Below are 72,089 nucleotides of genomic sequence, written 5' to 3'. Positions count from 1 at the left end.
ATCCACCCTTGTGACTGAAATCACTAGCCATATTCTAATAAAATAAATGCTGGAGATAGAGATGTAAACAAGATAGTCTTTCATGTAGTTTGCATTTTTCTAAGTGAAGGTACAAATAAATACATCAGTTGATCATAAGTGGTATAAGAAAAATAAAGCAAATTATGTGATCAATTTTATATTATGTTACTACTGAATGTTTCATGAGGAATCAGGTTGAGACCTGACTGAAATGAGGAAGTGAGTCATGTAGTATCTGGGGGGATATATATTCCTGGCAGAGAGAAAAGACAGGAACGTGTCTGGCAGGTTTGAGAAATATCAAGACCAGTATGATGTGAACAGAGTGAGTGAGGGGAAGAGTATTAGGTTGGGCAGTGGAGTAGGGCATTCATCTTGAAACTTGAAGGCCATCATTGGGATCAGCCTTTTACTATGAGTGAAATGGGGAGCCACTTTGGGATTTTTCAGCAGAGGCATAATATGATATGGTTTGTTTTTCTTAAACTTTTAGGAAATAAAAGTTATATGTTCAGGTGTACAACATAATCATTTGATATACATATACACAGTGAAATAATCACTGCTAAAAAACTTATTATGTCCTCATATAGTTACCATTGTTTTATGTGTGATGAGTGCCTGAAATGTACTCTTAGCAAATTTCTAATATTCAACACACTATTATCAACTTTCATCATTATGCTGTACATTATATCTCTAAATTTATTCATCCTACAGAACTGCAACTTTGTATACTTGGACCAACATCTTCCATTTCCTCCACATCCCCCCGCCCCCAACTCCTGGTAAACCATTATACTCTATACTCCTATGTATCCAACTTTATTAGATTCCACAAATAAGTTGTCAGATCATGCAGTTTTTTTTTTCTGTGTTTATTTCATAATACATAATGTCCTCCAGTTTCTGAATATGGCTTATGTTTTTAGCGCTATAATAATGAATTCATAATAGACCAAGGTGGTAGTTCATTCAATGTTAGAAGCAGAAAGACCAGTTAGGAAGTTGTTGCTGTAATCCAGACAAGAAATGGTGGTGATTTGGACTAAATTGGTAGCAATGAGATAGGGGAAAAGATGAGATTCAGAATAGATTTCCAAGTTTGAGCAGACAGGATTTTTATTTGTCTTGATGAGGGTCAGAGATCATTCTTTGATTTTTGACCAGGCCAAATAGTTGATTTTATATCCTTTTGTCCACATAAATATATATCCATTTATCCACTGAGCAACTATAACCAGTATCCCAAGCATCTCATATTAAAAACATAAACTCATCTTCCCATAACTACTCCTTCTAAGGAATTACATCTCCAACAAGTCAAATGCCCATACAGCTTCTTCTTTACTTTCCCCAAATCTATTTATTCACCACATCTTATTGAGACTATCTTCTAAATATCTTCTATCTTCCCATTTCTCTCCATACCCATTTCCCTTAATGTCTTATTTCATGTGTTCAACATGAGCCACTTCTTAAAAAAAAAATAAAATAAAATAAAAAGGATATGGGGATAAAAATAGAGATAGAGACAAAGGTAGTTATCTCCTCTTGGTTCTGTTTCTCTGGAGAACCCTGACAAATAGAGCCTGTGCATCAGATCTAGTATTTTATATATATATATATATATATATATATATATATATTTTTAAGATTCATCCATTTATATATACAAGAGCTGGGGCACAGGCCAAAGACACGGGGGAGGTGGGGTGAGAGGATTCACCAGAGACAGAGTGGGAACAGAACAGGCAGACTGACTGAAATATACTGCTGAGGGGAGCAGCGGGTGAGACAGCAGATGTCTGCCTTGCCATGTGGGTTGCTCCCTGGCCGGCCAGGGATTGAACTCATGCTGCCGAAGCTACGGATTGCTTTATAGTGCAGTGCTTTAACCCCTTGCACCACCAGGGAGTCCCTCTAGTAATATCTTATTGTCAAAACTGATGATATGTAAAAGTAGTTATAATAACCATTTACACTGGACATAGCTGGAATTCAAGTTGGGAACGATAAACTAAAGTAACCACAAATTTGGCATCACTTCATAGTCCTAATTAGCAAAACCTTCCCTCTGATTAACAACTCCCTACCATATTTTGGGGGTGAACTTACCATCTGCTTCCACAGTAATGTCAATTAATCCCAACCCACTTGCTGACTCTGAGGCAATCAAATAAGAGATATACGATCCAGATGCACGTCTTGGCAGTTAAGCATCAAGTCAGTTCGAACACTACCAATATTATGAAAGTTGTACCTGATGCCAGTTATCGTAGTTCTGGCCTTGCTACATCACAACAAACATTTTCTTTATAGTCCAACTTTTGAATTTGGGTTTGGTCTTGATTTTCAAAGGCCTTTGTATCATTATATCTGTTCATTTTGTGGTTTGACTCTCAGGTGCTACTGTTCTAACCCGAAAACACTGTTCCTTTCTGCCACTCTCCTCTGAGACTCTGGGTTTTTACCTGGCAATATATCAACCTAACATATACTTCTGGATCTCCCAGGTGCCATTTCTCCCCATTTCTTTCTTGCCACATATGTCTGGCCCTAGTGAATATATCAACTCTCATTGACTCTGCCTTTTGCTCCTCTTTCTGCTTGCTACTTGTACATCAGTTTTGGCAAGGATTTTGGCATCATTGCTGCAACTCAAGGAACTCTTCCAAGTGTACAATAGCACTAACACTATTAGGTGAAATTGGCTCAAGAGTTTTGGCTATTATGTCATATATGAGAGAGGCAAGTTAATATACATGGTCTAGATTATGTTTTAAAATGTTTTCTATAACACAAAAGTGTTAATGTAAAAAATATGTCTAATTACTTCACAATTGCCAAAGAAAATCAGCTACATATAAGTCCTTCATAGAGTAGAAAATGCAGAAAATCAAACTAACAGATATGTAAGTAAAGACAATAATCTGAAATATAAGATTTTACAAGCAGGCGCTAGCAGACAAGTTCACCTATATTTTAATGCATTAGAAAATACTTCCTCAAGAAAATAGTATAATGAAGCTATCATTCCAGTACTGTTTTGAGTAGTCCTGATGCATAAGGCTGCATTGAAAACATTGAAGATTACTAAGAAAAATAAAAAAGACTGAAGGAGAAGCTGAAAAGTTGAAGAGTTTTAAATGGGTCATTGATAATTCTTGTTCCTATTCCTGCACCATGTTTTCATTCTCTTAATATTAAAATGCCCTTTCACAGAACAATTTAAGCCTCATTTTTCATAAACAACACAGTGCTAGTTATTTAGAAGACTGATCTTTAAATGTTTTTGCTTAGGCACCCAGTTGAGTTTAAAAAAAAAAAAAACAGTACATTTAATATATGCATTCATATTTATGTCATGGGTATAAACAAATATATTAAGAAACTTCAAAAGAGGCTTCTAAATAGTTATGATTAAGTTCAGAGAAGTGTTATCAAATGTTACATACAGAGTTAATGATTTTAAATATTGTTGAAGTACTTGTAGGGATTTATGCTAATGTTCAAAGTGCTTAAGTTTTAATGTTTTGCTAATCAACAAGGCTTCATATTATCAATAGCTAATGGCTCAAGGTACAATGTACATGTAGAGTGGGATTGTTAGTGGATATACTACAGCTGCATTTCAAGTTGATTCCATAAAAATTAAAAAATCTTAGCCATGTTCCAATCATTCTTTTGCACCATCATCTTTACTCCGTTTATGAGTGATTTTTTCAAAGCTCATCCTAGAAATAGCAGCCCCATTTTTTCTTGATCGCTTGCTCTTACATTTTAATATTACCTATAACCTGTTTCCTTAAACAACCTGTCCATTTAACACTGTATAACGTAATCCACAAATGTACTACAAATGAGTACATTGAAATTATAACATGTGGCAATAAGCTAAAAGCAATAGAGAGCACTATTTCCTTCTCTACATAACAAAATGCCCAAACTTCCCTGAGACTAAGTCAGGTAACGTGTAGTATTTGACCTTTGGACATGCAGATCTAATGAGGGTCCTTGTGTCAAACTCTGTACTTAACTATTGGTAAACTTTGGGTTTTCATTTTTACTTAAGTCTATTTTACTATTAACTTCCAAGTGAATCTTCTTGCACACTTTCTAATGTGCATGTACCCACTTTTAAGACAATGGATTTAGAGCTTGATTTGCTCTGACAGACTGGGGTTCTAATGTCTGTTCCGCCTCTTTCCAGCTGTGTGACCTTAGGGAGACGCAACTTCACTAAGTCTCATTTTCCTGATTTATAAAATGAAAATGTTAAAAAGCATACCTCATGGGGCTGTAAGAATAAAAATGAGACACTATGCGTAACACAATTGTCACCAAACCTAACACATAATTTATATACAATATATTGTGTCCATTATTATTAGCAGAATTATTTTCCTAAGAGCAGAATCTCCAGAAATGTATCACTAAGAAGGAAAAGGAAACTCCTACACAATAGATAGAATTGTCCTCAGAGGACAGCCATTTTGGATGATGTCATGGGACTCTACTCCAAATTGGCCATGCTTAAGAAATTAGAATGAATAAACCATTGGCGCTTGAAGGGAATGTATTCATTACTGTTTACTTGTGAGGACATCATACACTTCTCTGATACATTTATTGCCTGGGCGGTGCTTCTCAGAGAAGTAAATTCATGCTTACTTGATTAACCTAAATCTTCATCTCTACTTTACACTTGATACCAAAACCTTAGAGATTTGGCAATAGTGAGGATACTAAATAAATGAATTTCAATTTTTTTTATAAATTTTGACTAATGGCACATCTTTTCTTGTTGAAATTTTGAGTTGTGTTTCTCAGTAATACATAACATCAAAGCAATCTGTTGCTCTGGCAATTTAATGTTTAAATTGCCTTTTCATGACTTTTTAAAGTGCATTCCAACAAAAGTAACCTCAGTGGAGGAAACATAACTCTGTTTCACACAAAAGCTACATTAAATTATTCTGCCATCCTACAGTTTATTATTGCCAAATGCTGTGTATACATTTTTGTACTGCTGATGATTCATTGGGATTTAATCAGACCAAAAAAGTGAACATCTTACCCATATGCACTGCTAAATTCATTTTTAAAACTAAGAGTGTATTCAATCTTTCCAACTTTAAAACGCCTGCCTTACAAAGCAGGATTGTTCATCCCTATCCTTGCCTCATCTAGAGCCCCTGAAGCCATGTCATCATTGACGCTGCCTTAGGAGTCACCATATTCCTATAAAGTTGTTATACTTTTAACACAAAAAGTAACAACCAAGGAAGAAAGGGAGAATCATTCAACAGTAACTTACATGTTTGATGATCTTCATTCAGTTCAGGAAAAAATTTGGTCTGCCCAGATTATTTTCACCTCATGTTATTAACACAAATAAAATCCATTGATTATTGATCTCCTTGGATTAATAACAATTCTCCTTTATAATTTAAATATCTATACAAGGAGTAAGAAATTATGGTCATTTATATATATTAAGATGGGCTTAAAGCAGATTATCTTCTGCTGGATGTTGGCATATAAAGTGATTTATCTGCAAGGAATAAGTAAAATACGAAATTTTGAGCTTTGCATCATGTTAAGAAAGTAGGTCAGGCCTGCTTGAGATCCCACAGTGGTAGGAAGGGAAATATTTAGGGCAGCCTGAGGACACTGAGTTTTATGTGACTCTAAGGACTCTAGTGTGTGCCGCAAATCAATCACCAACTTTGCTTATTTGAAAATTTTACCTTAAACTGATCACAAATGCTGCAACAGGATGAAAATCTCTTATTTTTTCCTCCCTTTACTCATTCCTTTATTTTCTGACCCCAAACCAAAACCTCAGAATGAGTTTAGCATTACATTCTCAACTTGGAGGTTGACCTGGGTACTTATTCTGTAAATCATCTTTAGGAAGATGTATTACAAATTCTTAAGCACCCACCTTCAAAAGAATGTTGGAGCCTGCCAAGATTCTTAGGTTAAGGACTACTTACCTAAATTTCTATATCATGATTCTTTCTGGGAAGATAATATGACCTTGGCTGTTATTCTAATGGTAAATATTTGAGATTATTTTGTCCATGAAAAAACTGTACTGAGGCTATTTTACGATTTATTTATTTATTTATACAAGCATGGGTACAGTCAGAAGTGTGGCAGGTGAGAGAATTCACCAGAGCCAGAGCAGGAAACAGAACAGGCAGATGGACCAAAATATACTGCTGAGGGGAACAGCGGGCAAGACAGGAGAGGTCTGCACGCCATCCCTCACCGGCGGTCAGGGATCGAACCGTGCTGTAGAAACTGCAGGCAGCTTCGCAGCCCAGAGCTCAACCGCTGTGCCACCAGGGGAGGCCCTACGGAGGCTATTTTAAAGTCGAAGTTGTCTTTTCTTCTGCCTACTGGAATTTTCCAAAAAGTTTGTGTTTTGAATATTCTTTTAAATGTTTGGCCCACTTATCTCACGGTGTTAGTCATCTTGTTCTCCCTTTCAATGAATAGTAAACTGAGGGGTGATGAGACTGAATCTTATCCCATTCTGGGGATAAGTTATGAAAACCTGCTGAGAACCTTTGGTTCTGTGTATTACTTTGATGTTTGAGGTAAAATATCAAAATAAATTGGTTCCCAAATGAAAGCTCTCATGTGCATACTAAAAAACTCTTTGCTGTCTGCCATCCCCATCAAACTCCAAGCAACGGTGCAATAAAAGTGACTGATTTGTATTCCCTCATATCATCCTGCTTATTGTTCTCCACTCAGACCATCTGGTGGGTTTCTGCAGTTACTGTGAATGGAACGTTGTCGATTGGAGAAGAAAATCAATTATCAGTTTCTGTTTTTCTATTGGAGGTGGGACTCTCTGCTCCAATGGTGGTCTATGCTGTAGCTTCTATTACATTAATGTTTTTAAAAGACTTAAGCTTTAATTACTTTGGCTTTTTTCAATTCTTTCTTCCTATTGCTCTTTGTTTCTTTTGTCCACTACCATGCAATATTTTTTCAATATTTTAAGTGCTTTCTGTATGTCTTGTCTAGAAACAATAAATCTTGAGTTAACGTTTTATCACGGACTTCTCTACTTTTAAGCAATTATTACAAGAGATTCTTCCCTACCCACACTAAGTTTTGTCAGGGATTTTATGTGCATGAACGGTAAAGACTTAATAAAGTACATTCCCAACAGAATCTTATATCATGTTTGGAATGGTATTCTCTTCGTTTACATCAAGAACAGGTGTTTAACCAACCTGGTTCATCAAATTTCTGGTCTCTATCAGTCTTTACTTAAGGAATGGCCAGAGAATGGCTTCACTGAAAAGCTGCTTTTGATCTAGTGGCTGGATTTAAAGAGAGAGTTTTGCAGAAGGGATAAATTAAATGACTGGGAAACTTGGAGATGATCTTGATTTTTTTCAGCAGGAAGCTTTTTTTACAGCTATTTAAAAAAAAAATGCAACCTGAGCTGCTGATCTCTAACTGCCTATAAAAAGAAAGGAAAATGTACTTAATGAGTATGAGTTTCTTTTTTAGGTGACAAAGAACTAGAACTAGATTTGAGTGATGGTGGCAAAACATCACGAATGTAGTAAATTCCATTGAGTTGTACACTTTAAAATGGTGGATTTCAATATTATGTATGCTTTGCTTTTTATTCTTATAAAATAGAATTTGGAGAAAAAGTTCAGGACAAAATTTACCAAGAGGATCAAGTTCTTCTAGGTGATTTCCAATTGCCTTTTTCCTACTCATCTGCCAAATCCTAGACTTCCCTACCCTAACTATGTGAGGATTCTTACCGAGTTTTGTCTACCCAGAGCTGCTTTTTCCCTACCTTTTCTAGATTTGCCTTTCCAAATCACTGCTGCATGTCTATCAAATTCCACCTATATTCCCTCCTCAATCTTGCCAATGTTCATATAAATTCTGTTTATATAAGAATGTTCCAACCCTTTGGATAAAACTGTTTCTCTCTACTGAAATTTTTCTATCTTTTCCAGAAAAGTATCAATATGAAACTCTCTAGTGGAAATCAGGAGAATTAGCATTCCTTATGTTGTAGTTAAAGAAGCATGGGGTTTGGAATCAAATCAATCCTCCCAACTTGCTACATGACATAGGAACTACGATGAGCCTTAATTTTTATCTATAAAAATGGGATGTGATTTGTTACTAAATTTACTTAACTTCAGAAATTTGATGTTCACTAGAGAATTTCTTTATTAAGAAGGAAAATGTCTCCCCTTTCCTCTATAGGTGTTTGCTGCAGGCAAACAGAGCCCAGTAATTTAGTTATCCAATTTCTAGAAACAATCCAGAAGAAATAATTCCAAAGAGGGAAAACCTGCTTGCAATATAATTTGTAGTAACAAATTAAAAGCCATCAAAATAACTACAGTTAGAGCAATGATTAAGTAAAATATAGTAATATATTTCATAAACAATAAAGGGATTATATGACAACATGGAAAAATGTTCATGATACAATGTAAGCGAAGGAAACATTACTCAAAATTGAATGTGCTGATTTCAATTATGAAATTTAAAATTTTATAAATTTTATCTAAAAATATAAAATTTAAATGTGAAGAATCCTGAAGAACATAAAGAAGTGAAATATTTTATTTGGGAAAAAACTGTACAACACTGATCACATAGTTTTTCCTAGATCTCATTTTATCTGCCTATTTGTCTTTGACCATTCAGTATCTCAATTAGTATTTTTAATACCATTATTTAAAAGTCTTTTGATTGGCACTCTGTTTCTATATCCTTTATATATTTTTCTGAATGTCTAGTCTTTTCCTTTTCTTTTTCCATCTTGTTTTCAGATGTCCCTTGCTTCCCAGGAATGTATGTTGCCTCTTTTGTTTGTCTGCAGTTGGGGCACTCTTATGTTTATCTTCTTGCCTTGACATTTGAGGTGGGTGGAGGAAGAGAAGCTGGGCTTAAATACTCATTCTCAGTTCTGTTGAGGCGTGAAGGTCAGCTTTCCCATCTCTCTTCTCTTCTATAGCAAGTTATGGACAGTGCTACAGTTTTCCTAACTCCCCACCCTGCCTCCTTGCTACTGCATTCTGTGGTGTATTGTGCTCTAGCAAGCGTTTCCTGGCAGGAGTGGTGAGGTATGGCTGGCTCACAGGTCTCAAGCTCCAGGACTCAGTTGGCCCTGGAAGGCAAGGGGATCCTGAATGGGTTGTGTGTTTCAACACCCAGCCATGGCTGCCATTGTAGACTCCACCACTACTGCCCATGCGCAAGGGACCTGATTTGTAAGCACTGTACTTCCTCGATTCTTTCTAAAGGAAGGACTTGTGACCTGGGCTGACACTGAAGTCTTTTTGATCTCTTATAGTCAAGAGGAGGATGGGAGAACTTGTCTTGCCTGCACTGGCCGTGGAACACCTGGTGACCTGGGCTGCAAACACTCCTGTGCTTGACTACACTCCCTTTCTGAAAAGTTTCCCTAGTGAAATAGATGGTGTCCCCTAGGGCTTTGGATGGCCAACCCCCAGACTGTTTCACAGGTCAGTATTTCTGCTTTCTTGGTCATACTCCCCTTCATCATCTCTTCTTCCCTGCAACAAACCACCAAGCTTAGTATAAAACTGTCCATGGTAATGTCCCGGGACTCTGTTTGGGAACTTCCAAATCTTCCTTTGAGCAAATATTTTTGAATAGGTGTTTTTGGAGGAGAATGTGATTCTAATCTCTATTCTGCCATGATGTTGTGGTGTCTTCTTCATCTTTCTTAGTTATATTTCACTTAATTTTTATATATTGACAATGGTACCCCTGTTCATTCACTTAAACTTGAATTTTACTATCGTTATTGATCTAGACTCCTTCCAGGACTTCTCCTACCTCCAAATAGTCACTATATCAAGCTCTTCATCTGAGCAATATGTCATACCTCTTGACTTTTATTTACATTTCCATTTTTGTTACCCCAAATTGTTATCTCATAGTAGGAATATTACCATTTAGTGATCTTGCCTATACTCTTTGCACTGAAATTCCTTCTAACTTTGAACCCAAAATAATTTTTCTTAAATGGTCTTAGCATTTACCTTTACAATCTGTCCCTAACTCAATGGTTTCAAAACACTGGGCCTCAGCTTTTCCAATGGAATCCTGTCTAGGGCCCCCATCCTAGACCCACTAGACCACACTGAGCATGAGAATCAAGAATTTGATGCTTAAAAATTTCCCCAGAATATTTTGATGTTCAGTGTGGTTTGAAAACCCTGTCTCCAAACACCTTTCCAGCCCTATATCCCTGTTTCTGACACCTAAATAAGACTACAGCAATCCCTTAAGTACCATCTGCCTTTCTTGTTTCTTTCTATATTTTGTACTGTTCTCTGTGCTTACAATGCCCTCCTCTCATAACTCTGCCAATTACAAGCACTGTTTTTGAAGATTTCATTCCAAGGTCACTCATTCCATTGTGCTTTGGGACATGTCCCAAGATGTAATTGATTTTTCACTCTCTTGAGAACTTCAGAAATATTTCTTTTATAGTACTTATGCTTTGTATTAGAATGTCATGTCTCCCCTAACTGGACCATAATCAATCACATAAAATCTTTTTCTTTTGTAAAGTGTACCCACCATAAAGCTTAGCTTAGTTCTTTGGGCAGGGTACGTGATACAGGATATATCAATAATTGCTGAAAAAATGAACTACTTCACTAACCGTCAGTGTAAAATTACTGTAAATGGACTGATATTAGGATATCTCCTCCTTAACTACAAAATACATTAAATTATGCATTGGCAAATCATCTTTTCCGTAAATATAATTACTAGTTATATGGGCTCATATGGCTTCGGTACACACTATTATCATTAATAGGAAATCTGTACTACTTTTTGTCATTCACTCAATTTTACTTCACAGTCTAACTTCTAATCCATCCATTTTCAAATAGCTAATGAGGTGATAAGACTTCTCCAGAGGCAATGCTGTTGATACCATGCTGTGAATCACTGAGAAAACAGCATTGTAGCAGAAATTTCTTGGCACTTCTTCAAGTAGACCTTCCAAAGGTCGCTCGCAAAGTTTCATTATTTTTAATTTGTTCTCATCCACTGACTTAATTCACATTACAGACTAAAATTGAGAAAAGAAGAAAATGGCCTTGCTATACAATTATGGTGTAATGATTATTAAAAAACAAGGTTTTAATTTATACTTTTGATAAGTAGGGTTCATATTAGTTTTCCTTTTTTTAGGAATAAGACTTTTAGAGTAGATTTATTTGTCAAAACTGATCAGGCATTTTATGCTTTGTAGAATGAACATGAACTAATATATAAATTTGCTCCTAGTTCTAGGACTTCTAGTCAGTTTTACTAGCCTAGAAAAAAATTGTTCTTTTGATTTGATAAAGATTTAAATAAACATGAAAAATAGGCCCTGTAGCATTGAACTTTTTCTGTTTGCTCTCTGAGCTTTCCCTCCTTCAGACAACCAATTTCTTTGTCATGAAGACAATGTTTCTCTTTCTTTAGAGAGTGTGAAATGGGTTGCACATTGTTTCTGGAATCCTCCTTCTGTCTTCTCCCTTGCTGACTGTCTTCCTGCCATGGATCAATGTGCATCTGAATGTGCAAGCCCCTCTACTGTGGTAATCCTCTTCGCTCTCCAGAAGAGGATTTGAACCACTCTTCCATGCCAAAAGTTACACCATTTCTTTAGGAAGAAGTCAGATAAGTGCTTCTCAAACTTGAATGTGCAGATGACTCACTGATATTTGGCAAAAATGCATATTCTCTTTCAGTAGGTCTGGATTGTGGCCTGCAGTTTCTCATTGTCTAGTGAGTTCCTTGGAGATACCCATATGTACTATTTCAGGATTTAGGGGACAGAAAAAATTTCAATCAACTTTAACTTTTATTATCTAATAATGGCTTCAAAATATCCTGTTTATCCTCTGCAGAAAAACATACATTTTAAAATAAATCTTCAAAAATTCATAAGTAAATATAATATGGAAATTTTAAGTACTAAAGTGATATCCATGGAAGAAATATTGGGGAGATAATTATAATTAAATCCCTCAAATCATGTAACAAAGTAGACAGATGTTTGCCTATAAAAAACAGCCAGAGCTACTTATCAGAGGACTCTGGAGAGTCCTTAAGAATGAAGAAACAGTTCTAGTTATATTAAATAGCAGGCTTAAGGTCATAAAAATTGTAATTGAAACAAAGAGGATTTGAATACTGATCTGCTGACCAGAAAAATCTATACTCTTTACAATGTATCTATGTGCACTGATAACTATGGAAATAGATCAGAGTCACAGATAGGTTAAAAAATCCTTTAGGTTCTATAACATTTTTAAAATTTAACTATCAGATGTGAATGGATTCTAGAAGAGAAAACATCAATTAATTCATTTTGTAATAACTAACACACATACTACTGAAAGAAAAACATTTATTTTCAGATAAATCTTGAAATTTTTTATGTGGTAAAGTTGATTTTAAAAAAGTAGCAATGAGCATTCAATACTCATAGGTGAATTTAAGTAAATAACCCATCAAAAGGATGATTTTGTTATCATTTTTGGAGTTTTGTGAATTTTTGTCCAGGATTCGTTTACACCAGATTTCCTTATCAGTTTATAAATTTCATCATTAATTCTTTCTTTCTTTAAAACTTTACTACTCTTTTATATAGGAATATAATTGTAATATAATATTGAATTATTACAATATAGTCTTAGAAGGACCATGAGCTAATCAATTATGCCACTAGAACTGCAGTTATTACAATATAATTTAGAGTAAAATTCAAGGAACAATAATAACAGTAGGATTTCAAGTCTAATGTACTATAGACTGATCTTAAAATAGAGTCCAGAATAATAGTCCTCATTATCAGCTTTAGAAGTGAAAGAGACCAAGAAATAAATAAGGTGTAATGGGAAGGAAAAAGGTCCAGCTTATTTTATGGTGCAATTCCTATTTCTCTGTATTCAATCATAGTCATTTCTTAAAGCTGAATAAATAAAGCAAAACATAAGAACTAACATCTTAAAACATACATAAAATTCAGCAATAATCATACACAGGAATATTTTTTTCAATTGAAATGACTGCAATTTAGTGAAAATAGTTTTTCTCCTAACACAAAATTACTCATATTTTAAGCCACTTTTCACATTCAGTCTATCATCCAATAGATAAAGGACCAGATTAACATGGAAAACAGAGACTAGCAGTTCCTTTCAAATACATTATGCTACTAGAGTCAGGACCTTCACCATATTTTCATTGGTTCCAATTTTACCTCTCCTGTCCATTTTTGCAGGCTCTGATGCAAAAATATTAAACTATGTCAAACTTACAGAACTTATGCTTGATCTGGTATTTTGTACAGACTGTGCTTTTCAGACAATAGGAATAGTGGACTCTGATCCTCATTCTAGAACCAATCTGAAGATTGAGGCAATTTCACTCATTTCAGCCTTAATTCTAAATCTTTTGATGGGCTAATTATTCATAATGGGTCTCTTTTCTCTTCTACCTTTGACCTGCCCTCACCATTGTGCCCAGTTTCTCTTTGCATTTGCTCACTTATATGACTTCTCTAACTTGTGAGTGCTTGGTATGCCATTCCAATAATTTTAGATCTCCAACTCAGTAAGAGGAGGTGAACAACCCCAGAAATTACCAGCCATAATTTTAACTGAACTAGGTCCATGCAGGCAAAATAAATTATCTAAATTTGAGAAATGATGTCAGGCAAATATTTCAACCAAACAGAGGTACAAATGCTGTGAAATTTGTTTATTACAGAAGAATAAGGAGAATATTAAAATATGCCCTATATTAGCAAGAGTATTAGATCCTTAAAAACTCTAAAATTCATGAATAGCATTTTGTAGGTGAGTATGCACTAGTATGCTCATATACTTAAGACTGAGGCAAAAGAGCTCAGTCCTTTTCTGAGAATGGTAAAAATGAACACATCTCCAAATACAACAATCATTTAAGTAAATAGAAAAGTCTATCAAACACACTTTGAGAATGTTGCATGGAAATCATGTTATTTTAAATGTTTAAGGAAAATGGACTTTCAAAAGTGTAAAATAGGGTCTCTCTGGTGGCGCAAGGGGTTAAGAACCATGCTGTGAAGTTATCCACAGCCTCTGCAGCACGAGTTCCATCCCCAGCCAGGGAGCTACCCACATGGCATAGCAGACCTCTCCTGCCACAACCACTGCTCCCCTCAGCAGTGTATTTCAGTCAGTCTGCCTGTTCTGTTCCCCACTCTGTCTCTGATGAATCCTCTCACCCCCACACCTCTGGCCTGTACCCCAGTTCTTGATGCATAAATCTTTTTTAAAAAGTGTAAAACGTACCCAAATCATGTCACTAATGTGAGGAACATAGAGAGACTAAGTCAGATAAAGACAAACTTAAAAATGAACACTTGAAAGTTGAAGCACCCAGAGCATGGAGGAGGGAGAGGAGGGGTAAGAACAAATAGGGGAGCAAGTACAATGGACTGTGGAGGTAAACTATGGTTGATTTGGTAGTGAGTGCACTATGGTGGCAATATCTAATAGGGGGTATCCAAATATTACCTCAATTAAAAATAAAAATTTAAATAATTTATTATAAAGTTTTAAAAACTAAAATACACCATAGACAGTATTTCTATCACCATGATAAAGTGAACTAACACCAAAGTCTACTCTAGTAACATATAAATGCTGAATAAAATATAACTATTTTAATATTCTTCATAATCTTGAAAGCAAAATTTCCAGATAACAGAAGTATAAACCAGAGTAATAAATTAGCTAATATTATGATGTCTACCTGACCTACTCATATAGGTCTTGAGAGCTCTGGATAAGGCTTTTTTTAAAAAAGATTTATTTATTTATGTATATAAGAGCTGGGGTACAGGCCAGAGTCGTGGGGGGTGAGAGGATTCACCAGAGACAGAGTGGAGAACAGAACAAGCAGACTGACCAAAGTACACTGCTGAGGGGAGCAGCAGCGAGCCAGGAGAGGTCTGCTGTGCCATGTGGGTTGCTCCCTGGCCGGCTGGGGAATCAAACTCTGTCTGCAGAGGCTGCGGACAGCTTCATAGGTTGTGTCCTAACCCCTTGCGCCACCAGGGAGGCCCCTGGGTAAGGCTTTTGAGGCACTTTGACAGAAAGGAATCATGACCTTGTATTTGTGCATGGCAGTTAGCTAGAACCCTGCATAGTGACAGAACTATGAGTAAATTGCACTTTATAAATAGAAGACTGGGGAAAAATACTTACCAATGGCACAAGCAAGCTTCAAGGAAGCATGTCTCTTCCTTGATCTCAATGGTACACTATAAGAAATTAAGTCTTAAACTTGTGGCGAATGTCCCTGTAGTATGTGAATTTATAATATACATGTGGTGCGGAATGCAAAGTAAAAGTTAACAATAGAAACTTTCTCAACATATTTAATCCCTGGTGCCACTAGTAGCATCAAATGTAAAAATTATTTCTTTAGATATCTTAACAAACTAGGGACTTTCACAGGAAGGAAAAAACTCATACAAAATGTTATAAAATAACCACACAGTATAAATCACACAAATATATAACCTACCCTTAGGAAGTTCTACAGACATAAAAACAGTAATCCAGAGATAAAAGAACTTTCAAGGAAGATTTTATGCCTATCCTTTTCAAACTCTTCCCAAAAAAATGGAGGAATACTTCTAGACATATTTAGTGAGGCCATCATTATCAAAAAAGAAAAGTACAGACCACTATCTTTGATGAATGTAAGTGGAAAAATTCTCGACAAAATACTAGAAAAAATTAATTCAACAATACATTGCAAGGATCACACACCACAAGCAAGTGGCATTTATTACAGGGATGCAAGAGTGGTTCAGCATACACAAATTAATGTATTTCACCACACCAACAAAAGAAAGCACATATTGGAGAGGCTGAGTGAATTCCAAACAAGATGAAGAAAAAAATATACACCAAGACCCATCATAATTAAACTTTTGGAAACTAAGGACAATTTTAAAAATATTCAAAGCAGTCAGAGGAAGAAAGCAGTTTACTGTATAGGGAGAAAAATTGGAATGACAGGATTTCTCATCAGAAACCATGGAGGACAAAAGGAGGTAGCACAATATTTTCCATGCACTGAAAGAAAAAATTGTCAACCCTTACAAAAGTATAGCCAGCAAAAATATCCACTAGGAAGAAAGGAAAAATCCAAATACTTCAAAATGAAAGAAAAATGAAGAGAATTTATTGCCAGCAATTATATTTTAAAAGAATGTCTAAAGGAAGTTTTCTAAATAAGGGACCAGGAAAACGACTAATTATAACAAAGGAAAAATCAAAATCAACAAGCAACTATGAACAAGGGACACACTGGCGGTGGGGGGGGTGGCAAGGAGAAGAGGGATTAGCGTCAAAATGAGGGGGGTGCAATTGTATGGGGAATATAACCAAAATGAAAATGCATACATTGTGCAAAAATGAAAAATGATGTAAGAATTATATAAAATAAAATATATATTTAAAAAAGGACATGATAAAAGAACAGACCTTGGAACACATGAAAGGAAGAAAGAACATGGTAACAAAAAAGTATGCGTAAATAGGGCCTCCCTGGTGGTGCAGGGATTAAGACGCAACCTATGAAGCAATCTGCAGCCACTGCAGCATGAGTTCCATTCCTGGCCAGCCAGGGAAAAACCCACATGGCTGGACAGACCTCTCCTGTCTTGCCCGCTGCTCCCCTCAGCATTGTATTTCGTCAGTCTGCCTGTTCTGTTCCCTGCTCTGTCTCTGGTGAATCCTCTCACTCCCTGCATCTCTGGCCTTTACCCCAATTCTTGTATAAAAATAAATAAATCTTTTTTTAAAAAGTATGTGTAAATATAATAGGCTTTTCTTCTGAGATTTATAAATTATATGTAATGTTTAAAAGAAGTACAACACTGGTATGATTTCAAATGTTTGTAGAAGGTATATTTAAGACAACCATATTATATAAGGGGGAGACTAAAGATATTAAGGGAGGTAAGATTTCCAATTTCAAACTAAAAAGTTTCTGTACAGTAAAAAAAGTCTCATTGAAAAGAAGACACCCTACTGAATAAGAGAAAATATATGCACATCATTACACCCAACAAGGGAATAATACCCAAGATCTACAAAGATTTCACACTACTGAACAAAATGAAAAGAAATAACCCAGTTAAAAAATGGTTAGAAGTGCTTAGTAGGCACTTCTACAAAGAAGATATACAGATGACCAATAGGCACTTGAAAAAAAAAATGCTCATAGTCTCTTATCAGGGAAATGTAAATCAAAACCATAATGAGATATCTCATCACACGCCTGAGTATGATGCATGCCAAAACCACCAAAAACAAGAGTGTGGAGAAACAGAAACTATTTCTCTCTTCCCCTATGTTGCCATTCCCAATGGAGTCTGATATATATATTTTTTTTCATCTTATTTCTCTCTATACTCGCACCTGGGTTCTTTATACATTACTATCTTGGATGTCACTGATTCCTTCATTTTGTGTATTTTACTTCCATAGTTTTGTAGTTTGTAGTTTTTGAAAAAAAATTTATTAATTAAGCTCCTTACATCCTAAATTGCTGTTTTCTTATTTAAAACTTCAGTTTCTACCTTTTGTTCATTGATTTTATGTTTATGAGTTCTCTTATCACACTGACTTGCTTTTCTGCATTTTCTTCTATATCTTTGATTTTATTATAGCAATTTTGAACTCTCTTCTAGGGAGATGTAATTTTCCTTGTCTTTGGGTTTAGATTCTGGAGCATTTTTTTCTCCTTGTTATGTCATATTTCCTTGAGGTCTCAAGGTGCCATGTCACATTTTTTCTTGTCTGCTAAATATGCTGCCTTAAATTTCTCTATTTTTAAAATAATATCTGCAGCAGATATTTAGAAAGTTACACTACTTTAGATTTTCCTGAAGATGGCACTGTAGCTTTATTTTATTTTACATTATTTTATTGGTCTTCGCTGGCTTCCATAGGTTTGGAGACCTATTTTTTGCAGTTACTGAGTGGTGGGCAGTGCTTGGCTTGTGTTTGTGGCTCTGCCAATATCCCTCCTCTCTGGCATTGCAGATCCCAGAGTGCAGTCTGTGTGCTGCCAGTGTATCCTGAATCTAGCAAACTTCTTTGCTCTCCTCATTGTGCACCCAGCCTGTGTTGAGCAGCTTAGCACCTCTGCATGTGCTCTCCCCCTCCCTAGGAACCCTAGCTCAGCTGGCATCCCTGGATCTGTTTCCTTTACCCTGGCCCACAGCTTCCAGGTGCTTCTCTCCACCCACCTTCTGTTCAACATGAACCCTCTGTGCAGGTCCCTGATGTCCAAGAGGTGTTCCAGTTTCACCCCAAGTCATGGGACTTTCTCAGAGCTGTGTTCTTCTGATTCACTGTTAGATATTCCTCTCAGGAGAGAGTAAGGATCCTCCTTATCATCTTGGTTGGATTTCATTCCATGCCATTTTGCACATTAATTTCTTTGTGCAACATCATATATTAAGCATTTGGCCACTATTAAATAATCTGCAAAGTATGTTATTTGGTGGTTAGGTGATACTCCTTGACCACTGATTCACAGCCTTTTCAGTACCTGTCAGTTTCCACTACATAAATACCCATTTGTGATATGCATCTTTGGCTCCGTCTCTGAATAGATTCTTAGGATAAATTCCTAGAATATAATTGTCAGAATGTGAATATTTTTAAAACTTTTGATATATATTTTGCTATATTGCCTTTGAGAATATTTGGGCTAATTCCATTCCTATTTCTAGAATGAATATCCACACATCACCACAGGATTAGCATTTTAAAAATATAGTCATATACCTTATTTTAACTTTCTTCTTTGATTAAATAGGTTAGACATTATGTCTTTATAAATTATTTCTTCCTTTACGTTTACCAGTTTCTACAAGAATTTATCTTTGTTCTGACTTTTCTAATTTCTTTCCATTTCTACATTTTACTGTTTCACCACATTGTTTTCAAATGTTTTTTTGATATATTTTTATATTTAGTAAGTATCCTCTCTATTTGTGTCATTCAAAAATTTCTTGGCTGTCTCATGTTTTAAACTCCCGGATGAATGTTAAAATCATTATCTTAAATTTCAAGTATCCTCTTGTCCTCTTGGGATTGTAATCTGAATTACAGTAAATTTACATCTGAAATGTGGAAGAACTTGGCACGTTTATAGTGTTTAGTCTTTGTATCCAGGAACATGCAATTCTTCTACATTTATGTAAATAGTGTATCTTTCCCAGTAAAGTTTTGCAATTTTCTTTAATCAGTTTTTTTTTGTTGTTGTTTGTTTCTAGGTATTTTGTTGGCATTGCAAGTAGTCTTGTCTTCTTACTTTATTTTCAAACTAGCTATCAGCATATGAGAAGATTTTTAGTCTGGCCATTTACTTTATCCCTAGGAACTTTATTAAACTCTCATTAGTTCTAAGATATGTTTATATTTCTGCCTTCACTATATTTCTGTACTATTATTGAATAGTTTTCATGAAGCCTACTTGTCTTGTTCCTGATTTTCATCATAATGCCTCCATGTGTTACTGTCACAGGTTATTTTGGTTATTATTTTCTTCTAAGCATCATAATTAGGGACCCATATTTTAATATCTAGGTTTATTAAAACTTAATGCTTAATTTTATTAATTCAGAAGTGGGTGTTAAAAATTAGTAAAAGCCTCTTCTGGTCATCTGTTAAGATAGTCTTTTTAAAAAAAAAAAAGATTTATTTATTTATGCATACAAGAGCTGGGGTAAAGGCTAGAGGTGCAGGGGGTGGGTGAGAGGATTCACCAGAGACAGAGTGGGGAACAAAATAGGCAGATTGACCGACATACACTGCTGAGGTGAACAGTGGGTGAAACAGGAGATGTCGCCCACACCATGTGGGTCAGCTCCCTGGCCAGGGATCAAGCCCCTGCTGCAGAGGCTGTGGATAGCTTCATAGTGCTGTGCTTAACCCCTTGCGCCACCAGGGAGGCCCTGTTAAGATAGTCTTATAATAGTTTTCTTTTGACCTATGGATATGATATACTATGAGATTTCCAAATGTTGCCATCTTAATATTTTGGAATGTTATATTTGGTGATATTGTAGTTTTTCCTTTTATTCAAAATTAATTTTCTTCCATTCATTATTGTTACTGAGGTAACATTGGTTTATTACACTGTATTTGATTTGGGGGTATAGGGTTATACTTCTTTAAGAAGTATGCTACCACACCACACTACCAAAAGATTCATAATCCTCCACCATAGTCCACTGAGCCCTATCCCTTTTTATACCATATCCTACTCTCACCCTCTAGTAGTCTCAATTTTACCATCTATTTAGGGTTAGCTTTGATTTAATTTTGTCTGTTCCTTTACTTTGATGCTTCATATATCACTTAGCATAATGTCATTGCAAACGGTGATTTCAACTATTTTTTTAATGCTGAGTAGTATTTCATTATGTATATATACTACATTTTCTTAATCCACTCATTTGTGCTTAGGCTGTTGTCTTAATAACTTTAAAATTAACTCAAAATGGATTAAAGACTTAAAGGTAAGTTCCAAAACAAAAAAATACGTAGAAGAAAACGTAGGTTTCGGGCCTCCCTGGTGGCACAGTAGTAGAGTGCTGGGCTGCAAAGCTGCCCACAGCCTCTGCAGCTCCAGTTCGATCCCCGGCCACCAGCAAGGGTCCCACATGGCGCTCAGACCTCTCCTGCAGCAGCCCACTACTCCCCTCAGCAGTGTACTCTGTCAGTCTGCCTGCTCTGCACCCCGCTCTGGTGAATTCTCTCGCTCTCCTGTGCTTCTGACCCAGTGCTTGTATGAATAAATAAATAAATCTTTAAAAAAAAAAAAACATAGGTTTCAGACAATGGCTTCAGAGATTTTGGGAGGAGTTGATTAAAACAGGAAGGAGATAAAAGCAAAATAAATAAATAGGACTACCACTTCAAACCAAAAAGCTTCTGCACAGCATAAGAAAACTATCATTAAAATGAAAAGATACCATGGAATGGGAGAAAATATTTGCACATCATATATCTAGCAAATGGCTAAATCCAAGATCTATGAGAACTCACACAAATCAATTAGAAGAAAACAACCCAATCAAAAAATTGGTAGAAGAGCTAAACAGATAATTCTCCAAACAAGACTTGGCCTACAGGCACATGAAAAAAATGCTCAAAATGCTCACCATCAAAATTATCATCAGGGAAATGTAAATCAAAACCACAATGAAATACTACCTCACGCCCATAAATATAGCCCATATCCAAAACATTAAAAACAACAAGTGTTGGTGCGGATATAGAAAAAAAGAAACCTTCTTACACTGTTGGTGGGAATGTAGACTGGTTTCCCTCTGGAAAATAGCATGGAGATTTCTCAAATTATTAAAAATAGATCTACCATACAATTATACTGCATTTCCACTCCTAGGTATAATATATATAAAATATTATATGTAATGTAATTGTGAATAATATATAATATAAAATCTACATATAATATATAAAAATGCAAAAACACTAATTTGAGAGGGTATTTGCACCGTTATATTCATGCAGCACTTATTATTTTTAATATTGTCCACATTTGATTTGCTTAGTGCTTTATGCCTGTTTTGTTTTCACTTTAATTGAATCAGTCTTTAAATTCTCTATGCTGTATCTGGCAAAATTTTATATTATGATTGTGTTAGCTCCAAAAATGTATTAGGGAACCTTCTATCTTTTACTATGATCTGATTTTTCACATTATAGGCTTATTACATATTCCATGAAAATTTAAAAAAGCTTAATCAGTCTGGGAATTGACAGATATCTTCCCAATAGAATTTAAGCTACAAGAAGCATTTCTGTCTTGTTAAGTTCTCTATTGTATCCCTACTTCCTAGAACAGTGCCTGGTGCAGCTTAGGTATTCAGTAAATATTTGTTGAATAAATATAAATTAATGAATAAATTTCCAGGTCTGTTTGTGCAGCTGTTAGGAAGGTTTCTTTTTTTCTGACTCATCCTGTGTTTTTCTCTATAAAGCTCTTTCAGAGCATTATTACACAACATCTCTAAAAATGTTTTTTTTATACAACTCAAGTATAGAGAGTACTAGAAAAAACATGTACTTAAATTTCCCATTAAGAACAATTGTCTAAAATTCCCAATATTTTACATTAACTCAAGTTATAAAAAGGAGGAAATTATATTTTAAGAGAGATTTCAAGTTGACATTAAAAAGTTTCAGTGACAGTTGCCCAAAAATAGATGACTGGATCAAGAAGATGTGGTACATATATACCATGGAATATTACTCAGCATTCAAAAAAGATAAACACATGCAATTTGCAGCAACATGGATGGCGCTGGAATGGATCATGCTCAGCGAAACAAGCCAGAAAGAAAAAGAAAAATACCGGATGGTCTCACTCATAGCAGGAATCTAGAAAACTTAAATAAGGGACCAGGAAAATGAATAACTATAAGAAAGTGAAAATCAAAATCAACAAAAAACTATGAACCAGAGACACTTTTTGGGGAGTGGGGGGCGGGGGGGGGTAGGAATTGGGGTCAGAATGGGGGGGTTGCAAATGTATGGGGAATATAAAAATAAAATTCATTATTTAAAAAAAAAGTTTCAGTGACAGACATGATGAATGTTTTAAGTCACAATCTGAGATGGACATGTAGCTCATTTGTAAAAAAGCTAAAAACTATTTCTCTTCCAAATCCCTTAATGCTTTTCAGAACATGGTACAGATCTAAAGGTCACTTAAAATAAGCTCTAAATGTCACTTAAAGTAAAACAATGTCACTGAAAATATAATCGAAATGATGATTCTTAATTATAGTATTATTGTTTCTACTTGCCTTTATTATAACATCGGGGGTGATACAGGGGTGTAAGAACAACAAAAAAGAGTCTCAGGTTAGCACAGATCATAAGATATGTAGTCTTTAATATAAAGATTAGAAAAATAGTCTAGTGTTTTTAACTCTAAATGATTAATTTTAAATAGCTTGTCTACATCAAAATACTATGATATATATATAATGATATATATACTATGATATATATATAAATTATATATAATTTATATATAATGACTTGTGGATTATGGTATCATAGATCAATTATCTGTGGTATCTTTCACAAATACAACACACTTATTAATGTTACCCGGGATAATATGGTGCAATTCTAAATGAAAGGAAGCGATAATTGAAAGTTACAAAGCAGCCAAAAAATGAAATAAACCTACAATGCCCTCTGTTGATGAAATGTGTGACTAGAGGATATAGGATCAGAAAGAAAAAAATGGAACATATGTTTCTCAGTTCATTTTATTTCATTTTAAACTCATTCCTCTAAAATATGTCCTAATTCAATTTCATAAGGTGAATGTTTTATAGCACAAAATTATGTAATAGATAAAATATCAAAATATAACTGGTTAATATGATAGAGCCACTTGCATGACCTTCAATAGGTCTGATCTAGCCAGGTCTTGGTCTGGGAGAGCAATCTTTCCACAGTTTCAATTAAAGCAAGGCGAGAAAGGTGGACTAGTGGTATTCTAAACAAGCCAGATTGTTGTCCTCTCCCTCATTTCCCTTAGTCTTCAAATGTCAGCCAAGTCTTACATATTATGGGATTCATTTTGGCTTCTGGACACAAGAATGAGTAGGTATCCTGAGGCAACATCAAAATCACTTCCTCCAGGAGAAGTTACAAAGATTTATAGGTATTGATTCGTAATTCTTTCTTGCCTTACTTGTACACATAAGTTTTGGTTGGGCATATTGGTCACGCAGAACAAATACAGAGGCTATACTACTCAGCCTCCTTTGCAACTAGGCTTGGCCATGTAACTACATTCTGGTTGGTAAAATGAAAATTATAATATCATATTCAACTTTTGGAAAATGGCCTTAATAGAGAAGGCACATTCCTCTTCACCCTTTCCATGGGTCTGCTACCTGCAAGCAGTTTGGCAACCATCTTGGAACATGAGGTGGAAAATAAATGTTGAAGATGACAAAGCAACAGAGTACACCAAACCTGGGTTCACAGTGCATGTGGGAATCTTCCCTACCTATGAGGACTCTCTCCTAATTAACATCTTTTAAGAGTTATGGTTACTTTGGATCTCAGCTACAGCACAGTCTAAACCTAAATGAAACAGAAGGAATATTAAGGTAACACTTTTCAAAGAGACTATGACTGGGATTCTCTCAAATAGGATGAGTAGACAATGAAACAACCAACGAAGCTCCCTATTTCACATACCTATAAAAGTGAAAAGCACAAAAGGGAAAATGATATAATCAAGCATTGCGATGCTATAAAATAGTTTATGTCAACTATTTACAAAACCTTTACTGCATTATTCAAATATATTTGTATTTAATTTTTACTGGATGTGTTAAAGATAAACTGTATAAACAGGATAAATTTTGTTATTGCAGAATGAAAAATATGACTTAGTTGATCATATGAGAGACCCTACCTATTGTAATACATTCTGGATACCATCTATCTTCTGTGGTTATGCTGACTCAATTGTTAAGGAGAGTTTCCATGATGATTCAGGTTGAAGACAGGGTATCCTTTTAAGTGAAAAGGATTGCACTAAGTTTTTTTGCCCCATACACATACATTTTCCCCTTCAAGATCAGATGGATATGGATTCTTATCTTCCAAACACCAGGAGCTATTACCCCTTGAGCATGCAATGTATGATACTGTTACAGATGTGGTTAAACATGATAGCAAACCCGAGAGAAATTCCTCAGCAATGGTATTTGTTCACTATCTGCGTAGTGAAACTAAAAAGGAGCAAACTCTTAATCAACATAATGTGTTAATATCATTTAATATTCCCTGTCAGTTTCACAACTAGAGAAACGAGTTATATGTCAGCAGACGTGATGGTAAACACAAGATTTTATATATATATATATATATACACACACACACACACACACACACACACACAAAATGCTATTAAGCTATCTCCAATTGCTCACCTTTTCAACACAAGAACAGAGGTTTCAAACTATAGAATATCTAAGTTGTGATTCTGTATTTGAGGATAACTATATGGAGGCAGTATGATTAGATGACCCAGAATCATGGTACTAGGTTCCTAGTTAACAACTTCTGAGGTCTTAATTAAAGCAATTAAATTATACCAGCTTCATTCTCTGTAAAGTAGGAATTGCACCTGTCCCACCTACAATACAGGGCTGTAGGGAGGGTTAAATGAAATCATGCAAATGAAGATATTTGAAAGGCATTAAAACAAAAACTACTGTCAGTGATCCACTTATAATGTCAAAATCACTTTGAAACACCAGCCTTGGAAACATTTGCTAAGTTGCCCACAAATATTTGATAATGATATTCAAATAACTGAGGAATCTGATATTTTCAAACTCATTATTGTGTAACATATATGTCGAGTCTTGGGGAAAATTGTGGAGTGGTGATTGAATTTATATTTGACATTCAGCGTCCCTTTTTTCTTAACTCTATCCTACTTCCTACCCGCACACTCTCCATTAAACAAACGTATTTTCTCATTTTACTCCCTCTTGCCAAGAAAACTCTATCATGTAACTAATTTAATCCTGATAGTAAAAAAAAAAAAAAGGTTACAAAATTGATGTCATGCATACCATGGAATAAAGAAAATTCTTAGGAGGAAGAAGTATTTTAAGTGTTTCTCTAAACTGTGGAATAAATGTTTGCACAACTTCCTCCCCTAGGAGACTGGCAGCATGTAAGAAATCTTTCTATGTGTAAGAATGAAGTGGCAAGGGACCCACTCAAGGCCTCTAAAACCACACTCTAAGCATATGAGATAAGATTGATTCTGATAAGATATCAAAGTCAAAATGAAAGAGCAGAGTTTGGGGATCTGCTCAGAGTTTAGGAGTTTTTCACCATGTGCTTACAATTGTAAGTCACGGCTCAAGCGCAGGATTCGACAACAACGGGGATTATTTGCAAAGGGAGATTGGGATAAAGAAAGGCCACAAGTGGCCAGCTGTCCTACCGCAGATAGTGTCCACAGTGTCTAGTAGTCCAAACAAAAAACTGCGTGTACAAGATTGCTTCGCCCCTCTGAAGGGAGGCCGAAACCGGCTGCTCTCCTGGAGATGAAGCCAAGCCTCCCTCTCAAGCCAACCCACGTCGCTAGCAAGCCTGCTTACATCCCCTTCAGGGCGCCTACCTTCCAAACGTGATTGGTCCTTTTTCCAAACCAGCTGTTTTAATGACTTAATTGGTGCCAGTGGGAGCTTGAACTTAATTGGTGCCAGCCGGAGCTCGGACTTGTTTGATCTGTTTTCAAAACCAGATAAGGATTCAAAACCAAAACTCCAGTAATGTCGCCAATCTGCCCTGCATTGTCTGGGAGCTGAGCTATATATCTGAATGGCACTGACCAGGCCATTTAAACCTGACCTGCATGTCTCCAGAACTGGCTACTGGCCTGATTTCTCTCTCTCTCTCTCTCTCTCTCTCTCTCTCTCTCTCTCTCTCTCTCTCTCTCTCTCTCACCTGTAATCTCTCACCATCCTTCTAAGCCACACTTACTTGACTTGCTCCCTCCTGATGTCCTTAATCTTTCCACTTGTTCTAAGAGGCAGCTATCCATTATTGAAATTGTATGTATATTATATCTCTATCAATGCCGACAAGCTGCCTATGTCTAATGCCTATCATCACACACAAATATCAAACATAATTCTTGGAGATCTTTTAAAAATGAGTATTTCAAGAATATCAATAATCTTTCACATTCATAATATTCAACAAATTCATGATATTTCACAATTTTCTGATGGTCATAATATTTAAACAATAACCAAAATATGACTGCATTGATTTATAAAGGAAAAGTACCTATGAAGGCATATGTTCGACACAATGTCTTCAAGTTGAACCCATGTTGTTAGAGACTTAGAAGAAATAGTCGTTGGGAGAGGGAAAGACCTAGGAGGCATATTTGCCTTGTGTTTGTTATACAAATTAATACCTTCCTTGCATATATAAACACTACCAGGCAAATGCAAATTTTTATTTGCATCCACAGTTGTTCACAAAGAGATTTATCAGAAACATTCTTTCATAGTACAAACCAAGATTATTTTTGGTGGGGGGGAATGGATTTTTATTTGGACTAACAATAAATAACATTCTTAAGAAAGGAGGGAAATAGTAAAAAAAAAAAAAAAGAAGAAGAAAATAACCATTAAATGATATAAATTTGGAATTGAAATAACATTCTATAATTGAGTAAGCACATTCCTGCCAATGACCAGTATCTAATAATTTTGAAATATTTACAGCTAACATTTTGAAAGCATAGCAACAAGCAACAATGATTAATCAGAACTTTACTCCAATAATAAGGAACTTCTAAAATATGACTTAAATATATGCCAGAAGTTCAGAGTTTACAAAATAGTTCAATCATGGGGGGAGAAATATAAGAAACATTTCTAGTAAACTCTGATTATATTATTAAAAAGTATAAAATAGTTTATCATAAAGAATGGCAATTGACTTAAAAATCAGTTGAAAACAATGACCTATTTACTGTTGGTCATAGAACAGAAAGAAAACTCAATTCTGATTTTATTTTTTGTATATACTCTTGTAATAATTTTCAGTAAAGGATTCATAAGCCACCTTTATTTCTAACTTTAACATAGTTTTATATGTATGTGTTCAGACATATATAAACATACAGATATGTGAAGATTTCCATGTTATCTTAAAAATATAATTAACTATATAAGCATATTAAGTAAAACAAAGTGTTATTTTGAAATTATCATTTTAATAAACTGTAATAATTCACCTAATATACAAAAATACAAATTATATACATTATATCATAGATATTAATCTCTAATTATTATACCCAGTTTCAATTCAACCATTTATCTGTACTAGAACCAGCAAAGCAATTAAAAATAGATTCTTTACAACAGAAAATTAGAATCCAGGAAATAAATGCCTAACATTTTGTCCATCACCATACAATCATTTCATGTTGCTTATAACATTTTAAAATAACAATAAACATTTATTAGTATAATGCAAAGACTTTTTTTAAAGATTATTTTTAATATTTATGCGTATAAGAACTGAAGTGTAGGTCAGAGGTGCAGGGTGTGAGAGGATTTGCCAGAGACAGAGTGGGGAGCAGAACAGGCGGATTGACTGAAATGCACTGCTGAGGGGAGCAGTGGGTGAGACAGGAGAGGTCTGCTGTGCCATGTGGGTTAGCTCCCTGGCCAGGGATCGAACTCATGTTGCAGTGGCTGCCGATAGCTTGATTTCGTTGAGACTTTAACCCCTGCACCACCAGGGAGGCCCTGCAAGTACTTTATTGATTCTGTTAATTTATAGCATTGAAAAAAAGAGAGAAAAGGGTAGATAGCCAATGCTGGCAGAAATAATTGAAAGGATAGACTCTTCCAAGTTGTGAGAAATTAAAAAATAAACAATGGAATGATATCTCACAAGTTGGAAGAGTCTACCCTTTCAATTATTTCTACCATACTAAATCTATTTTTAGATTTGTTGTATTTTAAAAATCGGTGTTCAGTTGGTAATGTTATCTAGATGATGGAATAGGAAACTCCAGAACCTCTTCCCCCTACCCCCACCATGGAAATATATAACTATATATAACTAAAATAATGTTATAGGAGCACTGTAAACCAGTCAAAACTCTACAGCAACAAAGTGATTGTCCAATCCACAAAAAGCCACATTAAAACAGTAGGAAGGAGCTGCTGAAGGGTCTGGATTCAGAGACAGGAACACATAATCCTCAGTGAGCTTCATCCTGACAGCATCCTTCCACAGCTTGGCAGGGAAGTGAGCCTCTGGACACCAGCTCCTCTGCTCTACAGAAAAATTAATAGGGGAAGAAGGGAGGATGGTGGATGAACAGAATCCTTGAGTCATTGCTTCCTTCAAGGACACTGAAGACAAGCTGCTGGAGGGAGCAGCCAGATAGGAAATAGAGCTGTGGATGTAAGGACTGGTATTTCAGCAAGGAGAGACTGAAACCATCAGAAAAGGTAGGAAAGACTGAGAAAGTGTAAGTCAGGAACAGTGCCTGTTCACCAATCGGGATACCTGCCCCAACCCCACTGAGTCCCACAGATTCTCCCACAGCCCCTGTTCAGGAACTTGTCACAGAAATGCAAATCAAAAACACAATGAGGTAGCACACCTATGAGAATGGCCCATATCAAAATGGGCAAAAATAACAAGTGTTGTAGAGGGTATGGAGAAAAAGGAACCCGCATACACTGTTGGGGGGAACGTAGACAGGTCCAGCCCCTATGGAAAATATTATGGAGATTTGTCAAAATATTAAAAATAGATTTACTATGTACCCCAGCCATTCCACACCTAGATATCTACCTAAAGAATGCAAAAATACTAATTCAAAGGAATATATATATATATATATAGTTCTATGTTCATTGCAACACTATTTACAGTAGCCAAGCTATGGAAACAATATAAGTGCCCAAAAACAAATGAAATCAGGAAGATGAGGTATGTATACACAATGGAATGCTACTCAGCTATAAAAAATGACAAATTCTTGCTAGTTGTGACAACATGGGTGGAATTGGAGGGATTTATGTTAGGTGAAATAAGTCAGGAGGAGAAAGACAAATACCAGATGGTGTCATTTATATGTGGAATACAGAGAAACAAAACAAGAGTCAGATAAAACCAAAACAATAACTAACATTAGCAATCTGACTGTAGATGAGGCCACCATAGGGGTAGGGGGAAGAGGGAGATCAGAATGAGTGATCGCACAAGGGACTATGATGGAAGACTATGGGTGCCTTGATGGTGGGTGTGGTGTGGCAACAGACACCTGAAGTGTGATCTTACACCTCTGAATCATATACAGTATCGTAAGCTAATGTTACCTCAATAAACAGAATACAGATAACCAGAATGGCTTTTAGTTCTAAACAATGAAGAAAAACACAGAATAATAAAAAAATTCTGGATTTGACATATACAATAATTGAATTGAAAATTTCATGAGGGGTTCAAAAAAAAACTTGAACAAGCAGAAGAAACAATCAGTGATACTGAAGTCATTAGAATGAGAATCAAGAGAAAAAATAAAACAAGAAAAGTGAATATAGCCTAAATGATTTATAGGACAACATCAAATAGACCTCTGTGCATTATAGAAGCCCCAGAAAATGAGTGAAAGAAGAGAAAGGATAATAAAAAAAAGCAAGTAAAACATAGGATAGATTTTAATCTAACTTTAACTGTCAGATCTAAATACACCATTTAAAAGACAGATGTTGTCAAAGTGGATAAATAAAAAGTGTATAGAATATGAATGCACATGGAACATTCACCAAAATAGACTACATTCTGGGCTGTAAAACACACTTTTTTTTTTCTTTTGTTTTTTAAAGATTTATTTTTTTATGCATACAAGAGCTGGGGTACAGGCCAGAGGTGCAGGGGTGGGGTGAGAGGATTCACCAGAGACAGAGTGGGGAACAGAACAGGCAGATTGACCAAAGTGCACTGCAGAGGGGAGCCATGGGCGAGTCAGGAGAGGTCTGCTGCACCATGTGGGTTGCTCCCTGGCTGGCCAGGGGAATCAAACTCATGCAGCAGTGGCTGCGGATAGCTTCATAGGTTATGTCTTAACCCTTGCGCCACCAGGGAGGTCCTGTTAAAACACACTTTTAAAAGAATAGAAATCATGTCGGCTACCAGACCCCAATGGACTTAAAGTAGAAACATAGGCCAGAGAGATGGTTGGAAAATCCTAAAATATTTGAACATTAAAAACAAACTTTTATATAACACAGATAAAATGGTATATATTGAAGAAAATTTTTAAATATTTTGAACTAGATGAAAATGAAAACAACTTATCATAACATGTGAGATTCAGAAAAAAATAATGTTTAGAGGAAAATTAAAACATTGAATGCATACATTTGAAAAGAAGGAAGATCTAAAATCAATGATGTAATCCTCCACCTTCGGAAACTAGAAAAAAGAAGTTCAAATGAAGTGCAAAGTAAACAGAAAAAAAAAAAAACATGAATTAGAGCAGAAATCAATGAAATTGAAAACAGAAAACCAGTAGTAAAAATCAACAAACCAAAACTAGTAGTTTGCAAAGATCAACAATTTTGGTTATCTTCTAGCCAGGGTAACTAGGAAAGAGGACACAAATTACTAATAGAAAAAATGTAGATAAAGAGGGGACATCATTTCTGATCCCATGGACATTAAAAGTATAATCAATGAACACTATGGACAAATATGCCCATAAATTTGATAAGCTAAACAAAGTGGATCAGTTCTTTAAAAGACGATCTACAAAAACCATGCAAAAAGAAACAACTTGAGTACGCTTATGCCTATTAAGGAAATTGAATGATTAATTGATGACCTTCCAAAACAGAAAGCATCAGGCTCAGATGTGTTCACTGGTGAATTCTACCAAACATTTAAGGAAGAAGTCATACAATTATCTACAACTTTTTCAGAATACAGAAGGATAATATTTTCTAATTCATTTTATGAGGTGGATATTACCTTAATACCAAAACCAGACAAAAACATCACAGGAAAGGAAAACTAAAGATCAGTATCACTCATGAACATAAATTCACAAATCCCCATAAAAATATTAGCAAATAAAAAGGATTATACAGCACAGCACAACCAGGTGATTTACCTCAGATATGCAAAACTGGTTCAGTGTTCAAAAATGAAATTAATTAATATCAACTATCAAAATAGACTAAAGAAGAAAAATCACACAATCATATCAATTGATGCAGGAAGAACATTTGACAAAACCAACAATAATTCATTACAAAAACACTCAGTAAACTAGGAATATAGGGAAATTTCCTTAAATTAATAGAATATCTTCAGTTAAAATCACACATACTACTGAGAAACTGTAAGCTTTCCCACAAAGATTAGGATAATGCTAAGGATATCTCCTCTCACCATTCCTTTTTTACAATCATACTGTAAGTTCTAGATAATGCAAGAAGAGAAGAAAAGCAAATAAAAAGTACACAGATTGGTAAGGAAGAAACAAAAATATCTTGTATGAAATATGAAAGAATTTACAAAAAATAACCTTTCTGGAACTAATAAGCGATTAAAGTTACAGGATGCAAAGTTAATATACAAAATTCAATCACTTTCCTATATACCAGCAATGAACATGTGGAATTTGAAATTAAACTCACAATACCATTTATATTAACATACACCAAAAAGAAATATTTAGGCATAAATCTAGCAAAATATGTACAAGATCTATATGAGGTTAATGATAAAAATGATGAAAGAAATCAAAGAAGAACTAAATAATGTACACATATTCCTTGATAATGGATTGGAAAACTCAATATTGTCAAGATGTGTGTTGTTCCCTGCTTGATCCATAGAATTAATGCTGCCTAAATTAAAGTCCCAGCAAGTTATTTTGTGGATATGGGCAAACTAACACTTAAGCTATAATTCCAAAATTATATATAAACAGTTGGCAAATTTGTATAATTTGAGAAAAAAAATGTCTATACAGAAAGACACAGTACCTGAAATGTACAACACAATATTGAAGGAGGACAAAGTTAGAGGACTGGCAATACTGATCTTTAGGACTTACTATAAAGCTATAGTAAAGAAAACTGTGTGGTATTGGCAAAAATAAATAAATAAACACATTGGCCAGTGAAACAGTATAAAGAACCTAGAATTACACCCATATAGCTATGTGCCATTAGTTCTGAATTTTTAGTTCAGTGTTATATTATACATTTACCCAAACTTCTTGAATATTTCTAACTTGTCTAGCACTATGATTACTGTGCTTGTTGCCTCTCAGTATTAATCCAAATAAACAGTTCAGTTCCTTGGGTGGACAATACTAAATATTTGATACACACAAGTCAGCAACTAGAGGCAGACGTTTTGGAGATATGGTTGAGGGTGAGGTAATGGGGCAGTTATTCTCAGGACTCAAATTCTGTGAGTTCAAGTTCTGCTTTTGCTGCTAGTTACAAGTGAATTTACTTAACACCTGAATCTGTTTCGGCATTTCCAAAAGTAGACCCAGAATTAAAAATACCCATAGGGGGCCTCCCCTGGTGGCACAGCAGTTGAGCGCTGGGCTGCGAAGCTGCCCGCAGCCTCTGCAGCGCTGGCTCGATCCCCGGCCGCCGGCGAGGGTCCCACATGGCACGACAGACATGTCCTGCCGCCCGCTGCTCCCCTCAGCAGTGTATTTCGTCAGTCTGCCTGTTCTGTACCCCACTCTGGCCCTGCTGAACTCTCTCATCCTCCCGCGCTTCTGACTGCACCCAGTGCTTGTATGAATAAATAAATAAATCTTTTAAAAAATACCCATAGCACAAAATTATTGTGAGTTTTATAGGACAATGTCCCTGGAATACTTTTTAAACTGTACAGTGACACACATATACATAATCATCACAATATGGATTCCGTTGGAGTGAATCCTAAAATAGTAATGGGAGTGTGGTGGAGATACCAGCAAAGACAATTTGTAGGTGACTACTTTTTACAAGGTCTTCCTATCTTGATTTTGAACTTGTTTTTGAAATGAATAGTGTAGTGGTTGCAGTAAAAACAATCACAGCTTTAAAAAAAAAAAAAAGACGGAGAAGCACTTTTAAAATCTGTATTTTCACCAGACAATTGGCGTTTGTACTTCTACCATGTTTTAGCTTCCCAGAAATTCCAAACACCCCCAAGTCCTCTTACTCTAAAGACCTGACACGGCTACTAGGTGGGCGGTTACTAAATGCTGCCTGGCCACTAGCAGGTTGGGGGTTAGGTCATTGGATTGCAGCGTGGGGCCTCTAAGTGCTCAGTTGTGACGTCAGACGCCCTCCCAGTACGTATAAAGCTAGACGCGGACGCCCGGCTCAGTTGCGCGAGTCAGTGAGGATCGGTGAGCACCCTGGCTGGTGGTTTCCCAAAACCCGGCGGCTAGCGGGCCCTCAGTTTCCCAGCTGCCGAGTACCTCCAAGATCCAGAAGAGAAAGAGGCCCAAAAGTAGCCATGAGCGTCTTCTTGCTCCTAGTTAGCGGCATTTTGTTCACCATAATGTTTGCGTTCTGGAAAAACCTGTTTCAGGTAAACCTGCTTCGGGGAGAGAGTTACTTCTTACCCCACACTTCTGGCATAGTAAACTGTGATTAGACAGCTGTGGTCTGTTTTCAGTAGTGTTAGGGTGAGCTTTAGAATCACTTGAAAATTACAGCTAAAAGTGCCCACTCCCCACAACCTACCATTTTAAGAATCTGTACCTACTGTGGCAGCTTCCGCTATTCCCTGACTTTCTGTTTGCCTTTACTTCATTTCCTGTCTCACAAATAATTCGGGTCAAAAGGTGGGCTTCCTGTTAATATTTAAAGTAGCAATTGAAGTCAGATAGGATCAGACAGGGTCCAAATATAGACCTACAAAGACTGCCCAAGAAATACAACCCAAAGATCTGGCAGTTTGATGAAAGGCTACTTTCATATGTATTTTTTCCATCTATGTTTGACAAGAACATATTTTCAAATCAGTGTAGTTATTCAACAGATTTTTTTTAAGATTTATTTATTTATGCATACATACAAGAACCGGGGTACAGGCCAGATTCGCGGGAGGGTGAGAGGATTCTCCAGAGACAGAGCAGGGAACAGAACAGCAGACTGACAAAACACACTGCTGAGGGGAGCAGCGGGCATGGCAGGAGAGGTCTGCGCTCCATGTGGGACCCTGCCGGCCGGCTGGGATCGAACCGGTGCTGCAGAGGCTGCGCCAACAGGGGAGGCCCTCAACAGATTTTTGATCTCTAATTCTTAGTGGAGAACAATCAGTTCATTCTGATAATCAAATTTAAGCATGTTAGTTGGTAGTATTTGGAAATTGCTAAACTACATTAATTACATATTATAATTTCCTTCCCTTACAGAGAAACTCTGGTGAAATGTCATCAAACCCGCCTTCTCATGCACTAGTAAGAACATCTTCTCGTTCTGGGTCAACTAAGAACATTATTGATAAGAGTCTTTCAGTCAGCAGCCTCTCCCAGGATATATTAAATAATGTCCCACATTCAATAGCCATGCAGAAGCGAATATTGGTAAACCTCAGGATCGTGGAATACAAGCTGGCTGAATTGGAACTTTTCCTAGTTATCAAGGGTTTTAATGGTACATTAGTTAACCAGAAATCCACTGTAAAACTTACAAAATGTAATGACAGGCAAGGCAATCATTAAAAAGCACTTTGAGTGGATTCATTTAATTATGTGTTTATATCAAGTGAATTATTGCTTAAGAGGGGAGGGCTTGCCAAGTCAGATACAACATTCAGACATTTGTGTACTCACTTTTTATGTAAAGAATTTAATTTTTATTTTAAGAATTGATTATGTGCTAATATGTTTTACTGGGGGTAGAGTGAAAACACAATAAAGGAAAACAATTCAAGTTTTTATAATAAGCTATAGTAAAGAGCATAGTTGAGAGAGTGATTTTAATTTCACACGTGTGGGAAAAAGTTTTCTCTAATGGTTTGCTTTACAGTCCTGCAAATGTCTCCAAATTTCTACTGTTCAATTGTTTAAGATATCATTGCCCTATAGTCACACAAATTCTTTTTTTTTTTTTTTTTTTTTTTTTTTTTTTTTTGTGGGCCCCTCGCCGGCGGCCGGGGAACGAACCGGCGCTACAGAGGCTGCTGGGAGCCTCGCAGCCCAGCACTCAACCGCTGCGCCACCAGGGGAGACCCAGTCACACAAATTCTTAACGACACAAATTCTTAATTACGCCCCCAAACCCCACCCCTACTGATTATCTTGCATTAGAATCATGCTAATCTTCCCTGAATTGCAAATGTAACCTATAGAAAATTGCGTGTGTTTTTCTATCTGGTGAAAAATCCACACTTTAATAGCACCAAAATACAGCAAGACGATGCATATAATATTATATGGATTAAAATTAAGATAAAGTATTTTTAAGCTCCTCTCAGCCATCTACTTCAAATTATGTTTTATAAACAGTAATAAATGATGTTTGCTAATAGAATTTGCCTTAACTTCAAAGAAAACCCTCAAAATATCTAACAGGAGCTGATCGTGTACATAACTGACTGAGATTTCACAAATAACAGGTCTACCTATGTACCTAGCTTCATGCCCCCTCCTGAAAATAAATTACCAGTATAAATTAGAGATACCTTAGTCCTTTATTCCTTTAGTGTTCAATAAAAAGGAAGAGGAAAGGGAAATGAAAACGTGTAAGAAATTAAGATTGAAATTATTATTTTTATCCCTCACTTGCCAAGAATAAAAAAACCATTGGAGTATATGTGGTTCTGAATTTTTTTTTTTTTTGAGTCACTGATCTCTTCATTCTGGTGGAAACTACGGACTCATTCCCTAGAAAAATTCTTGTCCATTTTCTCAGGCTAGGGTTAGAACCTTAAGAACGGCCAAAAAGTATCTTGCATATTTAGGCAATGTTCATCATCCTAGGCTGTGATGTTTATACCAGTTGTGCATGATTTATAGTGTATAAATCTATCAGTGACAGAATATACTTTCATTACCTTTTGTAAGGAAACTGGGACATATGACTTTCTAATTTTGCTGCTCTCATTCTTGACAAGTTTGACATGATTATCTCCTATAAGTAGTAAATAAGTTATCACCTGTAATTAGTAACTTGTTAAATTAAAAAAAATCATTCTACTTATTACAATCATAAGACCCTAGATTTGATTGACTCCATTTCATTCCATGTTCTATTTGAAATTAAGCCTAGTTTTCAGGGAGTATAATGAACTACTCTTAATTTTGTGGAACGCTATATTTTTTCTTCCAAATATAATGTTAAGGATGAAAGACATATGGGAAAGAAGTACTCGATGCTCTGGATTCCATTTTCTAAATTTTATTACTTACTGGCCATGGGAGCCTTATTTTTTCTGTCTTATTTCACTATTTGTCAATAAAGAATAACCACTAAGGTCACACAGAAAAAGAAAGCCATAAATACATGAAGTTTTTAGATATATTTGTATCAAAAGTATTAAACGACAGTTGTCATTTTATATACACAATTTTTTTTCCATATATGGCATTTTTAATTACGTGAGATCTTCAGTTTCTAACACTTTCTTTAAACATACTGATTTATTTTCCCCAGCTTTACGGAAAAGGAAGGTTGGGTACTAAGAAAATATAAGCAAATTATATTTAAAACCTGTTAATAGAAAATGGAACTATTTTTCTAAATTAACGAGCTCAAAATAAAGCCATCAACATAGTAGAAAAATATGGTAATATTTACAAAAAATGTTATTGTGAAAGAGATAGCTATATGTGTATGTTATATAGATAGACAATCTAGAAAGAAATATATAAGCACATTGCTAAATGTTAGATTCACATTTTATGTTGCGTTCCTGCTTAAAAGAAAAAAAAACTTTATTATGAACACAGTATGTACATTTTTCTACTTGACATACAAATAAATAAAATTTTCTTTGATTCTAAAATAATCACATTACAAACCACATACTTTTAAAAATTAGATCTCATTCTGGTTTTCTACTGCCACTAACAGTAGGTATTTCAAAGTCACTCTCCTTTTTAGGATCTACCATGTCTTTATATCTCTCCCCACGATGTCGTTCCAAGTATGGACCCCAGTTAGAAGCTGGTCTGCAGCAGCTTGCAATGCGCTACAAAAACAAAAGACCTCGTCTTAGAACTTAAGTGCTACAATCTGTAAACAAGCAAATATCAAACATACCTTCATTTTAAAATGTTAATTTCCTTAATATATAATCTACCAGGGAGAAGGTGATACTTAAATTTAACTGTTATAGAATTGTATTAACTACAAAACCAAAATAACTGAGTATGCAAATGATTTCAAAAAAAAGTGTTTTGAGGCCACTGGCTCACCAGCAAAATTCCACATACTTTCACCAAATTCTTAGACATTTCTTTCCCGGCCTTGGAGTGAGGGTTAGGTAAGCACCTAAACCAGTGTATATATGCCTAGAATGTTTCAACAAAGAAAAGGCGCTCTGAAGTCAAAATGTTGATCTGGATTCACTCTTGGATGTACTAGAGAATGTATTTAAAATCTAAGACTCCTGAGCCTACCTTGTCATTGTCCTAGTGAGATGTCATAAACCCACCCCCTTGGCCCCAGGCCTCCATGGAGGAAGAATGACTCAGGGTCTAGATTGGGTTCTAGATAGTTTTCCAGGCTTTTTCCCATTATAAACACAGTATTCAGACTTGTATTATAAACAGGTGTGGTTTTAAAAATGAGGATTATAGCTATAAAGCACCAAGGTCATTTATTCTGTGACATCTTCAGGGATATAACTCAGTACTGGTATACATATCACACTCGTTAAGCCCTAAGCATTGTAACAGGAAACAAGGCAAGCCACCTCTGTAAAGCAGTTTATAATCTAGTACAGAGAGAAACATAAATATATACAGGATAATAAAATGTTATGCTTATTGTACCAAATGATTTTACAGGTATAGGAGTAGCCTGAAAAATGGAGGACTATGGGTGCTTTGGTGGTGGGAGAGCTATGAGGACCACACTTCTTAGGGCAGAAGTCCCAAAATATAACAACAATGTAAAACAATACTTCATTAACAAAAAAAGAAAATAAAAGAAGTAGCCTAAAAGAAAAGAAATATCTCATATATTATTACTATATGGGTAAATTCATCTTCATTTTGATCACAAACACTAAAGTATAATATAAATTGAATGTGCTTACTTGAAAGATGTTTCCTTCAGCTTGAATTATTTTTATGATAGCCATAATTGGAATCCAAATAATGCAGAAAATAATCATACACCAGCCTAGAGCAACTCCCCAGTCAGGGTATGGGATTTTGGCATATTCAGGTCTATGAAATTTCACCAGTGACCAAATAAAAATCGCCTGTGAGAATAAAATATAAAAAGATAATGCTAACAATTAGACTTTATTGCACTAATCATAAGCAATTTGATTCCATTCTTTAGAAATAGCTTACCAAAACCAATTAAAAAGAAGGTAACTAGAAATGAACCAGCCTGGATAATTTACATCTTGGCTTTGATTACATTCATCCAAACTTAGCACGTTCATATATTTATAAAAGATACAAATACTTGTCCAGTATTTACTTCAATGAAATAAATATTTAGTTCAAAAAATATTTTATTGGATAAGTGTTGGTATTTTTTATAAATATAATATTAGAAATTTTGTTATTTAACTTTTATTTATAAGAATGTGTTTTTATTGTATGCCATAAACTAACCAGCATATTAATTAAACTACACTTTAGTGAACATATTTTGCTTTTCCCTTAGCAATTGTTTCTGTTATTTGCACTGCAAAGAGCACCTCTTACTCAACAGCCCAAACGCATGTACATTCACACCCACTACTGATGCATATTTACTGAAGCACACTTCACTTCCAGCTTCATAATGAGGGAAAACAATGTATGTTTCCATAATACAATGAAATTTAAATCTTAAAGATGGAGATATTTTAAAGCCAAGTGATAAAAAATGTTTCTAAAGAAGCTACACATTTTGAAGCATTAAAACTAATTAGAAATAGGTGAAGCAAAACAAGACAAAGTAAAAAACAAAAAATCACCAAATAGTTTCTCTAAAGCTAAACGTTTTTGTTTAACTAAAATCAATGAGAAAATAATAGTGTAAAAGTCTTTATAAAACAGTCAAATTTAAATTTATAATTAAATAGGTTATTCTATTACTTCAATTACAATAATTCAAATATATCTCATAATTACCATAATTGTGCATAATTACAAGAGATGGATGAGGGTTACTGGAGTCTAATAAATGTGAGTTTATAGAAAATAGATGAATATTTTACATGTTTAAAGTAAATCTAGTTGTAAAACCTATGTAATGGAAATGCAAGAAAAATAGCTGACTAATAAAATCTAGTTAGATCTTTTAAGTTGATAAGAGGTTTATTTTATTATGATGGTGACAGCAAATGAGGAAAATGATATTTAATAGGGCTATCAGACATTTAACAAGAATATAGAGCATCCAACTATTTTAATTCAGCAATCCAGTCCCAAAGTGCTCGCTACTTGAAAATGACTTTGTAATGTTAAAAAATAAAATTTAACACCCCTTGAAAACAAACAAATATGATACTTCAGATCTGAAGCAAATTCTGGATCAAATTACTTATGGGTTTTTTTTTTCCCAGAAAACCTTTGAAGTATGAAGGCAATGAAAACCAAAACATAACCTCTATAAAGCTTTGTCACTGCCCCACCCTACCATTACTTCTAGTCTATAGTAATTCTCCATCACATCAAGTTTTGGGATTTAGCCATTCATGGTCTGAATTGTTATTAAAGATGCTATGTCTTTATATCATGTCTCTCCAGTAAGATGGTAAGATGTCCTTTGCTCTCCCTCAGTTCCTACAAAGCACCAATTGTTCAATTCATTGACATAAACCATCACCTCTTTTGACACAGGGGAGTTCCTTTTAGTAATTACAGATATTAAATACTTCCCATAAAGAGAAAAAAATATGCATTAAAATGTGAGCATTCTGGGCCTCCCCGGTGGCGCAGCGGTTGAGCGCTGGGTTGCGAAGCTGCCCGCAGCCTCTGCGACGCCGGTTCGATCCCCGGCTGCTCCCCGGCCACCGGAGGAGGGTCCCACATGGCGTGCAGACCTCTCCTGCCGCCCGCTGCTCCCCTCAGCAGTGTACTTCGGTCCTTCTGCCTGCTCTGCTCCCTGCTCTGGCTCTGGTGAATTCTCTCGCCCTCCCGCCCTTCTGACTATACCCAGTGCATGTATGAACAAAACAAACAAACAAACAAACAAATAAATAAACATGCCTCTATTTTAAAAAAATGTGAGCATTCTTAGCAATAAGTATATATATTTTTTAATTTATTTATACAAGAACCGGGGTACAGGCCAGATATGCAGGAGGGTGAGAGAATTCACCAGAGACAGAGCAGGGAACAGAACAGGCAGACGGACTGAAATACACCGCTAAGGGGAGCAGCGGGCCCTACAGGAGAGGTCTGCCGCACCATGTGGGACCCTCACCGGCCAGCCAGGATCGAACCTGCGCTGCAGAGGCTGTGGACAGCTTCAGAGCGCTGGGCTCAACCGCCTGCGCCACCAGGGGAGGCCCAGCAATCAGTATATTTAGATTGCATCTTTGTATTTTCTGTACCTAACAGAGAAGTTAGGAACATTGTATATTTTTTAAGGAATGAACTAGTGAATGGTTCATTTTTACTTATCCTAAAGATAATTTTTAAGTCTAAGGACTTTGAAGTCTGTAGAATCCTTTTTATTGTCTTAAATATAGATGTTTAAACCTATGATCTCAAAAATAATACAGAAAAGGCCTTTTGATTAAGGAAAATTGGAGGTTCCAGTCATATAGCAAAAGCTGAAAATGCAATGTGAATTATTTTTAAGTTTACCTTAGAAACATTTAAATGTAAATATCATTGATACCAACTTTATTGAATACTTACAATCAAAAGGATAGGTGTAATGACAAACCAACAAGCTCTCCACCAAAGCCAGAATATCCACCTTTTTGCTCCAATCATCATTTCTATATCTTCAATGAATCTGTTCCCTCCTAAACAACATCAAATATTTTGCTTATATTTTACTCCATTAATCATTGTGGTCCCAAATTATTTTTAATGTCTAAACATTGTTCTACACAATAACAAGGAAACATACACCTTTAATTACATTCTGTTCATAATGTATTTTGCCCTGTATATTATATTTTAATGTTACAGTAAAATCATGAAAGGGAATCAAACTAAGTCAATTTAATAAAACATGTAAATAATTCTATCATCACAATTTACCATAAATCCAGATGATTCCTGTTACTTCCAGTATAGCTGCAATCAAAATGCCCCATCCAGCACAGAAATGGTCAATCAGATTAACCCAATAAATTCCAGCCTACCAGAAAAATAACAATCATATTTTAAATTATTTTTATTATTGATACGGTGTTCAAATTGAATATATTAATTTGATATTAGCATATGCGCCTTAGAGTCACCTCTGCCAAAATATGAAAAGGAATGTTTTCAAATATAAACACCAAAATGGCTTTACATATCTCAGAGGATACAGAGGATACAGTTACTTTTCAGTCCACACTGTTATAGGAAAAAGTAAGCATTTAGAATAGTTGATTGTCTAAGTGATATGCAGTATCTGTGTGCTTTTTAGTACTTCCCAAGAAACATATAGTGTATATTTAAAATCTATAACTTGATTGCAATTGTGGAAATTGTTCATTATTAGATCTCCTTCCTCTGCAAAATATATCATTGAAATTGTGCTACAATTTGAAAAATCTTGGCTAAAATTCAGAAAAATTTTGTTCCAAGTCAGACTTGGACCTGTCAATATATATCCTCTTAAATTTTAGTATCCCAAAAATAGATGACTGGATCAAGAAGATGTGGTACATATATACCATGGAATATTACTCAGCATTTAAAAAAGATAAACACATGCAATTTGCAGCAACATGGATGGCGCTGGAAGGGATCATGCTCAGCGAAATTAGCCAGAAAGAAAAAGAAAAATACCGGATGGTCTCACTCATAGCAGGAATCTAGAAAACTTAAATAAGGGACCAGGAAAATGAATAACTATAAGAAAGTGAAAATCAAAATCAACAAAAAACTATGAACCAGAGACACTTTTTGGGAGGTGGGGGGCAGGAGGGGAGGGACTGGGGTCAGAATGGGGGGGTTGAAATTGTATGGGGAATATAAAAATAAAATTTATTATTAATTAAAAAAATTTTAGTATCCTCATTTAGATTATAAAGTATGTTCCAACTAACATTTTGTTTATGAAAAAATATTGTAGTATACCTGAGTCACACAGACGAGACCAAGGAGAAACAAAACCAAGCAGCAACCAAGAGTTATGGGAACCCTCATTTTCTTCATCACTTTGGGAAATAAATCTTGAATTGTTGTTGTAATAGTTTCTTTAGAAGGGAAAAATAGCATGTTACATGTAAATTCATTTGTCAATTTAATCAAAATTCAATTTCTTTTAATCAAATCACAAATATATGTTGAGAATATACTTTAGCTTTAAAAAAATCATTAGGGCCCTTTCTCTTGGCAGTCAGCACTTGTTGGTTCTGATAAAAATCAAATGTGGCTCTGGTTGTTGTTTTTAGCCTTTTTATAAGGATTTTCATTGCTAACTATAACGCATTAGTTTCCTGAGTATGGGAGTACTTTGAAAGAAGGCTATAGACAAAGACTAATTTTGCAGAACTTTTTAATAAGGTGAATATTTGAAGAAATAGCATGGACACAGAAAGGCTTTCTAGGTTTAGGATACAAATGTGTTCATGTACCAGGTATTGGCTAAAAGTGAGATGTATGAGTAACAACATTAAGACATGTTTGAAATTTTTGAAGACTTTGAAAGTCAAACCGAGTAGTCTGAACTTTATTCTATAAAGAGTGAACTACTAAAATGTTTTATGTAAGACAGTGATATGACAAAAACTTTCACGGTTTCTGGGTGTGTAACCTTGGGAAAATCCCTTTGTGTACATAAAACCATGTGCAAGAGAGTCACAGCAGGAGCGTATGTAATAAAAAGTAAGAAATAATCCAAGTACCCATCTTTATGGGCAGAGATTGTTAATTAACTGGAACTATGTCTATGTACCGACATGTGTTCATAATACATGTAGAAAAATCAGAACACTATAAAATTTCATCTTCATGTGAAAGTTTTAAAATTTATGTTATTTATGGATACATATTTGTCTACGTTTTCTAGACAAACGTGAACTGAATAACATACATAATCCATGTGTCAGTTGCTTTAAGGAAGAAATGTGAACTCTATTAGGGGAGAAACAGGAAACTTCAAATTTGTAACAGTTTATTCTTCTAAATAAAATATCAGTGCTCAAATTAATGACAAAATGTTAATGTTTGTTCTTTGTAGGTGTCTGGTACATGAATACACTATATTATGCTGTATTTAAATTTTTAGTTAAAAAACTTTCAGATAGATTCTCAGAGTAGAAGGTAGTGGGGCAACAGGGGTAAGAAATGGATGTTTTAAAGTAGAGGAAATCTGGGTAAAATGTAGGAAAGACATGTTAACACCAGGAATATTACTTACCAATGGAAGCAAATTGAGAGTCAAGACCCAATGTCAAAAGCATGAAGAAAAACAATATGGACCAAAATGGCCCACCTGGGAGTTGAGCTAGAGCTTCTGGATAAGCAATGAATGCCAAATCAAAACCTAAGAAAAATGTATGATATTTTAATTAGGTTGCCAAGAAAATTTGCATATTTAGACATTTTCAAAATAAGATACTAGAAAAATATCATTTTTAATTTGATAACAATCTGATTCTCTTTTCTAGCAATTGTTATTACACTTAAACTATTTGACTTGTCTCTACAATGTGATATGAGCATGTGACATGAATGAAGCTAGTGAGATAAATTTTGTAAAATGTACATTTTTGACATAAGAACTATAACTATGTCAATGATTTTGCCTAACTGATTTCATTTTTTAAGATTAATGAAGAATACTAACTGTCTTAAACTCCAGAAACATCAATCAGGTCACCTTATTATTCCCCTAGAAGTCCTAAAAGAATTATACTATTAAGAAAGATACATTTATGACACTCACTTTTTTGTCTTCAACTGTCTTTCCAAATGTTTGCCCAGAATCACTGTATGCAGTGCCATTTTAATTAGTTTATGGCTACCTGCAAAATTGTATGTAATGAAACTGTAATTGAATATTTTCTACTTAATTTCTGTTACCTTTAGAGATGCTTTAATAATTTTTTAATTGCATAATGTGCTGCTTAGTTTTGAGTATATTAAGTTTCTCCCAGAGGACGGACCTAGGTTTCAGGAGAATTAGCTTCTAGCCTAGTATCTATCACTTCCTAATTATTTGACCTTCTGCAGCACATTTCTATAAATGAGGAGCTAGATCCTAGGTGATCTCCAAAGACTCTCCTAGTTATAACACTATTTTCATTCATCAGTCTCTCCACCAAATGATGCTAACTATAAATAAAAAATTAATAAGAAATTCCTACATACACATGAATTAAATAAAGATAATATATGCAAAGTGCTTAACATACCACCTGATATTTGCAATTCTACATAAGTAGTTTTATACTAAAGACAAAACAAAATTGACAAGAGAGGTGGGGGCAGGGACAGACAGGAAGATGACAGTGGCACTGGAGGCCTGGTGGAGAGTGAATGACATATGTGAACACATGGATGTGTGAAGTTGTACTGCCCAAATTACATAATTATGTAAACTAGTAGCAAATCAATAAAACTTGAGAAAACTTGAGAAAAATAAAACAAAACAAAATTTTGGAAAAATAATCCCTTTAAACAATTATTCCTTAATGTAGCCATTTTCCCAGATCATCTAAGAATTAAAATATCCATACTATATACGATGAAATGAGAAGGAAAATACCATGCCCTAAATCCTGAGAGCTTTAAGTAAATTGATATGAAATATATTAGCATTTCTTAAGTGAGCGATAGCAAATTATCAAAATTAATAATGTAGAACATTACTTACCTGATTTTACAACTTGAGAGACTTCCTTTCCAGATATATGAGCCATGTGTCCCAGTATAGAGAAAATAGCGAATCCGGCAAACACGCTAGTGAGGCAGTTTGTCAAACAAACTACAATGGCATCTGAGAAACAGTTGTTATTGAACTTATTGTAAGATGATAGCGCAACCAATCCACCCCAGGCCACCGAAAGGGAGTAAAATATCTGAGTCGCAGCATCTTTCCAAACCTATAAGAAAAAATCATATTTTTTAAAACCCGTGCTTAATTTTCAGTTTGTATAAAACAATTCATATACAAAATTAATAGCTATCATAAATGACAATGAAATGAATACCCAAGTACCTACTACTCCTCAGCTTAAGAAAAACCATTTACAGCCACTTGTGCCCCTTCCTCCTTATAGCACCCTTGCGCCCCCTAGTGGTAATTTCTATGCTAACTTTTGTGTTACAATCGTTCCCTTGTTTTTCTTTATATTTTTACTACATAAATATATAAACCTAAACAATATGACACTTAATTTTGCATGGTTTGGAACTTTAGCAAAAGTTATCTTCATGCATACAAACCTATGCAACTTTCCTTTTTTCATTCAGAATTGTCTAAGACTTACTCATTATCAAATTGAACATGTGAAATTTAATTTTTTTGTTATAGAAGGAATACAAGTGAATTACTAAGTCTCAATAATATAGCTTGATGCTTGGTTTTTATTACACTATAATTGCTTTATAGTAGCAGGAAGTTAATAGGAAAAAAATGAATGGAAAAATAGGTTACTTATCGATCATGATAATTTCACATATATATATATAAAATTAAGTTAGAAATAAAATGCCCTCTTATTTCTTAGGAAGTTATAGATATTGAGAGATGAAAAACATTCTTATGGTTGCTCTCTCAGCTGCTTTTTCTTAATATATTGTAGGGGGAGGTGGAAGTGAATGGGACAAATCTGGATTGGATAACCCTGGATACCATAATGTGTACCTACGTTATAAAATAAAAGTGTAGCGAAATTCAAAACATAGTTACGATTTCCATATCTACCAATCTCATTGTCATTCTTTCATTTAGGGATTAGGAAATCTTAACTCAGAATGCATAAACTGGCACTCTTTCTGGGTCTCAATTTCATCCCTGTGAAATGAAGGATTTAGTAAAATGATCACCGAAGCGATCTCAATAGAGTTCACATATTCAAAGAAAAGCACAAAATTATACATTTGTGTTTCATTGCTTAGATTAGGGATTGAGAGGAAAAAAGAATCTCAGAAAAATCTCATTACCAGCAAATCCAAGGAAGGATTGGGGGTGATATTTGTGTTGGGGTGGGGAGATGAGGGACTAAATTGTATGCTTCGTAGGGAGCTTTAGGTTTCGCCCTGATGTTTTAAAGATTATGGAGACAATGTAACACAAAGTTATCAGTTTTACAGAAAATGGAAGGTACATTTTTTAGGGGAAAATACAACAATAACTGACATAATTTAGTATTTGTTTATCTTTATAAAAGATTAGCATTTTTGAAAGTACATTAACATTTTATCTTGTTTAATAATCTAACAGAGAGAAGGTGATGAACCACAACCTCCATATTATGTGTTTCTTATTTATCGTCGTAAATGGTTCTCCACTTTGGAAGAGATTAACAAACGAGGTTAAAAAGAGTGAGGCCTAAGATAAATGGAGAACAAAAACAGATGGCCTGTTGACATTTCAAAGTTTGTTGATTTCCAGGACTGAAAAATAAAAGGGCAAAGTTCTAAAATAACTTTTTTTTTTTTTGGTCACTTTTTTTTTTTTAAGATTTATTGATTTTTATACAAGATCTGGGGTACAGGCCAGAGGTGCGGGAGGGTGAGAGGATTCACCAGAGACAGAGCAGAGAGCAGAACAGGCAGACTGACTGAAATACACTGCTGAGGGGAGCAGCGGGCGAGACAGGAGAGGTCTGCTGCGCCATGTGGGATTCTCGCTGGCCAGCTGGGATCGAACCCGCACTGCAGAGGCTACGGACAGCTTCACAGCGTGGCGCTCAACCCGCTGTGCCACCGGGGAGACCCATCTAAAATAATTTAGAGCTGTTGTGTTTAATTATTAAGTGAAAATTATTTGGGCCCAAGAGCTATAGCCCAAGTGCAGAGATTGACCAGAGATATCCACAACTAAAAACTGAAAAATTTCTCTACCTTACCAATAAAATTCTATAAAAATTAAATAGCTGGATTGTACCAAAAGATTACTAAAAAATTACTAGAAATAGCAGATGTATTCGGTAAAGCATCAGGATACAAAATCAATACACAAAAATTAGTTACATTTCTATGTATAAACAACTTGAAGAAAGAAACAAAAAAAATCAAAATGAGAAGGATACACAGTGGGTTATGGTGAAGGACTAGGGGTGCCTTGAAGTTGGGGGTGGTGTGATATTACACTTTTTTTTTTTAAATTGAGGTAACTGATTTAAAATGTATGATTTAGAGGAATAGGATCACACCCTTCAGGTGAATGTTGCCACACCACCCCCACCACTGCAGCACTGAAAGTTTTTCACCACTCTTCATTGTGACCTCCTCCCTAACTTGCTCTCCTATTTTTCCTTCCCCCTTTGATAGCCTCAATTCTACAGTCAAATTTCTAGAGTTGGATATTGCTTTGGTTTTATTTGACTCTTCGTTTTGTTTATGTATGTTCCAAATATAAGTGAAACCATCTGGTAATTATCTTTTTCCTTCTAACTTATTTAGATTAGCATATTGGCCTCCAGTTCCATCCATGTTGTTGCAAGTCAAAAGTTCATTTTTGTTTAATAGCTGAGTAGTAGTCCATTTTGTGTATATATCACATCTTCCTAATACACCCATCTATCTTTGGGCACATAGGTTGTTTTCATATATGTCTTCCTCATATGTATTGTCTTCTTTGGAAGTGTTTATTTAGGTTTTCTGTCTAGTTTTTGATTGAGTTGTTACTATTTTTTGTATTTGTGAGTTGAATGAGTTTTTTGTAGATCTTAGATATTGACCCCTTGCTGTAAATATGATGTGAAAATATTTTCCCTCATTTGGTAAGATGTCTTTTCATTTCAATGATACTTCCTTTATAATACAGAAGATTTTTAGTTGATGTAGTCACGATAGCTTATATTCTTTTGTTTTTCTTGCTGTTGGAGATGAATCCACAAAATCATCACAAAAGCCTATGTCAGGGAGTGTTTTGCCTATTTTCTTCTACGTATTTTATAGTTTCAAATCTTACGTTCAAGTATTTTATCCATGTTGAGTTTATTTTTATGTATGGTGTTAGAGAATGGTCTAGTTTCATTCTTTTGCATGTGGTGTCCAGTTTTCCTAACACCATTTATTGAAGAGGCTTTTATTTCTAGGATCCTTTGCAAGTTCCATATGAATTTCAGTACTATTTGTTCTATTTCTTTGAAGAATGCTATTGAAACGTTGATAACTATTGTATTGAAGCATAAGATGACCACTTTAACAATGTTAATTCCTCCCATTAATGAATAAGGAATATCTTTCCATTTCTTTCTGTCTTCCTCAGTTTCTTTGAACAATTCTCATAGTTTTCATTGTATAGGTCCTTCACCTTCTTTGTTCATTCCTTGCTATTTAATTTTTTGATGTAATTATAAATGGAATTTTCTTAATTTCTTCCTCTTCTAGCTTATTTACATATAGGAACAGAACTGATTTTTGGATATTGATTTTGTAACCTACTACTTTGTTGAACTTATTTATTGTTTTTCCAATTAATTTTTTCAGTAGAATTTTAGGGTTTCGTATGAATATTTTCATGTCATCTGAATATAATGATAGTTTAACTTCTTCTTTCCCAGTTTGGATTCCTTTCTTATCTTTCTCTTATGCAACTGCTCTAGCTAAGACTTCTAATACATTGTTGAATAATAATGGTGAGAGTGAACCCACTTGTCTTGTACTAGATCTTAGTGAAAAAGCTTTCAGATTTTCACCATTGAGAATGGTAATAGTTGTGGGTTTGTCTTATGTGAGGTATGGGTTTTTTTTCTTCAGGGTCCTTATTATAAATGAATGTTGAATCTCATTAAATGCTTTCTCAGCATCTATGATATGATCATATGATTTTTAATCTTTTCTTCTTTTGACGTGGTGAATTCCATTGGTTGATTTTCAGGTGTTGAGCCATCCTTCTGTCCCTGGAACAAATCCCACTTGATCATGGCATGTGACTCTTACTGTTGAATTTTGTTTGCTAATATTTTGTTGAGGATTTTTGCATCTATGTTCATCAGGGAAATTGGTCTATAATTTTGTTTTGTTTTTTTGTGGTGTATTTGTCTGGTTTTGGTATCAGGGCATGTTAACTTCACAAAATATGTTTGAAAGTATTCCCTCCTCAAATTTTTGAAAAATTTGAGAAGGATAGGTTTTAGTTCATCTTTGAAGTTTAGGCAGAACTCACTAGTGAATCTGTCAGGTCCTGGAATTTTTGTTTTGGGGAGTATTTTTGATTACCATTTCAATTTCCTTGCTTGTAATTCGTCTGTTCAAGTTTTCTTCCTTGATTCAATCTTTGATGGTTTTATATTTTTCAGAATTTGTCCATTACTTCTAGGTTATACAACTTACTAGTATACAAATGTTCACAGTAACTTCCTTTGATCCTCCGAATTTCTGAGATGTTGTAATTTCTCATTCATATCTAATTCTATTTGAGTTTTCTCCCTTTTTTTCATTGTGAGTCTAGCTAGAGGTTTGTCTAGTTTGTTTATTTTTGAAAAAGAATTAGTTTTTTGTTTCATTAATGTTAATAGAACAAATATCTATATAATTTATATGGAAACACAAAAGAACCCTGATATCCAAAGCAATTCTGAGAGAGAAAAGAAAAATCTGGGAGGTATCCACTTCTACATTTCAAACTATAGTACATAGCAACAACAAATGAGACTACATCAAACCAAAAAGCTTTTAAAGCTCAAAAGAAACCATCTCCAAAAAAGTAACCTACAGACTGGAAGAAAATATTTGCATATCACACATCTGACAAGGTGCTAACTTCCAAAATATATTAAGTGCTCAGTCACACAACAACAAAAAATAATCAGCCCAATCAAAAAATGATCAATAGACTGAAATAGACACTTCTCCAAACAAGACATTCAGATGGCCTGCCTACAAAGGAAAATGTTCAATGCATCTTATTATAAAGGAAATGCGAATCTAAACCACAAAGAAATACCACCTCACCCCAGTAAGAATGATCTAATTTCAAAAAGAATAGAAACAGCAAATGTTTGCAAGGATGTGAAGAAAAAGAAACTCTCACCCATTATTGGTGGCAATGCAACTTGGTACAACAACCTCTATGGAAAACAGTATGGAAACCAAAAATGGAAATATCATATGATCCAGCAATATTACTACTAAGTACCCAAGGAACATGAAAAGACTAATATGAAAAGATTCATGCACTCCTGTGTTCATAGCAGCATTATCCACAATAGCAAAGCCATGAAACCAACTTAAGTACCCAACAGTGACAAGTGGATAAAGAAAGTGTGGAATATATACTCAAAAGAATACTACTCAGCTATTTAAAAAAGATGAAATGTTGCCTTTTGGGACAAAATGAATGGATCTAAAAGTGATTATGCTAAGTGAAGTAAGTCAGAAAGTGAAAGATAATAGATGGTTTCACTTACTTATAGAATATAAACAAGCAAAGAACACACACTAGCAAAACACAGCAAAAATAATCCTTAAACTCTGTGAAAAATATACTCATTGCCACAGGGGTTGTGGGGGGGTGGAGTGAGAAGGGGATAGAGAAAGGTGATACTCATTGTCATAGGAGTATTGATGGAAACTCAGTGAATTATGTGCATATATGGGATGTAGAAATGTAACCCCATATACAGATATGTAAACAACTGACCAATTAATGAAAAAATTGGGGTATTATAAGTATTTATAAAACAGCAAATTAAACTGATACCCACTTTGGATATCACTACTAGTAAAATGGATAATACTAATATAGTGTTTCTTGATTTCAGATAAGATCATGGTATTTTTAGCTGACCATAATCTTAATTTGTTTCAAGAATGTGATGTGACTATTGAAAAAGTGAAAGCATTCTGAGGCTATATCAATAGAAGTATAGTATCTAGAGTACACTTAATATTAAGGTTCTCTGCAGTCAAAATCATAAAAGCTTTTATGTACCCAAGATATACACATGTATATCTGAGCCCGTGGTCGAAAGTTAAAACAAGAGGTTACCAAATTCATATTCAGGACTTGTTTATGGTTCACATACAAGTAACTGTTTTGTCTATGGAATTCTTAATCAATTTCAAATGTATGTTTTAACTTCATAATCCATTAGGCAAAGTCAGATCTTTTCGTGTATTTTGGCCATTAAGCTTTCAACTATAATCTTTAATCTACTATGAGTTTATGCATAGTCTTAGTCCTCAATTTGAGGTGTTCATGCATGAAATATCTTTTTCAGATTAATAACCCCAAACCCTTTCGGTCAAATAGTGTGAGTTATACAAATGACTTTTAAAAAGGACTTTTAAAATCCTTTTGCTAAAAATGAATACCTCACTTCCAATAAGAGAGCATTAGTGTCATATTAAGTAGCTGAATCAGACATCCTAGTGGAGAGAAACACTAATAAATTTAACTGCATATTTTTTGTATGCTACTACATTATGATATTCTTACATGCAACCAAAAAATCTCAGTATTTACTTTTAAGGTTTACCTCCTTGGATAATTTGAAATCCAAATTAAGTCTTACCTCAGCTTCCATAAGTTTGGTAAAATTTGACTGTGATCCAATATAGTATGAAATGCCTTTTGATGCCCCTTCCAGAGTTGCACCTCGTATTAACAGGATGAGTAGGACAACATAGGGGAAAATAGCTGTGAAATATACCACCTACCAAGAAAAACCACCAAAAGTTAATTTTTTAATCATGGTTTATAATTGTATAGAAATAAAGTTACTAACCAGTTGAGATTAACAAAATCCATTAGAGATTTCATAATAAGTGTGGTGATGCCAATTCCCAAGCTGGCATAATTTTCTTTTTCTATTCTCATGGTTCTCAAATGATCAATTTTCAAACATTCTGATGTATGAAGCTGTATTTCCCAGGTTCATGTTGTAAATAGCACATCAAACATTGCTAACTTGGAATCTAAATGGAGCGTTCACCTAACCATATCTGTATAAATGTCTAAGGGAACTGAGAATCTCCTTGCATAATGTACTGCATTGAGGTAGAAAGGGAAATGATTTAAAACCCTGCAGTATACTGGGTCACCATGGAGAAAGAAAATACTCTTCTAGTTGATGTCCAAATCCTGTGAAAGTTGATTAAAGTGAATGCTGGACATTTGGTATTATTATCCTTAAAGCTACAGTAAGGGGTTTGTTTATTTGTTTATTTATTTATTTTAATCAACAAAACCAGAAAAGCATTTAATAAAATTCAACATCAATTAATAAAAACTCTCAGTGAAATCAGCATGAATGACACCTTCCTTAACTTGAAAGTGTATCAAAACTATATATCAAGCATCATGGTTAATGTTCACATTATACCACATCCACTTCACCCTGTGCCAAAAGTCTGAACTATACAGTAAGGGATTCACACCTACAAGCTCACCTACAAGCACACTACTTGTGTCCTAGAACATATGGTTCCAGGTGAGCAGGTTGCCTTTGAAGTTGGCTTTTTATTAATGTGGATGATTCCTGTGATCCATAGATGTCCTATGTTTGATAATATACCCAAGGAGATGATTTAAGTAAGTCATCCAGAGAACAATAAAAATTAATTACCCGGGTAAATGACCTTTAATGGATTCTTCCAATATTAACATCAAAAAGGAACTGAAGGTTTCAACAATGTGCAATCGAAACATTATTTTGGAAAGTTTCCATTGACTTTGTGATGTTCACAGTATTTTTGTGATTGAACAGCATGTCTCATTACAACTGAATATTAACTGATTGTGCTAGATATTGTACTAGGAATATAAAGATATTGTCCAGTTATTCCTGACCTCCACCCATAAAGAAATGTCAGGATAGTAGTTAAAAACAAACATTTACTTTTATGGGTACTACACAACTGCTCACAGAGAAAATTCCATGTGGTTCTCTGAAATTGCCCTTGTGCACTCTGAAAATTTAAAAAATAAAACACTTTCCAGGAAAAGACTGCTGAGAAAGAGGGTTCTGAGTCAGTTTTAGTAAGCTTTAAGAGAACAATTGCATAGTTTGTTTTCTCTCTCTTTACAACTAAGGGAATTCCAACATTGTTGTCCTATATAACAACGAGCTAGGCTTTCCAAACCAAACATTCTAATACGTAATTCCATCCAAGAGGCGTATTTGTATTATAGCAAAGAAAATTTAAAAATATATTCTCAAGCCTCAGAATGCTGTACAAGCTAGAAGGTCCAAATTTGAAGTAACTGTACAACTCTAGTTGCTTGTTTTGTTTTATATTCAACAATAGCAATGTTCTTGTATGTGTTCTTCAAGCTAGGCTATCTACTTAGAAAGCTTTTTGCACATTTAAATGTTACCATTACAGAAAGAAAAAAAGCCATGCAACTGAAAATGCTTGACATCGAACTACAATTAAATTGGAAAACAGCTACATCATTGTATAATGTTTTCCAAATTACCTTGCCAGAAGACTTGATTCCTTTAAATAGTGCTGCTCCAACTATGAGCCAAGCCAAAAGAAGACAAAGTGCTAAATACCACACAATTACTCCAGTCTCATCCATTCCACTTGAACGTTGGAGTGCCACTTTACTGAAAACACATAAGTCCTTTTATGAAAATAAAGTCACTTGTCTTGATACATTAAATTTTGCAATATTTTTCATCCAGGGGCAAGTTTCATTCGTATTTTATTAATACAAGTCCTATGTGCCTTTTTTTTATACTATTGTGTACAGAGGCAAAAATTTCAATGAAAAACCAGGCTCTGAAATTTAGGGTTATCTATTACCAATAAAAAATTCTAACCCCTAGAATAAAAGATCTACTGAATCCTTAAGCTATGATTTCCCCCCAATATTTCAATCCTCTTTTATGTAAAAAATTCACCTTTCATCAGATTATTTCATTCTACTCATTATAGTATTTTTTCGCAATTTAAATTGATGGAGAAAACATTTTAGATAATAGTAAATTTTTTTATTCATTATAATTTTAGTTATCAAACCTTTATGGTCCCATTATTTATACCTTTTACAAAGGCTTTCTGTAAAAATCCATCATTTTCTGCTAGGGACATGCACGGATCTAGGATTTTAATTCTTATCTTAATGTTCGGGAACAATTCATGATCCAGATTTTAAAAGGGTCACACACAGCATTAACATATAGATGAGGAAGAGCCCATTACAACAAGTTAGGTTAAAGGTGAAGGGCAGGTACACAGTAAGGAGCATAAAGCGAACTCACTTAGAAATAACAAAAGAAAATAAAACCCAACATATGTATTCCTACCACATAATAACAATATCAAGCAAAATGGATAATGGGGAATTGCAGCCTTAAATAGCAATTGTGCCATAAATGTTACCCATAACCCCATTGTTTATCATTACAACTTGCTCATCATCTAATTTGAGTATTTCTTCTTGAAAGTAGACTAAATAAGTCATTACTGTGTGGTGCCCATTTAATAACTAATTTTAATGACATGTTTACCACTGGTGATTTTGCAGGTTAGTATCACACAAGACAAGCAAACATTTGAGTCAATGAAGTAGAATTTACCCTGATTCACCTTTTTTTCTACTTATGTGAGTTAAAGAGCTAATCATTATTAATAATAAAAACTTTTAAATAACATCTGTTTAAGAAGCCAATCATCTAATGTACTTACTTCCAATATTGTTCACTGGGAAGCTGCCCTGGTTGATAAACTTCACTTCTGTTGATGCAGGTGTAATTGTTAGCATCCACCCAGCTTTTGTTCATTTGGATATCCACCCCATTTATAGTCACATTGCAGTGAGTTACTAAAAATTGTAAAAAGGGGATAAACATAGACACGAATTTAGTATTAGAAGAATATTATCCTGGCCAAAAACAAAGTTGTAATGATAAAATATTTGAAGTACTATGTAAATTGTTGTGTGACTATCAAGTGGAAATCTTACAAGTGGAGTAAGTTATGTACATTGAGCATCTGAAATCTCCTCTACTACTAGCCTGGGGATGAATATGAAAATATCTCCCCTCTTAAACTGAGATTATATTTATATGGTAATAACAGCTACATAACAAGTCATTTCAGCTGTGATTAATGCTCTGGGAACCTTTAAAATGTGGGCTTTTTTAACTCTATAGATAAATGACACCTTTCAATTCTTAAGAAATTTTACATTTTTATTACTTTATCCTCTGAAATACACAGGAAATCCCAGTGGTGGTAGTCTATAATATTGATACTACATTCTCCCAAATATTAGCAACGTGGACAACACTCGCTGTCACCTGGAACACATTACTATGACACATTATGCATAATGTTTTTTCCTCTTTCACATTCCCATTTTCTTTTTTCTGTGCTGCCCACGGATTAGGCCTGCAAGAAGTATTCCTAGCCTTAGTTTAGTTTTCCTGACAGCCCTTAGAAATGAACATGGCATTAAACAATATTCAGGTTATTCATGCTTTATCCTGCCTTCATCAATGACCTCCAGCTCATGTAAAAATGAGCTAAGTTGGTTAGAAAATGATTTAACCATTTAAGTTTATTTAGAAATAGAAAAGAATAATGCAGTGTTAACAATATCTCAAAAATAAATGAGTTTTACCTATAGGTGATCTGCTACAGTTTTTATCTGCCCAATCAGAACAATTTTTCCACGGTAGTTCACTTTGAAAAGAAGCAAACATGTAGTAAAGACTGTAGGCTATTATGACATTGTAATAGATTGTCACAAAAATAGATATCAGGACCATTGTAATTCCCACACCTGGAAAAGAGAATAATTAAAATAAAAAACAAACCAGTGAAATTACTTTTGCTGATTCATAACAAAACTGCATCTCAGTTTCCACAAATTGTATTTGAAAATGGTTTCAAATAACTTTTTCTGTTTTTTTGGTGAGGCAAAGCACTACTGCTGAGGCACTTTCCTCTCAAATTTAAAATAATTTTGAGGATTGACTTTTTTAGTTGATTAGAAAAAGATACTAAGCTCAAGTCAGAGGACCTGTATTAAGCCATCAAATCCACTTAAGGAAAACCGTGTTACTCTTATTAACTCCACAAATTCTTGTCAGAGGGGGTACTATTCTTTAAAAAAAAAAATTCAAAATCTCATATCCTGTCGGCTCACTGACAAACACATTTTCATCTAAAAACACACATTTTGGCAAGTGGAAGATAAAACTCTGAATTAATGTCCTGAAAGGATAGCATACAATATTTTCACAAGTATATGTAGGGAGAATCCAGTAACTGTGTACTAATTTGTATTTAAACTTCCTAAGTTTAACTCAGTAGTTCCAAATGCAGTTTAGCATACTGAATCTAATTCTTAGGCTTAAGACTACCTTTTGGGGTAGTTTCCTTAATGTTCCTAAATGTTCTATTTACTTCTATTTACCTCACTATAAATTTGTTTATGATATCGCATGGAGGCTTTTATGAATAGATCTTAATAGATTGCTCATATCAAAATAATATCACCATAAAGAAAAGCTGTTTGCTATTTAATAACAATCAAGGCATTTTGAAAACTATACTGGTATCCAATTAGTCTATTAGAAGCATCCAAGGAAAAATAGTGACCCGCCCTTCAACTTTTCTGAATGAGCCGTTGTAAAAGACATGCAAAAGGAGGAAGACAAAGGCTGCACATGAAGTAGAAAAAAATTCAGAGCCATGGGGCCTCCCTGGTGGCGCAAGGGGTTAAGACGCAACCTATGAAACTGTCTCCAGCCACTGCAGCACGAGGTTGATCCCCGGCCAGGGAGCAACCCACATGGCACAGCAGACCTCTCCTGTCTCACCCGCTGCTCCCCTCAGCAGTGTATTTCAGTCAGTCTGCCTGTTCTGTTCCCCACTCTGTCTCGGGTGAATCCCCTCACCCCCCTCTGGCCAGTGCCCCAGTTCTTGTATGCATAAATAAATCTTTTTTTAAAAAATCAGAGCCATGAAGCAAATGCACAACAGCATTACATGCTGAGAGAATTTAAAAGGTGAAACTAGGAAAATAATAATACCCTTACAACCCTCTCTAATATCCTTCCTGACAACTCCCACATCTGCGTTCAGAGTTTAAGAGAAATAAAAATTAACCTTTGAATTTTCAAGTTCTATGGTGGCAAATATTCAGAAAACCAACAGTGTATGCCTGTTTGCCTTTAACATCTATGATTTCAACATGTATGAGTAGATCAACAAGCACAATAGGAAACATTTGAATACCTACCTTGAAACAGTGGAAGAATCTTCCAAACTGAAACTGGACCTAAGCTAGCAAATTGTCCTAGTGAACACTCAAGGAAGAACAAAGGTAAACCAGCCAATGCCAGCATAACAGCATAAGGTATCAAGAAGGCACCTAGAAAATGCAAAAAAAAAAAAAAAAAAAACAGAACCAAAGCACAATTACATCCCCAAATCTTGATGGCACTTTGACAACCAATATTTTGAAAGCATTCTGAGTGCAGTCAGGGCCCCTATTTATTACTTTCTCTGATAAAGGAGCTTGTTCTGTAAGCCTTGAATTCCTCCTCTGTGAAATGGGAATGCTATTATCTGATGAGGTTATTGTGATTATTAAAAAAATCCAATAAGTCCATAGAAATGAATCCAGAGGAGGTGAATGATCACACAGGCTTTGGAGCCAGATACATATAGATCTATATCCTGGTTCTACCATTTACTAGTTACATGACCAGGGAAAATTACTTAATTTATGAATCTAAGGTTCCTTATTAATGGGTTGTTAATTAACCACCTCATCAGTTTGTATAAAGGGTTGATTACAGAACCTATGTGAAAGAAAATACTTGGTGAAATGACAAGCACATAGTATATGTTCGAAGTTAGTTTCCCTCCTTTTTTCTTTAAAAATAAGTGATGCAATTTTAAGACTTAGGGTGCAAATGCTTAATGTGGTTCAGGATGTAAGATATTGCAGTTAAGTTCATTATTCTCCAAATAGTCCCTATGGATCTTTGCTCAACATACATATATTGTCTTGGCCAGAAGAATCTGAGCTTTTGAGATGCATTCAGAATTGTCTTTGAGTTTCATAAGGACTAATTCTCCTATATTTAGATTATCCAGGCTCCCTTTTTCAAGAACCTTTTATTATTTTACTGATTTTTGACTACTTTTGTGGCATCGTATTTTCTGAAGTCATTTTTTATATTCAAATTTGTGCAACTCTACATTATTTTTATCTTAGAGCAGATATCATTTTTTTCTTGAGGTAGCATTGGTTTACAATACTGTATATGATTTAGGGGAGTAGGACCATACCTCCTCAGATATATGACATGTGGCATCACATTGCTCATTAGAACCTTTACCAGATTATACTCAGAAGCAGAGACATAGTCAACTGACTGATCAAGTATTCGTGAGGTCTTAAAAGGTATGATAAAAAAATTAATAAGAAAATATGGAGATCAGTGGATAAAAAAGGGCTTTTTGATTATATATACCTCATTTGCCTATGTACATTTTTCCTCATGTATTTTTCATATTGTGATACTGTAACATCATACTTTGGAATTACATTTTTTCCCAACCCTGAGATATATATATATATAAATATAATGATACAATAAAGTATTTGTTATATACAAGTCACTAGTCACTAGAACATAGGGACAAATATGTTTTCATAGATGTTGCAATGTACATACCATCATTATCATGACTAATAGAAGTTTTTAAATCCTACCAAGGTAGCTATGAAGAAAAAGTAATACAAGATATCCCTGTTTCAATACAATAAGAAAAATTCTACTAGTTCATTGTAATAAGCTTCTTAAAGAGTTCTTTTTCTCAGTGTTATATATGACTTTTCACCCATTATTTTTTATTAATAGCAACCATAATTGGTGAGTTGTTAATACAGAACAATGGTCACAATGAGATAGTATTTCTGACTTAGACCCTAAGGCAGTATGATACTTCTCTTTCATGAACTACTAAAAAAAAAAAAAAAAAAAAAAACCTACAGATAAAAATGATTCCAGATTCTGGCAATAGTTTTTCAAATCTGACTATATTTTTAAATCTGATCTATTAAGATGTGACAAGTTTGGGCCTCCCTGGTGGCGCAAGGGGTTAAGCACTGCACTATGAAGTAATCCACAGCCTTTGCAACATGAGTTCGATCCCCGGCCAGCCAGGGAGCAACCCACATGGTGAGGCAGACCTCTCCTGTCTTGCCTGCTGCTCCCCTCAGCAGTGTATTTCAGCCACTCTGCCTGTTCTGTTCCCCACTCTATCTCTGGTGGATCCTCTCACCCCCCGCATCTCTGGTCTGTACCCCAGCTCTTGCATAAATAAATAAATCTTTTAAAAAAATAAAGATGTGACAAGTTTGAATTTCATGTTCCTCTTCTACCCTTGGGCGAAAGAAAAAAGCAATTGAGAGCGCCTAGATCATCTATAGCCCAAAGGATGTGAACTTTAAAAACTGAGAGCCAGCATGATATATTAATTTTGAGATAAAATGTTGAAAGAGATATCATAAATAATAATACTATTTCATGTTGGCTATATTTAAAAATTTCCTGGTAAACGAGTTCCTGGAAATATATGGCAACTACTAGGCCTATGTATGATATCAAGTCAGAAGTGAATTTCTTATTCTAAACAAGAAGATAAGAGACTGGAAAGGAGTCTGAATGCCTCTCTTAACTACACTAGACCTTAAGACACAGACGCCAAAAAGATTCCTGACTCATTCTCCAGCTAAAACTTATACCAAACCCATGACTTAACAATATAGGCACTAGATAGGATAACTAATGCCGTCACTACTTGAAGTGTCTGATAAACAGAGCTCCTTAAGTCTGTGAAGGCTAGTACAAATGTCTTAATACCACCAATTAACAAGAAATATAAGATTGAAATATCGCCACACAATCCTATTGCGCCAAGAAAAATAATTATAGTGACACAGTTTCACTGGTACCCGATTATGAAATATTAAGGTATGTCACCTCTACATTTCTCATAGAACCTGTAATTACAAGTAAATAAAATATGGTGTAAGTGAAAATATGTTTCAACATTACTAGATAATTGTGTAATTCATTTTGTTTCCCTTTGTGTGTCACTGCAGAGTTATTTTTTTCCTTGTTCTAATTGAGTCTTCTTAATAATCTATTAAATACAAGCTGTATTATTTTGCAGAAATTAAACACCTAGCCTTGAACTAAACTCTATTGTATTTTAGAAAGATTTCTACATGGTCAACCCAATTTGGAATACTGAATTTTTCAACTAAACCTTTAATTAATGTTTTAAGTAACTCCTTCCACAATTAAATTTCCAAAATATAATGCCTTATTCTATTTAAGCAAGCAATTTATTTGACCTTCTTATTAGAATTAGAATTTCATGCCTAATGTTAGATTCAGCTATAAATTAAGGCAAACCACAGCTTGAGACTGAACAGATTATCATAGGAACCTGCAAAAATTAAGAAGAGTAAGTCATAGTTGAAGATTACATGTGATTACAAATCAGAAACTCATAAATGCTATATATACAATGTTTATCAATTATATCTGAGGATTTTGTGAAGCCAGCTTCCTAAACTTGAGCTAGCAACTCATAGTCTAATTATTAATGCAGTATGCTTGTGTTTCTTCCTCCTAACAAACTATCACACACTTTTTCTTAGTTCTTAAAATATCCTTAGAAACCATATAGCTCTCTGCTTAAAAATGGAGGGAAAAGAAGTATGTGAAGGGAAATACCTCCGCCATTGTTGTAGGTCAAATACGGGAATCTCCAAACATTCCCCAATCCCACCGCATATCCAACCATGGATAGAAGATAATCCGACTTTTTGGACCAGTTACCACGGTCCTGATTTTCATCATTTTCGCCAACATGGAAATTCTCTGATGAAGCAGTCACTTTCTAGAGAAGGGGAGATATCAAACATATCAACAGCTTTGTCTTTCTACCACTAAAAAATCCCACAGAAGGACAATTTCAGAAATCTGGAGAGAGATAGGGTCGGGGTAGAGAAAGAAGTAGGTGGAGGGAGAGACCCCTGAAAAACATAGCAAAGGGGAAGGCTTTCCAAAGTTGGGTATATTTTTGCCAATAACTTCTTTTATTATAATAGCCTTTACCCCTTGATATGTTAAAAAAAAAAAAAAACCTCTGTTGGTGGATCATCTCACTACTTCTTCTAGTGAGATTATACAAATTTTGGTGAAAATGTTACAAGTGGCACCCAGCAAGAAGGGTGAAAGAAAGCGGACAAATAAGGTTTCAAATATTAAAGTCTTAAAGATGTATTAGATTAAACTAATACTCTTGGGATTGTAGGATATCCGTGAGAAGTGTCAAATGCAAGCTCCTTTTCTTATCAGCTGGCAGTTTGGAATATTTGGAATTAAGGCAGGTTTAACTTCTCTCCTGTCTTGGAGAGTAAAATCAGCACTTTTCTGAAAGCCACAGAATAACATTCTGGGACAAATTCTCCTGCCCCAGCAGGTGGAGCAGCTCTCTCTCCACTTTAAGGAGCTGGGATTCTCTCTTAACCTGTTGCTGCTGTGGGGTCTGCAGGGCACCCTAGGTCACACAAGGACACTGCACTTGCACATTTCCCTGCAGCACATGGACACAGACAGTGTACAGAAGGGACAGAAAACAGAACCCCCCCAAAGCAGAAGATGAGGTGGGCCTGTGCTTTCTGACCACTGGAACAAATGCAGTTCTATTTTTCCTCCACTCTTTGGGACATCTCTGCCACTCTTGAAGGCAGTTGAACAGAAATGTGGAGAAAAAGGAACAGCTGTGGAAGGCAAAAACTGAGACTTGCCTCCCCCTTGAGCTTTCCCCGTCCAGGCCCTCCAAACTGCCCTCAGTCCCCAAACCTGTACCTCCTTCCCTCTGCACTTGAAGAAGCTGGGGCACTTCAACTTGTCCATGGTTCACTCAGTCCCTCGGCTCGCTCCGCCTTGTCTCGCAGTCTGGCTGAGCTTGACTGGTGGCAGGTGCACACTCCCCCGCTCCTACCTGCCAGTGAGCCACCTTGCCTAGGGGTGGGACCATTTATGGAGGGAAGCTCTCTCCTCCCCCTCCTGGTCGTCCTGTTGTATCAATTACCGGAAGGGGCCAAAGCAAGGCTCTGGTTTTTCCCCAGGTAAGCCGGCATGTAGCAATCCCCTGTCCCGGCCCGGGAAAGGGCTGGGCTCTGAAAGAGCAGAGCCGACTGAGCCCAGATGACTGACAGCCTTTGACTCAGAGCCTAGCGCGTGCCTTCGCAATCTCGCCTCCTTTCCCGGGTTCCCTGCTTCCTCCTAACCTCCTATCTCAGGCTGGTCTCTGTCCTGGGGCCAAGTGCTGATCTCCACTGGCGCTGGAGGGGGGAAGGGCACGGTCTGCGCAGCCCATATCTCGTTCCCGGGATTCTCCTGAACAGATCTACTGTCCTGAGCCCTCGGATTCGCCCCTCACTAGAAAGCACTTGATCCCCTGAGGGGCAAGCTGCTACTCCCAGAAGGAAAGCTCCTGAATCGGGCACCTTGAAAAGCAGCCAGCTGAGATAAGATTACTGAGCTGGCTCTGCCTGAAAAGAGTAACTTTGAGCCTATGTTTCAGGCACTTTTTTCTCAGCCTTCAGGACAACGTTGCCCTTCACAGGCATTGCTTTGTGTACTATTTCAAAGATGGCAAACAAAAACAAATTATTGAGCAGGTTTATGGGAAATTCTAACCCTAACAAAGGATTCCACTTTGCAAGAAAGGTGAGGCCTAGAAAGTAAGCTATGAGGAAACATCTCAACTTGACCGAGCAAGAAAAAAATTATTGTGATGCTATTTCCCTGGTGTTGCACCTTTCCATCACAAAACTCAAAGCATTCAAAATCAATCTGTCCAGCTCAAAGATGGTCGCAGGTCTGTGAAATACAGTACAAATCAGTGCACACAGGAACCATGGAGAGCCCAACTCTGCACCCTATGTGAGTTCCTTTGTTCTCCGTTGACTGACAAGAATTTTTCAGTTGCAATAGAAATGTGCCCCAGGGAATCTGGGCAGATAAGGAAGAGGAAAGTCCATGAGAGGACTGGGAAGATAGAAAGAAGAAAGTATCCATGAGTTTCTTCTGTCTTGAATAAAGCACGAGCTGGCGTGTGTATGCACACGTGCCCCCTTTAACTGTATATGCTACTAGTATGACCTAAAAGGCAAAGTGAAGGAGTTGCTAGCCTGTTGTGGACATGGAGGAGAGGAGTGGAAGAGGGACTTACATGCTCTTTATAAAAGAATGAGCTTGCAAGCAAATCTAATAGCATTTACTAAACTATCGAAGCTCTGTAGAAATTAAAGGAATTCACTACAGGGCACAGCAAACATGCTAGCTATGGGATTCGAAAGAAAATACAAATTTTATGGCTAGATATATTAGAGGAACAGCAAGGCAGGGGCAGGTGATATGCACGAAAAACCACCAGCAATTTTGCTATCCTGTTGTATGCTAGAGAACTTCTAGCGCCTTTGAGAATTTAGAGCATCAGAAGCATAAAATGGAACATAGAAGGTATTTGAGAGAATGTGCTGTTTGTTTGGGAGAGGATATTATTCCTGTTGCCATGCATGGTCTTTTATGATTTGGGTCCTGCCTACCTCTTGCCATTCTCTGCCTCAAACGCTTAAGCTGATGTGGCCTTTCCTGTGCATGTACATACTTGTTTCTCACCTCTGTGCCTTTGCTCATGCTATTTCCTCTGCTGGAAATTCCTGCCCTCCTCATTTGGCTAAGTACTACTCATCCTTTAAGACTCTGCTTAGGTATGACCTCCTCCAGGTCTTTCCACAATGCTTGCTTCCTCTCTTACTGGATTTCGATGCCTCGATGCCTCCCTTCTCTATTCCTGTGTACCCTATACATCCTTTACATTGCGTGAAAATATTTGCTGACTGTTCTCTAGACCGAAAGTTCTTTGAGGACAGGCAAGCTGCCTTAATCATGCCAGCATTCCTAGCATGTAACATAAGACCAGATATAGAGCGGGCACTCAGTAATTGCTTAGTAGAATATTTTAGCTCAGAAAGGTCACTTTGTTGTCAAAAATGGGAAAGGACAACTGGTATAGAAACCATCATAAATACCATAAATGAGGTCCTCCCCGGTGGCGCAGCGGTTGAGCACTGAGCTGCTAAGCTGCCCGCAGCGTCAGCAGCGCCAATTCAATCCCCGGCTGCCGGAGAGGGTCCCACATGGCGCACAGACCTCTCCTGCCATGCCCGCTGCTCCCCTCAGCAGTGTATTTCATCGGTCTGCCTGTTCTGCTCCCCGCTCTGTCTCTGGTGAATCCTCTCACCCTCCCGCACTTTTGACTGTACCCAGTACTTGTATAAATAAATAAATAAATAAATAAATCTTTAAAAAAATATATATCATAAATGAATATCACAAAATTCCAGGAGTGTTTTCTTCCTCTTTGGACCTGAATCATTAACTGATGAACGGATTGGGTTTATGATTTGTCTATTTACTGGGGATTTAAAAGAAGTATAGAAATTGAGGGCACACAAGAGAGAGAACTACATGAACCAGTCACAGGCGCCTGAATTAGTATGGTGTGAGAGAACAGAACAAGACTCCACTAATTGTTAGGGGAGGAAGAAAAAGGTTGGAGAGGGAAAGTGCTTTGGAATCCGGACCAAAGCCATGGTCTGATAGCCAATAATAGAGTGATTGAGAACTTGGAAATGACACATAGTACATTTTAGTTGTGCAAAAACACCTCAAAATTATAATTAATGACCTCCATGCACCAAGTTGTGCAATGCTGGACTTGTAAACCATAAGCCATCTCTTCCAGGACACACACACATTACTGCCATGCATCTGCTCCGCTTTTATTGAAGGAAAAAAAAAGGTTTGACAGCAATCTAAAGATTTATTTAGTAATTTGTTTAGTAATAAGTCACCAGCAACCATAAATCAGCTCATAACTATGATTCTGTCCAGGAAAAAAGTTAAAATAAAAAGTGATTCAATAGTTATATCCCACATCCTATTTCCCCTTCTTATTGAGATTAGGTTTATGTCATGGTCAATGTAAGTCCCTTCAATCTTGTTCCTTTTGAGTCATTGAAAATAAAGGGGACTCATTACCTAAAGTTTTCTTCTAGCTATTTGGGTGTGAAGAATTTACACAAATGAGAAGGCATTTGAACAATCTCACAAAACCCAAAGCCTGTTGAGCAACCACACTGTTTTATAGCCCTTTTCTAGAAGAATGCTATTAAACTTCACCAGCTAAAAAAATTTAAGAGGAGTAGCACTAGTGTATAGTAAATATATATAATATATATGCATGTGAATATATATTAAAAATCCTATCCTATTAAATGTGTGTATGAATTATCCTTTAATAAATTGAACTCTACCCATAATGAAAAGTTAGCAAAATATTTCTAAAATGGTTTCCTTCAAGCCCAGTTGCCAGGCCTACTTTAAAAAGACCTACACCAGGCCTCCCTGGTGGCACAAGGGGTTAAACACAGCACTATGAAGCCATCAATAGCCTTTTTGGCACGAGTTCAATCCCTGGCTGGCCAGAGAGCTACCCACATGGCGTGGCAGACCTCTCCTGTCTCACCCGCTGCTCCCCTCAGCAGTGTATTTCAGTCAGTCTGCCTGTTCTGCTCCCCGCTCTATCTCTGGTGGGTCCTCTCACCACCACCACCCACACACACACCTCTGGCCTGTACCCCAGTTCTTGTATGCATAAATAAATTTTTTAAATAAACTTTTGGGGGCCTTCTGGTAGCGCAAGGGGTTAACACGCAACCTATAAAGCTGTCACTGCAGCCACTGCAGCATAAGTTCGATCCCCGGCCGGCCAGGGAGCAACCAACATGGCGTGGCTCTACTCTCCTACTCTCTCTACTCTCCTGTCTCGCCTACTGCTCCCCTCAGCAGTGTATTTTAGTCAGTCTGCCTGTTCTGTTCCCCACTCTGTCTCTGGTGAATCCTCTCACCCCCTGAACCTCTGGCCTGTACCCCAGTTCTTATATGCATAAATAAATAAATCTTTAAAAAAACAAAGACCTATACCTCTAAATTATGTTAAGTGTTGTAAACCAATGCTACCTCAATGAAAAATAATATAATCTAAAAAAAGGACAACCACATAAACTTTCTTTCTGCCAATGAAGAATACAGTTACTCTCTAGCTATGTCAACTAGTGAATGAACACAGAAAACACACACTGCTTTATTTCAGGTACTAAAGGATAATATGCAAGAGAAGCTTGACAGAAAAGAATACCTCCCGGTGCATGATTTCACTCTGGTGTTTTCTACTCAGGGAAAGTGAATCTGTTAAATTTCAAGATTTTTTTTACATTGACTGTGGTGTACCATAAAGCTTTTTTTTTTTTAAGATTTATTTATTTATGCATACAAGAACTGGGGTACAGGCCAGAGGTTCAGGGGGTGAGAGGATTCACCAGAGACAGAGTGGGGAACAGAACAGGCAGACTGACTAAAATACACTGCTGAGGAGAGCAGCAGGTGAGACAGGAGAGGTCTGCTACACCATGTGGGTAGCTCCCTGGCTGGCCAGGGATGGAACTCATGTCGCAGTGGCTGAGGATAGCTTCATAGTGCTGATGCTTAACCCCTTGTGCCACCAGAATGGCCCAGAGCTTTTCTTGTTTTAATTGAGATAGCACTGGTTTACTGCATGGTATGTTTTAGGAGTACAGGTTCACATCTCCTCAGATATACATTGCCACATCACACCTATTGCCAAATACCAATAACCTTCTCCCACAGCCCACTACACCCCCCCCACTCTGTTCGACAGCCCTTCTGGTTATCTCAGTTCTGCTGTTGGATCGAAGGGCTCAAATAGAACTTTTCTCTAGTCCTAAGTGGATAGATCCTAAATATTTAGCTTGATCATTTTTCACAAACATAATACGCCCATGCTACTTCCACCAATATAAAGAAACAACAGTACCAGGACCCAGAATGCCCCTGCTAACCCTCCTCAAGTTTAACCATTACCTTGAATTTTAACACCATAAATTGTTTTTGCCAGTTTCTAAACTTTTCATAAATGGGATAATATGCCATGTACACTTTGCTGACTTCTTTTGGCTCAACATTATGTTTTGAAGATCCAGCCACACTGTAACAGAGATCTGCAGTCAATCTATTGTCATTTTGTATAGTATTCAGTTGTTTGACTACACCACAATTTATTTACCCATTGCACTGATGGTCTTGTGGACCAATTCCAGATTGCGGTTATTTTCAAGAGTAGAGTTAGGGCCTTTCTTATAACATGTGTTCTTTCTGTATTTCTATTAGTATAGACGTAGAGTGGGACCTCTAGATCACAGGGTGTACACCCAGTTCAGCTTCAGTGGATGTTGCCAAACAATTTTCTACAGTGATTTTCCAATTTACATTCTCCCCAGCACAACCATATAGATTTTGAAAAGCCACATGGAATGGGTTGTGGAAGGAAAAGAAGGAAGATGGAAAGAAGGAGGTTCCTGAGGGAAAAGATAAGACATAGTTATTTACTGCACCAGGTATTGTTATTAAGCAATTACATTTATGATCTTATTTAATTTTTGTAGAGCCCTGTTCAGGTAGAAACTATTGTAATCCTCATTTTACAAATGAAGATAGAAAGGTTCAGGAAGTTAAGTGATTTGCTATAAGTCACACAACTAGTGTGATAAGTCTGATATTTGAACCCAGATTAACTGATTCTGAAATTCTATACTTTCAAACCATTTTACTATAAATAACATGAGGGCAAGATGTTACCAAATGCTTTGTCTGTGGCATTCCTGCTGGTTAGGGCTTGCTACTTCATCAGCATTAATGATGATATAGAATCCTTGGGCATTATTTGATACTCCATACCCAGTAGAACAGTACACATAGATTAAACTGTTCAATCGAATCTTCAGTAAGACTCAATCAGCTTATCTGTATGCTCTCCTCAGAGAAGTCACAGTTTAGACAATATTTGCCTTCCATCCCAGCTGATTCGCACATTGTCAATTTATAAGGATCACCATCTAGAGATTTGGGTTCAGCTGATTCAGTGAGGACAATCTGTACTGGATTTCAGTAGCCACAGCTTAAAAACAAAGAGAGATACATATTGTTCCCTGAGTCATAACAAACACATCGAGTTTGGAGCTTATTAAAGAGGAGTTAGATGCTTTGCTAACCATTCCATCCATTCAAGGCAGTTTGTTTTTTCTTTGAAACATCTTTAACCAAAGCAATTCATAATATTAGAGATATCTGAATCACACTAAGCAATGGAGCTAATATGGATTTTTTTTTAAACAAACAAATCAGGAATTTCTCTCCCAGAGCAGAGAGGTCTTTCCTCAGTACATCAATATTCATTCTCTCTATCACCCTAGAAATGATTATATGGCCACTAGAGGTACTCTTTAAATTGTTAGTAGCAACGAATAAACATTTTAATTTGACCTAGTTATCTGATACTATTATAATAATACATTAAAGGAGAGAAATATTTAGTCTTCTCTCCTGAGACACTGGCATTTCTCCTTTCAAAAGCATCGCTCTAAGGCATGTTCACTGTTAGTTTGCATTTACCATAATAAACAGTATCAGAACTCTATGTTACAGCTCTTAAACATCAGGCCCTTTAAAGATCCAGATGCCTAAGCTTTTGCTTTCCACCTAAGGAAATAATTCACTTCATATGATCCACAGAATAATTGTCCCTACTAACTTCCTAAATAAAGGCAAGCATAAAATATCATTTTATTATGAGACCTAACTGAAATCCACCTACTAGAGTCCTTTGAGAAGATACAATCAATTAAAAATGACTATGTTAATACTATTTATGTACATGTTCAAGAATTTTCAATATATTTTTCTAATTAATAAAGATTAAATTGGGAGTTGACATTACGTATTGTAAAGAAATGGAAAAAGCAAGTGTTATGAATAAAACCAAGCATGTGTATAAAGTATTGCATTCATTTTTTATTGCTTGACTGAAGTCCTTTAATGTAAAAGGGATGTGCAGTACAGTGTCTAATAATGGAAATGATAAAATGCAATTCCTTTCTCCTTCACCATGCACTGTGATGTCCAACCTTCTTTCGCTAAAACAGACCAGTCTGAGATTTCCTTTCTGAGATTTCCTTCATCTACAAATGTTCTTTTATTATTGAATATCATGGCAACTGATTTCTTTGTGCTGTTTTACTATTAAACAAGACTGTCACTGACAATGTTACCACCTCTAAATCACTAGAACATAATATCACCTGCCCTTTGTTTGAATAGCTGCTGCGTAGAACACACTTTATCTATGTTATTTTCAATCCTTCCAATAACTCTACCAAATAGGTATTATTATTATTTCCATTTAATAAACAAGCACAGGGAGGTGAAGTAACTTATCCAAGATCATAGGCCTGGAAAATGCAGGGCCTGATACTCAAACTCACTTATGTTGACAAAACCTGAGTTTTTCCCAGTAATCACGGTATGAGATTTCTCCTCCTCACCTCAGTCTTTCTTGGTTATCTCTAACTTCTTTTTGTCCTTTCAGTACTCCTCCTTTTTGGTTGTTTACTTCTATTTCTTTTTTTAATGTTATTGAGAGTTTTATTTTTGTATTTTTTAATGGAGGTAACACTGGTTTATAATGTTGTTTGCCCTTGCATTTCTTTTTTACCCCATATCATACCTAACCCAGTGCTTCCTACAAATAGTTTTCCCTAGCAGTCTCCTCTCCTTCTATTCTTTCTCTCTCAGTCCATCTCTCCTTAAAACACAGTCCTTACCAGTCTGAACAGATAAAACCTTAACACCTCCCAGATACCTCACTTCTCCAAACTGGGGGTCACTCTTGGAAGACTGCTGAAGAGAGGAGTATTGATTCATTGTATAACCAACTGGGTCTGCTCCACAGACATCTCACAACAAAGATTGATTTATTAAACCAAACCAAGGTTTCCATCAATTTCTTCCCATGCAAGGAAGGCCTTCTATCTAAAATGGAGACTGGCTCTGTAATCAGTATTCTTATAGTTACTAACGTCGGTGGTGTGCAGCAAGCAGTCACTCGTGGTTAGGAGTTCAGATTCCCCATGACCCTGTGTTACTGGGCTACTGTTGTTTCAGGCTTAGGAGTGGTGATACACCTGTCCTTTAATTATGCAACACCAGCTAATGCCTCAGTGTGGGTTACAGCTTGACTCATTTGTTTAGATCTTTTGTGTCGAGAAATGAAGGGCGCTATATGAGTAAGACTTACTGAGGAATATTATTGAAAATGCAGGAAAAATTAAAACATAGCCCTTTCATAATTCCTCTCTGTTAAATCATGTTACCAATTTGAGTTGCTCATTCCAATGAGGTATTCCAAGTGAAACAGGTGTAATGTGTATTAGTTTTATTTTTCTAAACAAGTAAGAGGAAAATTCTCACATTGCTGCTACATACTTGTTGAGGCAAAAAAACAAACAAACAAAAAAAAAAAACCACCAAAAAAAAAAAAAAAAACGGCGGAGTTAAAAAAAAAATAGCAGTATTTCCTGATATAAGCACTAGTCCTATTTACTTGTTCTTTTTTGTTTGTTTTAAAACAGTTTATCTTCTACCAACCTTATTTTCATTTTCTGTTTAAGTCTCCGGAAGAACAGCTTAGAATCACTCAGAGGTTGTTCTTACCCACTCAGTGGTCTAAGCACTGGGCGCTGCAGACCAGTCTTCAGTGGCAGGCTGGGCACTCCAGGCTTCAGTAGAGAACAGTTGCATAGACACAGAGGGCACCGTAAGCCTTCAGACCTGTCTCCCATCTCAGGCAGATGGTAAACTCAGGAGCTGGAGCTGTCCATTCACTCC

At 35.7% G+C, this 72,089-nt stretch overlaps 1 protein-coding gene across 1 annotated transcript; it reads right to left on the bottom strand.

The window, feature by feature from the left end:
- Positions 1-37,628: 37,628 nt before the first annotated feature.
- Positions 37,629-63,131, bottom strand: SLC6A14 (solute carrier family 6 member 14; the record flags this gene model as incomplete). Its single annotated transcript, XM_084259223.1, has 14 exons — positions 37,629-37,949; positions 39,021-39,188; positions 41,794-41,903; positions 42,145-42,244; positions 43,177-43,295; positions 44,462-44,587; positions 45,920-46,148; positions 52,737-52,877; positions 54,644-54,776; positions 55,861-55,996; positions 56,798-56,959; positions 58,424-58,555; positions 61,944-62,109; positions 63,084-63,131. The coding sequence occupies 14 exons, from the start codon at positions 63,129-63,131 to the stop codon at positions 37,803-37,805; spliced, it is 1,917 nt and encodes a 638-aa protein (XP_084115349.1). The 3' UTR covers positions 37,629-37,802.
- Between the last annotated feature and the right edge of the window lie 8,958 nt (positions 63,132-72,089).

This window comes from Talpa europaea, assembly GCF_964194135.1.
Source record: "Talpa europaea genome assembly, chromosome: X".
NCBI classification, from domain to species: domain Eukaryota; kingdom Metazoa; phylum Chordata; class Mammalia; order Eulipotyphla; family Talpidae; genus Talpa; species Talpa europaea.
Note: the sequence above shows the minus strand (reverse complement) of the source record. Positions and strands in the feature narration are given on the sequence as shown.